We start from the raw sequence: 72,089 nt of genomic DNA, 5'->3' as shown, positions 1-72,089 counted from the left end.
AAAATTGACTAGAGAAGAAATAGATAATTTGAACAGATAGATAACTAGAAGTGAAATAGCATTTATAATAAAATAACCCATTACAAACAAAAGCCCAGATCCAGATGGTTTCACAGACAAATTCTAACAAACATAAAAAGAAGGGCTTCTTCCAACCCTTCTCAAGTTCTTGAAAAAGATTGAAGAGGAAGATACATTCCCAAAGACATTCTAGAAAATCACTGTCATCATGATACCAAAATCAGACAAAGACAACATAAACACACACACACACACACACACACACACACACACACACACACAGAGGGATGGGATAGGGAGGAGGTGGGATGGGTGTTCAGGATGGGGAACACATGTACACCAGTGGGGGATTCATGTCAATGTATGGCAAAACCAATACAATACTGTAAAGTAATTAGCCTCTAATTAAAATAAATAATTTTATATTAAAAAAACAAAAACATAAAGCTATAGGCCAATATCTTTGATAACTATAGATGCAAAATCATTCTCAACAAAACATTAGCAAATTAAATCCAATAATGCATACAAAATTTCATATACCATGACTAAATGGGTTTCATCCAAAATTCACTGGATGGTTCAATTTATGCAACACAGACTAAAGAAAAAGCAAAAAATGTGTGATCATCTCAATAAATGTAGAACAAGCATCTGATAATATTTAACCAACAATAATGAAAACACTTATGAAAATGGGTATGGAGGAAACATATCCCAACGTAAAATCTATTTATGACAATCAGCTAATACAATATTCAATGGTGAAAAGATGAAAGTCTTCCTGCTAAAATCTGGAACTCTCCTCTCTTCTATTGAACATAGTTTTGGAAGTCCTAACTACAACAATCAATCAAGAAAAAAGAAATAAAAGGTAACCAAACTGGAAGGGAAGAGGAAATTTTGTCATTATATACAGATGATAAGATAAGTATATATAGAAAATCCTAAAAATTCCACACACACACACACACACACACACACACACACACACACACACAGAACTAATAAACAAATTCAGCAAAGTAGCAGAATACAAGATTCACATCTAGAAATTGATTATATTTCTTTACACTAGCAATAAAATATCAGAAAGTAAATATAAAAAATAATACACTTTAAAATTACATTCAAAATAATAAATACTTGGGAATAAACGACCAAGAAAATGAAAGACTTGTACACTGAGAACTATAAAACAATAAGTGAAATTGAAGATGACTCAAAGAAATGGGAAGATGTCCCATGCTCCTGGAATGAGGAATTAACATTGTTAAAATGGCTGTACTAGCCAAATTAATTTGCAGATTTAATGCAATCCCTATCAAATTACCCATGACATTTTCCAGAAAACTAGAACAAACTAGAACAAAGAATCCTAAAATTTATATGGAATCATAAAAGATCCAGAATTGCCAAAGCAATCCTGAAAAAAAAAGAACAAAGCAGCAGGCACAGATTTCCTAACTTCAGACAATAGTACAAAGCTATAGTAATCAAAACAGCATAGACAGAAAAAAAAAAGATACATGGATCAATCGAATAAGAGAGAATACAGAAATAAACCCACATGCCTATGGTCAATTAATCTTTGACAAAGGATATACAATGAGAAAAAGATAGTATCTTCAGCAAGTAGTGTTGGGAATGTTGGACATATAGATCAATGAATTTACAACACTCTCACACCATGAACAAAAATAAATTCAAAATAGCTTAAAGACTTAAACATAAGACATAGCAGCATAAAATTCCTAAAAGAGATCATAGGCAAAACATTCTCTGACATAAGTTATACCAATGTTTTCTTACATCAGTCTTCCAAGACAATAGAAATAAAACCAAAAATAAACAAATGGGAACCTAATTAACAAGCTATGGGTTTTACTCATAGCTCAATTGATAAAGAATCTGGCTGCAATAAAGGAGACCCGGGTTCGATTCCTGGGTTGGGAAGATCTCCTGGAGGAGAAAATGACAACCCACTCCAGTATTCTTGCCTAGAGAATCCCATGGACAGAGGAGCCTGGCAGGGTACAGTCCATGGGGTCACAAGAGTTGGACATGACTTAGTGACTAAATCACCACCACCAATCAACAAACAATATTTTTCACAGCAAAGAAAATCATAAACAAAATGAAAAGCAACCTACAGAATGGGAGAAAATATTTGCAAATGATGCAAAAAATAGGACTTAATTTCCAAAATATGCAAAAAGCTCATGCAACTAAACAACAATAAAAACTCAATTGAAAAATGGGAAGAAGACCTAAACTGATATTTCTCCAACGAAGAAATACATCTTGACAATAGGCACAAAGATGCTCAACACTGCTGATTATTACAGAGATGCAAATCAAAACTACAGTGTTGTACCACCTTGCACAGAGTAAAATGACCATTATCAAAAAGTCTACAAATAACAAGTCCTGTAGAGAGTATGGTAGAAATGTAAGGTGGTGCAGCTGCCATGGTAAACAGTGTGAAGATTCCACAGAAAGCTAAAAATAGAATTATAATATGATCCAACAATCTCACTCCTGGACATATATAGAGACAAAACTATAATTCAAAAAGATACATGAACACCTATGTTTGCAACAACACTATTCACAATAGCCATGATGTGGAAATAATCTAAATGTCATTCAAAAGATGAATGGATAAAGAAAAGTAATATATATACACAATGGGATACCACTTAGCCATAAAAAAGAACAAAATGATGTCATTTGCAGCAACATAGATTCAACTAGAGAGTATCATAATAAGTGAAGTAAGAAAATAGAAAGACAAATATCAAATGACATCAGTTATTTGTGGAATCTCAAATATGACACAAATGAGCCTATCTCAAAAACATATTTAGGGATGTGGAGAACATACTGTGGTTGCCAAAGGAGAGGTGATTAGGGGAGGGATGAAGTGGGAGGTTGGGTTTAGAATATATAAGTTACTGTACATGCAATGGATAAACAACGAGTTCTTATAGTATAGCACAGAAAACTATATTCTTTATATGTTAATAAACCAAAATGTAAAAGAACATATAAAATCTATATACATATATAATATATTAATGCAGCATTTAATAACAACTATATATCAATACAAATTTTAAAATGAAGGAAATACACCAAAAAAAAAAGAAAAAGAAAAGAAAGAAAATTGAGACTTAGACTGTTAAATAAGATGTTCAAGCTTATAGCATGACTAGAGGGTTTCTGATTCTAAAGTCTAAGTTATTAAGAACTAAAATGTTTATATGTGTGAGCAGATATGAAGGGTGCTGGGAGGATGAGGGGAATGACTTAATTCTTTTTATCTAGATAAAGAAAACAGACTGGGAAAGGAGTACATCAAGGCTGTATATTGTCACCTTGCTTATTTAACTTATATGCAGAGTACATCATGTGAAATGCCAAGCTGGATGAAGCACAAGCTGAAATCAAGATTACAGGTATGCAATCAGGTATGCAGATGACACCACCCTTATGGAAGAAAGTGAAGAGGAACTAAAAAGCCTCTTGAAGTAAGTGAAAGAGGAGAGTTAAAATGATGGCTTAAAATTCAACATTCAGAAAACTAAGATCTGGTCCTATCAGTTCAGTTCAGTTCAGTTCAGTTCAGTTCAGTTCAGTCGCTCAGTCATGTCTGACTCTTTGCTGGTCCCATCACTTCATGGCAAATAGATGGGGGAACAATGGAAAGAGTGAGATATTTTATTTTGGGGGACTCCAAAATCACTGCAGATGGTGACTGCAGCCATGAAATTAAAAGACTCTTGGTCCTTGGAAGAAAAGCTATTATCAACTTAGACAGCATATTAAAAAGGAGAAACATTGCTTTGCCAACAAAGGTCTGTCTAGTCAGAGCTGTGATTTTTCCAGTAGTCATGTATGGATGTGAGATTTGGACTATAAAGAAAGCTGAGCACCAAAGAATTTTTGCTTTTGAACTGCGGTGTTGGAGAAGACTCTTGATAGTCCCTCGGACTGCAAGGAGATCCAACGAGTCGATTCTAAAGGAAATCAGTCCTGAATATTCATTGGAAAGACTGATGCTGAAGCTAAAACTCCAAAACTTTGGCCACTTGATGCAAAGAAATGATCCTTTGGGAAAAATCCTGATGGTGGGAAAGATGGAAGGCAGGAGGAGAAGGGGGGCAACAGAGGATGAAATGGTTGGATGGCATCACTGACCTGATGGACATGAGTTTAAATAAGCTCCAAGAGTTGGTGATGGACAGGGAAGCTTGGTGTGCTGCAGTCCATGGGGTCCCAAAGAGACTGAAAATAACTTCTAGTGGTTGGAGTTGGAGCCTATGCTCCAGTCTTCAGAATTTATTATGCTGCTTTATTATTTACAAAGACCATTCACTTTCTCTCCTGTGAGTATGAACTTTCTGTCTTTAAGTGATTGAGAAATAGGAGACAGAATGGGCGTGGAATGTTTAGAGAACTGAGTGGAATGATTGAAGTGAGAGGGTAGGCACAAGGCCTTCTTGTTCTCTGCTAGGTCACAAGCACCTGGCACATAGCAGACACTTGGTGAAAGCCAGTGGAATAAAGCGGGGCAAGTTATAGGAAATGGCATTGGAAAAAAAGGCTAGTGCATAAGTGTTTAGAAACAGGGAATTCAGACAGCAAAATATCCAGATCCACCATGACTTATGGGTGCATTACTAAATTCTGATTACTAGAGCTCTGAATATTTCTGAGGTCTCTATTGATTATGAATTTTAAAAGAAATATACCTTCAATATCATGCTTCTTTACTGCTAACAACTTCTACACATATTTTATTATAAAATTAATAGCTTATTTAGATATAATTGATATGTAAAAACTGTACATACATAATAAATATAATTTGATGTGTTTGGACATATACCTACATATATTGGAAGGCACGAATCAAAGTAATAAATATATCATCACCTCAAAAAAAAAACCTTATGGAATGTAATCATTTACATACAATAGTAATTATTTGAGTAGCTGTTGAAAGAGTCAGAATAATAAAGAATGGTTATGTGGGCAGTAATAAACTGCTGGAAGGATGGTTGACTAAGTATATCCTAAAGCAACAAGAATATAGCTGAGGTTTCTAGTGTGTTTATAAACACCAATTAAGAAGGCTCATTAATATTCAGGTTTCACCAAATATTAAATTAATCTCAGAAAATATTAAAGATTAAACTGAAAGTCACTGAGTCATGTCTGATTCTTTGCAACCCCATGTATTATACAGTCCGTGGAATTCTCTAGGCTGTAATACTGGAGTGGGTAGCCTATCCCTTCTCCAGCAGATCTTCCTGACCCAGGAATGGAACTAGGGTCTCCTGCATTGCAGCCAGATTCTTTACCTGGTACCAGAGCTACCAGGAAGTCCATGAAAAATTAATTTAAATATATTTTCTTTCCTACCCTCTGGCTCCCCACCACCTCTGTTATACACTAATATTTGTCACTTTGCTCTCCTGAAACCTGGGATAGCATTCCTCCGTCACCATAACTTTTTTAAGGCAATTAGTAATTTGAGAATTTTAGTTGGGAAGTCAGTGTCTCCTGAATTCATGAGAATAAAGTCCTCAGTATCTCTTTAGTTGTAAGGCTACTGGTGAGGTCGAATTGTTTTTGACCAATGACTAGTAAAGAATGAATTTTCTAAATTACTTAAGTTCTAATTCTGAAGGAAAGACAATAAACAAACACAAGCAAAATCTTTACTCTCTTTTCTTAAGATTTGATTTTTTAAATAGTTACAAAGAAAATTGAAAGGAAATATGGAGGTTTGCTATATATTACCACACCTACACATCCAGATATCCTAGGGTGTGAAGTCAAGTGGGGCTTAGAAAGCATCACTGCAAGTGAAGCTAGCAGAGATAATAGAATCCCAGCTGGGCTGTTTCAAATCCTAAAAGATGATGCTGTTAAAGTGCTGCACTCAAAATACTGGGAAATTTGGAAAACTAAGCAGCAGCCACAGGACGGGAAAAGGTCAGCTTTTATTCCAATCCCAATGAAAGGCAATGCCAAAGAATTGTGCAACTGCTGCACAATTGCACTCATCTCACATGCTAGAAAAGTAATGCTTAAAATTTGTCAAATGAGGTTTCAACAGTACATGAAGTGAGAACTTCCAGATGTTCAAGCTGGAATTAAGAAAGGCAGAGGAACCAGAGATGAAAACACCAACATCCAATAGATCATAGAAAAAGTAAGAGTTTCAGAAAAGCATCTTGTTGGGACCTAACAAATGCCATGATAGGCTTCAGGGACTAAGGTAGGACTCACGGGAAAGGCTGAGTCATTACCCAGTGACGTCATCCCCGCGGAAGCCAGGACTTGTCTAATCAGCATACTCCCTGTAACCTGGTTTGAGTTTATCAGGACGTAAAAGACATCCCCCTGCAGCCAATAGCCAATTAGTAAATACCAGGAAACCCCTGCAGCCAATAAAGATTAGCCAATTAATAAATACTAGGAAACTCCTGCAGCCAATCAGCCCTTGCCAACTCTCTGTTCTAAAACCTATAAATACTGCTGTAAACTTGGGCTCGAGCTCCTTGCTCCACTCCGCTGTGTTGGATGTGGTGGGAGCCCTAGCTCGAGCTAGAAATAAAACCCCTTCATGCTTTTGCATTGCTGTGGACGTCTTATTCTCTCAGTTTTGGGAACTCATACTCTGGGCATAACACATCTACTTCTGCTTTATTGACTGTGACAAAGCCTTTGATTGTGTGGATCACAAAAAATCTATGGAATATTCTTAAAGAAATGGGAATACCAGACCACCTGATCTGCCTCCTAGGAAATCTGTATGCAGGTCAGGAAGCAACAGTTATAACCAGACATGGAAAAACAGAGTGGTTCAAAATTGGGTAAGGAGTAAATCAAGGCTGTATATTCTCACCCATTTTATTTAAGTTATATGCAGAGTACACCATGCAAAATGCTGGGCTGGATGAAGCACAAACTAGAATCTTGATTTGAGCTTGTGCTTCATCCAGCCCAGCATTTCACATGATGTACTCTGTATATAAGTTAAATAAGCAGGGTGGCAATATACAATCTTAACATATTTCTTTTTGGACCAGTTCATTGTAACACGTCCAGTTCTAACTGTTACTTCTTTTTTTTTTATGTAAAATCAAATTCTGATTTATTTGTAAATACATATTATTTTGTCCTAATACACAGCCAAGTGTCTACAGAAAAAACCAAAAACACAATAAAACAATGAGTGAGTTATTTCTCTTTATCTGAATGAGAACAGACTATCTTCATAAATGCTTCTGAAGTTTAGGCCACATGCTAAGTAGTCTTTTGGGCCCCAAATGTACAGATTTCTCAGGAGGCAGATAAGGTGATCTGGTATTCTCATCTCTTTAATAATTTTTCATAGTTTGTCATTATCCAAGCAGTCAAAGACTTTAGCCTAGTCAATGAAGTAGAAATAATGTTTACCTGGAATTCCCTTGCTTTTTCTATGATCCAGCAGGTGTTGGCTCTTTATTTTATCTATCCTTCCTCTGCTTTTTTTACACTCAGCTTGTACATTTGGAAGTTCTCAGTTTCCATACTGTTGAAGCCTAGCTTGAAGGATTTTGAGCATTATCTTGCTAGCATGAAATGAATGAAACTGTCATACTCACTGTCCAGCTACCAAAAGTAATAACCAGAAAACAATGAGGTGGTGTGTATCTGTGGCTCAGTATAACCTTATTTGTCTCATGGAAAGAAATAACTCAGAAAATTCTCCTACTAATGTATGAGGTACTTTCTCTTTGTAGAAAACAAAACCAAACATTTCAACAAGGGTCTTAATTTGACCTCTAATATATCAGGAGCAGCTGAGAGGAGCTACCCAACATCCAAGGTAAGGAGGAGCAGCTGTGCTTTGATGGGGCAGCCATGAAGAGATAACCCACGCCCAAGGTAAGAGAAACACAAGTAAGATGGTAGGTGCTGAGAGAGAGCATCAGAGGGCAGACAGACTGAAACAACAATCACAGACAACTAGCCAATCTGATCACATGGAACATAGCTTGTCTAACTCAGTGAAACTAAGGCATACCATGTTGGGTCACCCAAGAAGGACGGCTCACAGTGGAGAGGGCTGACAGAATGAGGTCCACTGGAGAAGGGAATGGCAAACCACTTCAGTATTCTTGCCTTGAGAACGCCATGAACAGTATGAAAAGGCAAAAAGATGAACTCCCGAGGTCAGTAGGTGCCCAATATGCTACTGGAGATCAGTGGAGAAATAACTCCAGAAAAAATGAAGGGATAGAGTCAAAGAAAAAAGAACACCCAGTTGTGAATGGGACTGGTGATAGAAGCAAGGTCCGATGCTGTAAGGAGCAATATTGCATAGGAACCTGGAATGTTAGGTCCATGAATCAAGGCAAATTGGAAGTGGTCAAACAGGAGATGGCAAGACTGAACATTTACATTCTAGGATTCAGCAAACTGAAATGGACTGGAATGGATGAATTTAACTCAGATGACCATTATATCTACTACTGTGGTCAGGAATCCCGTAGAAGAAATGGAGTAGCCATCAGAGTCAACAAAAGAGTCTGAGATGCAGTACTTGGATGCAATCTCAAAAACGACTGAATGATCTCTGTTCGTTTCCAAGGCAAACCATTCAATGTCACGGTGATCCAAGTGTATGCCCCAACCAGTAATGCTGAAGAAGCTGAAGCTGAATGGTTCTATGAAGACCTACAAGACCTTCTAAAATGAACACCCCATAAAGATATACTTTTCATTATAGGGGACTGGAATGCAAAAGTAGGAAGTCAAGAAATACCTGGAGTAACAAGCAAATTTGGCCTTGGAGTATAGAATGAAGCGGGCAAAGGCTAATAGAGTTCTGCAAAGAGAACGCACTGGTCATAGCAAACACCATCTTCCAACAACATAAGAGAAGACTCTAGACATGGACATCACCAGATGATCAACACTGAAAGCAGATTGATTATATTCTTTGCAGCCAAAGATGGAGAAGCTCTATACAGTCAGCAGAAACAAGACCAGGAGCTGTGGCTCAGATCAGTAACTCCTTATTGCCAAATTCAGACTTAAATTGAAGAAAGTGGGGAAAACCACTAGACCATTCAGATAGTATCTAAACAAATCCCTTATGACTATATAGTGGAAGTTAGAAATAGACTTAAGGGACTAGATTTGATAGAGTGTCTGATGAACTATGGATGGAGGTTCATGACATTGTACAGGAGACAGGAATCAAGACCATCCCCAAGAAAAAGAAATACAAGAAAGAAAAATGACTGTCTGAGGAGGCCTTACAAATAGCTGTGAAAAGAAGAGAAATGAAAAGCAAAGGAGAAAAGGAAAGATATACCCATTTGAATGCAGGGTTCCAAAGAATAGCAAGGAGAGATAAGAAAGTCTTCTTCAGTGATTAATGCAAAGAAATAGAGAAAAACAATAGAACAGGAAAGACTAGAGATCTCGTCAAGAAAATTAGAGATACCAAGGGAAAATTTCATGCAAAGATGGGCTCACTAAAGGACAGAAATGGTATGGACCTAACAGAAGCAGAAGATATTAAGAAGAGGCGGCAAGAATACACAAAAGAACTGTACAAAAAAGAGCTTCACGATTCAGATAATCATCATGGTGTGATCATTCACACTCAGCTAGAGCCAGACATCCCATAATGTGAAGTCAAGTGGGCCTTTGGAAGCATCATACGAACAAAGCTAGTGAAGGTGATGGAATTCCGGTTGAGCTATTTAAAATCCTGAAAATGATGCTGTGAAAGTGCTGCACTCAATATGCCAGCAAATTTGGAAAACTCAGCAGTGGCCCCAGGACTGGAAAAGGTCAGATTTCATTCCAATCCCAAAGAAAGGCAATGCCAAAGAATGCTCAAACTACCACACAATTGCTCTCATCTCACATGCTAGTAAAGTAATGCTCAAAATTCTCCAAGCCAGACTTCAGTAATACATGAACTGTGAACTTCCAGATGTTCAAGCTGGTTTTAGAAAAGGCAGAGAAGCCAGATATCAAATTGCCAACATCCACTGGATCATTGAAAAAGCAAGGGAGTTCCAGAAAAACACCTATTTCTGCTTTATTGGCAATGCCAAAGCCCTTGACTGTTTGGATCACAATAAACTGTGGAAAATTCTTCAAGAGATGGGACTATAAGACCACCTGACCTGCCTCTTGAGAAACCTATATGCAGGTCAGGAAGTAACAGTTAGAATTGGACATGGAACAGCAGACTGGTTCCAAATAGGTAAAGGAGTACGTCAGGGCTGTATATTGTCACCCTGCTTATTTACCTTATATGTAGAGTACATCATGAGAAATGCTGGGCTGAAAGAAGCACAAACTGGTATCCAGATTTCCAGGAGAAATATGAATAACCTCAGATATGCAGATGACACCACCCTTAGGGCAGAAAGTGAAGAAGAACTAAACAGTCTCTTGATGAAAGTGAGAGAGGACAGTGAAAAGGTTTGCTCAAAGTTCAACATTCAGAAAATCATGATCATGGCATCCGGTCCCATCACTTCATGGCAAATAGACAGGAAAGCAGTGGAAACAGTTGCTGATTTTATTTTTCTGGGCACCAAAATCACCACAGATGGTGATTGCAGCCATGAAATTAAAGATGCTTACTCCTTGGAAGGAAGTTTATGAACAACCGAGACATCATATTAAAAAGCAGAGACATTACTTTGTCCTCAATGGTCCATCTAGTCAAGGCTATGGTTTTTCTAATAGTCATGTATGGATGTGAGTTTTGTACTATAAAGAAAGTTGAGTGCTGAAGAATTGATGCTTTTGAACTGTGGTTTTGGAGAAGACTCTTGACTGTCCCTTGGTCTGCAAGGAGATCCAATCAGTCCATACTAAAAGAGATGAGTCCTGGGTGTTCATTGAAAGGACTGATGTTGAAGCTGAAACTCCAATACTTTGGCCAACTGATGTGAAGAGATGACTCATTGGAAAGACCTTGATGCTAGGAAAGATTGAGGGCAGGAGGAGAAGGGGACAACAGAGGATGCGAAGGTTGGATGGCATCACTGACTCGATGGAACTGGGTTTGTGTGGACTCCGGGAGTTGGTGATGGACAGGAAAGCCTGACGTGCTGCAGTTCATGGGGTCGCAAAGATTCGAACACGACTGAATGACTGAACTGAACTGATCCAGTCATATGGGGACTTTTTCTATTATATCTGCAAATATAAATGAAATGAAGATTAGAAAATAGAAGTTGCAAGAAGATAAACAGTATCTCTGAGAAGAGGACAGAGAGCAGCAGGGTGAACATCTGGGAAACTTTGTGACACCTGTTGGTGTTTTTCAGTAGTTAACTCGTGTCTGATTCTTTGTGACTCCATGCACTATAACCCGCCAAGCTCCTCTGTCCATGTGACGGTTTGAGGATGTCACAGAAGGACTCATACTTTGTGAGAATAAGCGCACATCCAATTTATGGACCAGAGAGATCTAATTCAAGAACTGAGAAGAAATTAGTTTATACCAAATTTGTATGTTCTACATGTAAGCCGGTTACTCTTCTACAAAATAATGTCAAAGAATTTAAGCACTATTTTTTCTTTAATTTGACCTTTTTGGAGTAAAATTTTCCTCTTTAACATGAAATAAAATGTCTATAAAACCCATCAGGTAAAATAATTGATGGTAGTGTTAGAATAATCTTATCCTCAGGCAATTTGGAGTTGTGTAAAAAGAAGATTAAAAATATATCACAAGTTTTGACCCAGTAATTCCCACGTTAGGAAGTTGATCTATGAAAATAATTATATTTTGACAGATTTTTAAAAAGATATTGATCTTTAAAATTGCTTCTCATTTGGGCAGTTGAGAACAAGCTAGATGGAATGCTTTACAAAGGCCCCTCCTGTAGTAATCCTCCATGTGCCCCACTTGTCAGAGCTGTTGGGCTTCTCATTTCTCTAAAATGGCCAATGTCCTCTTCACCCCAGAGCCCCACAGACTGACCCCATCACATTTCTCACATATTCCATTAAACAAGACTGCTCCGTGTTTTTTCTATTGCATATACTTTTTTTTTTACATTTATTTTTTTTAATTTTAAAATCTTTAATTCTTACATGCGTTCCCAAACATGATCCCCCCTCCCACCTCCCTCCCCACAACGTCTCTCTGGGTCATCCCCATGCACCAGCCCCAAGCATGCTGCACCCTACGTCAGACATGGTCAAGACAGTATGGTACTGGCACAAAGACAGACATATAGATCAATGGAACAAAATAGAAAGCCCAGAGATAAATCCACACACATATGGACACCTTATCTTTGACAAAGGAGGCAAGAATATACAATGGAGTAAAGACAATCTCTTTAACAAGTGGTGCTGGGAAAACTGGTCAACCACTTGTAAAAGAATGAAACTAGATCACTTTCTAACACTGTACACAAAAATAAACTCAAAATGGATTAAAGATCTAAATGTAAGATCAGAAACTATAAAACTCCTAGAGGAGAATATAGGCAAAACACTCTCAGACATAAATCACAGCAGGATCCTCTATGATCCACCTCCCAGAATTCTGGAAATAAAAGCAAAAATAAACAAATGGGATCTAATTAAAATTAAAAGCTTCTGCACAACAAAGGAAAATATAAGCAAGGTGAAAAGACAGCCTTCTGAATGGGAGAAAATAATAGCAAATGAAGCAACTGACAAACAACTAATCTCAAAAATATACAAGCAACTTATGCAGCTGCATATACGTTTTAAATTAGTTATAAATGCATGTTGTTGACTTATGTAACCTCATTTATCTCAAGTCTGTAATCTCCATGAGGTAGTAGTTAAGTTTGGTTGCTCAACAGGTCTCAAACAGTGCCAGCAATTAGTAAGCAGTAAGCGTTTACTAGTAGCTTAGTCAGTTAAAAATCTGCCAGCAGCACAGGAGACCTGGGTTTGATCCCTGGGTCGGGAAGATACCCTGGAGGAGGAAATGGCAACCCACTTCAGTATTCTTACCTGGAGAATACCATGGACAGAGCAGCCTAGTGGACTGCAGCCTATGGGGTTGCAAGAGTTGAACATGACTTAGCGACTAAACCACCATTACCACCAAGTCTTTACCAAATGAATTAGTGGATAAAATCCTTTCTAGAACGGGGTTCTGGACTGGGCAATGGAGCAGGTAAATGAGCTCAAAGAGAAGGGCAACAAGGCCCTTTTAAACTTAAAAAAAATCCTTACTAGATTACATCTCATAAAATTTATTTTTCTGAATTCTATAAAATTTACAGTATACTTACTACAAAAAAAAAAAAAAAAGAAAAGAAAAGAAAAGAAAAACATGCCACATATTGTGTGATGTCTGGTGACTCTGTACAACTGTTACTATCTAAACACCATGTCATTAAATTATGATTTTTCTTAAAATGATTTGACTATTTCTCTGCATTATAAAATAAAGTACTGCTTAATTAGCAGATAGGTTACAACTGAAATCTCTATTTGCCTGTTAAATTTTCATTAAAATCACTAATCAAAGAGAATGCAAAAGTTATCTTCCAGGAATAAAATTTTTGAAAATTCAAAAGAAAACAGGAGATGTGCATTGCATTGTATGCATTTTTGGGTCAGTGCCTTGGGCATATGTTTACTTGCTTGGACTATATTTTATTTCACATATACTTGAATCTTTTATTAACTGAGAATTTTTACATTAGCTCCATAATTAGGGCTATATATCACCTAAACATACAAAAAACAATGTTCATGAGAAAGTGCTAAAAAATACACTAACAAGTAATTTTCAGTAAAAGTCAAATGCCCACAAATAAGCCTGGTTCATTCTGGGTTATTCAGTGACTCTCCATGTTTTGACAGTTGTTCTACACTAGAGAAGAAATTGGCAACCCACTGCAACACTTTTGCTTGGAGAATTCCATAGACATAAGAGCCTGGCAGGCTACAGTTTGTGGGGTTGGAAGGAGCTGAACATGACTGAGTGTCTTTTTCTTTTCTATATTTATAGTATTATGTTCTTTTGTACGACACTAAACTCTTTGTTGAAACTGTTGCACTTATATAAGACTTTAATGCTTATGTATCCACTGTACTCTTTAAGGTCTTGCTCATAGTAAATCCTTTGAAATATATTTAAAATGGGCCTTAAAAAATGGAAGAAATACTTTGTGGGTGTTGAGATTTACTTTTATATTTGCTGTTGTTGTTGTTCAGTCACTAAGTTGTGTCCGACTCTTTGCAACCCCATGGACTGCAGCACGCCAGGCTTTCCTGTTTCTCACTATCTTCCAGAGTTTGCCCAAGTTCATGTCCATTGAGTCAGCGATTCTATTCAACCATCTCATCCTTTGCTACCCTCTTCTCCTTTGTCCTTCAATCTTTCCTAATGTCAGGGTCTTTTCCAATGAGTTGGCTCCTCACATCAGGTGGCCAAAGTATTGGAGCTTCAACTTTCCAATTAATATTCAAAGTCAGTTTCCTTTAGGATTGACTTGTTTGATCTCCTTCCTGTCCAAGGGGCTCTTGGGAGTCTTCTCCAGCATCACAGTTTCAAAGCATCAATTCTTTAGTGCTTATCCTTCTTCATGGTCCAACTCTCTGATCCATACATATTTATTGGAAAGACCATAGCTTTGACTATATGGAACTTTGTCAGCAAAGTGATGTGTCTGCTTTTAAATACACTGTCTATGTTTGTCATAGTTACCCTGCCAAGGAGCAAACGTCTTCTAATTTCATGGCTGCAGTTGAAAGGCTGTTTCTGAGCTGTGAAATACCCTGGGATTCTTGGCCTCCAGAAGAGAAGAATTCAATCCGGGGCCAGTGACAAGACTTGATCACTCAGAGGTGTTGTGTAATAAAGTTTTACTAAAGTATAAAACAGATAGAGAAGGTTTTGGACATAGGCATCAGAAGGGGGCAGAAAGAATGTACCCTAATCTTTAGCAGGAAGTTATATACCTACTAGCAGGATGCTAATTAGAGAAAGGAAATTTCTCAAAACTCAGAGAATTGTACCAGGCCCCTCACATGCAACATGCATTTTGAGATAACATTGGCACAAGGTCACCCAAGAACATAAAACAACTGACATGAACCTTGAAGAAAGGCAGATCTCCAAGGAAACATATAATCTCATTAACATAGATTGGGAGAACATTTGTATGAATAAAACATACTGGATTGTTGAGCCATTATCAGTTCTGAGTATCCAATGCAATTCAATTCAGTTCAGTAGCTCAGTCCCAACTCTATGTGACCCCATGGACTTCAGCATGCTAGGCTTCCTTGTCCATCATCAACTCCCAGAGCTTGTTCAAACTCATGTCCATTGAGTCAGTGAGGTCATCCAACCATTTCATACTCTCTCATCCCCTTCTCCTCCTGCCTTCAATTTTCCCAGCATCAGGGACTTTTCTGATGAGTCACTTCTTCATATCAGGTGGCCAAAGTATTGGAATTTCAGCTTCAGCATCAGTCCTTTCAATTCAGGGCTGATTTCCTTTAGGATGAAATGGTTGGATCTCCTTGCAGTCTAAGGAACTCTCAAAAGTCTTCTCCAACACCACAGTTCAAAACATCAATTCTTTGGTGCTCAGCTTTCTTCATTGTCCAGCTCTCACATCCATACATGACTACTTGATAAACCATAGCTTTGTCTAGATGTACCTTTGTTGGCAAACTAATGTTTTTGCCTTTTAATATGCTGTCTAGGTTGGTCATAAATTTTCTTCTAAGCAGCAAGCGTCTTTTAATATCATGGCTGCAGTCACCATCTGCAGTGATTTTGGAACCCCCCAAAATAAAGTCTGTCACTGTTTCCATTGTTTCCCATCTACTTGCCATGAAGTGATGGGACCAGATGCCATGATCTTAGTTTTCTGAATGTTGAGATTTAAGCCAGCTTTTTCACTCTCCTCTTTACTTTCATCAAGAGGCTCTTTAGTTCTTCTTCACTTTCTGCCATGGGGTGGTATAATCTGCATATCTGAGGTTATTGATATTTATCCTGGCAATCCTGATTCCAGCTTGTTCTTCTGCCAGCCCAGCATTTCTCATGATGTACTCTGCATATAAGTTAAATAAGCAGGGTGACAATATACAGCCTTGATGTACTCTTTTCCCAATTTGGAACCAGTCTGTTGTTCCATGTCCAGTTCTAACTGTTGCTTCTTGACCTGCATACAGATTTCTCAAGAGGCAGGTCAGGTGGTCTGGTATTCCCATCTCTTTCAGAATTTTCCATAGATTGTTGTGATCCACACAGTCAAAGGCTCTGGCCTAGTCAATAAAGCAGAAGTTTATGCTTTTCTGGAACTCTCTTACTTTTTTGATGATCCAGCAGATGTTGGCAATTTGATGTCCATTTCCTCTGCCTTTTCTCAATCGAGCTTGAACATATTACAGCTTGAACATTGCAGTAGAGAAGATAAAATTAAAGGTACAAATTCAACAATTAATTTAATAATTAATTGATTGCACTTTTTTAAGTCCTGTAAAATTTCAAGGTATTTTGAACGTTTATAAAAGGAAAGACTGTCCTAAGCTGAGATAAAGTAAAAAAAAAAAAAAAAAAACCAACTCTGCAAAAAATGCATTTTGAGTTGAGCTCAGAAAGATGAGTAAAAATTAATTAGGTGATCAGAAGGGGTTAGCGCACAACCAGGCCACCCAGGCAGATTAATAGTATGTGCAAAACCCTGGGTAGATAAACAGAGATAAGGGACTTGAGATGGGGCTGATGGAAAACTCTGCACCAGATCCTGTGATGCCTTGAAAGCCATACTTATGATTTTGTTAACAATAGAGGTCTTTGTCTACAAATAAAGGAAAGACTAGGAGAGTTTTAAATAAAGACCAAGCATGAACAAGTTCATAATTTTAAAAGAGCATTATGTTGTCAGTGAAGAGAATAAATTGAAGGAGAGTAAAAGTAAGTTCAAGAAGATCTATCAGGATTCTGGTTAGATTAGGTAGTAACAGTGAGGTGTCAAGATGGAAATATATTTTTATTTTATTAGTGATGGTCTGGATATAGATGACATTTCCTATCATAATCATGCTTACTGATATGCTTACGTTGTTTCATAATTTGAAAAGGAAAGCAATCTTTTCTGCTGCAGTACTGTACTGTTTTCAGGTTTGTAGATCGTTACTATAATATTAAAAACAAAGACAAAAATAACCCCTCATTACTTAAAGACTGTAATATCATTCGGAGCACAAATCTTGTGATTTCTGGAAGGTCAAAGATCCTGAGAAGTATATTGCCATATGTATTAGTTTCTGGTTTTTACTGTAACAAATAACCACAAACTAAATGGCTTAAAACAATGTATATTTATTATCTTACATCTCTGGAGGTCAGAAGTCTAAAATGGGATGACAGAGCTGTGTCCTACTGACTCTCTAGGAGTAGAATGCCTTCCTTTGCCTTTCCTAGTTTTCTAGAGGCCACCCATGTTAACTGGCCCTTGACCTCTTTCCCATAATACTCTGACCTTTGCTTCTATTGTTAAATCCTCTTTAATTGTGACTCTCCTGCCTCACTCCTGTAATGGTGATTATGATTATCAGTCTATGATTATACTGGGCCCACCCAGATAATCGATATTCATGTCCCATCTCAGAATCCTAAATGTAATCACATCTGCAAAGTACCTTTTATGATGTAAACTTACATATTCCTGGGTTTTAAGGATTAGAATATAGACATCTTTGACTTGAGGTGGGAAAGGTGGCATTATTCTACTACAGTATATGCTGAATTTTCTTGTCATTGATAGGTGTCATTATAACTATCAATACACAAAATTCAGTTTCTAGTAAGCTCAAAATATAAATAATTAAAGTTTATATTTTATCTCGAGTGCATTAAAAGATGGCAAACAGTTGTAATAATGAAGCAGAAAAGTCCCTAAGTATTGTATGAGACTAAAATGAAAAAAAAAATGCCATATACCCTAAAAAGCACAATGAAATTCATTAAAAGATTCAGTGAAATAAAGATGTTCAGTTGAAGATTTCAGCATTGTGATGCTTTTACTTGGACTGTCTATCATACTAGGCAATAGGGGATGGACAGGGAAGCCTGGCATGCTGCAGTCCATGAAGTCACAAAGTCAGACATGACAGAGGAACTGAACTCAACTGAACTGTAATATCAGCTCTATGAGTTTGGGCTCTTTTTCCTGTGTATTGCTCTTCTCATACTTGACATCATGCACATGTAAATATTCTCTTCATATTTGTTTAATGAGTAAATGAAGGAAAAAGTTTTGAGCCATGAAAAGCTTAGTTCAGAGCTCAGTCCTACCCATTTATAATTTTGCTTTATTCATGTTGTATAACTTTGTGAGTCCAATTCTTTATTAGATGTGAAAGGGGCAATGATGGCTTCTTAAGCACAATGACACCTTCTTAAGCAAGTTTTGTAAATGTTGAATATAAGTAGAGTTCTTAGCACACAGTAGGTACTTGGCAAGCATTAGTATCAGTTCAGTTCAGTTCAGCCACTCAATCTTGTCCGACTCTTTGCGACCTCGTGAATCGCAGCAAGCCAGGCTTCCCTGTCCATCACCAACTCCCGGAGTTCACTCAGACTCACGTTCATTGAGTCAGTGGTGCCATCCAGCCATCTCATCCTCTGTCGTCCCCTTCTCCTCCTGCCCCCAATCCCTCCCAGCATCAGAGTCTTTTCCAATGAGTCAACTCTTCACATAAGGTGGCCAAAGTACTGGAGTTTCAGCTTTAGCTTCATTTCTTCCAAAGAAATCCCAGGGCTGATCTCCTTCAGAATGGAATCTTTAATATTGGTTATCTTAGCTCACAGCTATCTTAAGCCCTGCTATTCAGTGTTGCTATTCAGTTCCCTATAAGCATGTTAGAATGTAGAATATGCAGGTTCACCCCAGACCCACTAAATCAGACCCTAATTTTATCTCTAGCTTCTTAGGAGGCTCAGTAGTAAATAATCTGCCTGAAAAGCAGAAGACATGGATTCAGTACTTGAGTCAGGAAGACCCCCTGGAGAAGGAAATGGCTACCCACGTCAGTGTTCTTGCCTTGGAAGTGCCATGGAGAGAACAGCCTTGTTTGCTACAGTCCACAGGGGTTGCAAAGAGTCAGCTGTGATTTAGCAACTAAACAGCAGCAACAGTTCTCCCAATTTTCCCTTTAAAATTTGAAAACCATTATGTTTACATTTCACTGATTTCAATTGCTTTGCATCGTTTTTGGAGATATCTAACAATGCTTTATTTGTCATCTGATCTAGTTTGATTAAATATTTAAAAAGGAAGCTAAGGATCTTTCAGTGAGGGTCAGAGGAGTCTGGCACACTGCAGTCCATGGTGTTTCAGGGAGTCAGACAGGACATAGCAACTGAACAACAGCAATAGCAAACTTTGTCTTTGACCTGTCATTCTTTATTAAAAAGTACTTATGCTTGAAATTGATCTGTTGTGCAATGGCTATGTAACTTGCAGGCCAATAGCTAGTATCCTGGTTGAAGAACATTAGCTTTCTAAGAAATATTTGTACTTACCTTTGAAAGAAGAGGAACATTTTTACTGCAATGTATGGTAAGAGTAGTCAGACAATTCAGCTAAAACAAACTTCATCACTTGCCAAGCTCCATGTGGGATAAGTGCCCAAATCAATAGTTTAGGTAACATAATTACTGCTAAACAAATTGTATCCAAGTTTCCTGAGATGAAATAACCCAAATTTCATTGTTGTAATCGAAACGACGTTGTGAAAGAATGAGACTCAAGTGTCTGTATTAAGGGACATGGTCAGAGAAATTTAGTAGTGTGTAGGAATGGGGTTCATTTTTCTTATTATTCAACTAAGTGTCATATAGTAATTTGCTTCCAGTTTTCATCTCAAAAGCATTGGCCTGCATTATGTCTTGTTTAGCATCCCCACAGAGCTGAGCCAAGAACTAAAGCCCGTTTGATGCTAATGGAAGCTTGGTGCTTGGATTGGCCCTACAGGATCTGTGCAGTAAATCAATATTGGTGTTTGGATAACCACAAGGGGAAATAACTGAGACACAGAAGGATGGCTCTTATAGCAGTCAGGATATTTGCAATTTTAAGTCTCCTTTATTTATTTATTTTTTTTCTCTCTCTCTTTATAAGTCATTTACCCTGTACTAGCAGGGCCTTCCAGGTAGCTCAGTGGGAAAGAATCCACCTGCCAATGGAAGAGACTCAGAAGATCTGGTTTTGACCCCTGGGTTGGGAAAAATCCCTGGAGTAGGAAACGGCAAACTATTCCATTATTCTTGCCAGAAAGATTCCTTGGACAGGGGAGCCTGGAGGGCTACAGTCCATGGGGTCACAATGAGAGGGACATGACTGAGCACACACACAGTACCAGCAACATATTCTTAGAACACCAATGCCTACCTTAACTGAAATTGCACTGGACAAGTAGGAGACTTGCTGCTGCTGCTGTTGCTAAGTGGCTTCAGTCGTGTCTGACTCTGTATGACCGCACAGAGAGCAGCCCACCAGGCTCCTCTGTCCCTGGGATCCTCCAGGCAAGAATACTGGAGTGGGTTGCCATTTCCTTCTCCAACTCATGCATGTATGCTAAGGCGCTTCAGTTGTGTCCAACTCTGTGTGACCCCATGGACAGCAGCCAGTCCAATTCTACTGCTTTCTGGCAGTGTATCCTGGTGAAAACCACCTTACCTCTCTGGGCTTTAAGACAACTGGATTAGATAACCTTTACCCACTCCAGTATCCTTGCCTGGAGAATTCCATGGCCAGAGCAGCCTGGCGGGCCACAGTCCTTGGAGCTGCAAAGAGCTGGACATGGCTGAACAACTAACACTTTCCCTTTCAAAGTCATTTCCATAGAAAATTTCTAAGGTTAAAGATTTTAATTAAAAAGGAAACTTTTGATAAAAGAAAAAAAAAGTATCATGAAAATTTTATTTCTAAAGTCCGAAGAAGGCATTGAGGGAATCTATGGAGTGTTACAGCTATGGTACAAATTATTATTATTATTATTATTGCTTATAGGCATTCATGGAGAGAGTCTATGAATTTCATCCAATTCTTTAATAGATCTGTGACCCCAAATTATGAAAAGAATATGACAGGAGCACAAATTAAGAGTTAAGAGTGTCTATTTGAAAAGATAATTTTTTTTTCATCTCTTAACTTTTTAACGATGATTAACTTATGATAACACCACACATATACATGTTACCTACATACTTACACAAACATACATGATGCGCATACACTTTATACAAACACACACATATCTGGGATAATTTATTCTGTGGTTGGCTAATCCTGTGACTTGTTTTTTATTCAAACAAATTATAAATCACTTCAAAGAGTATAGAAAATGCTACCTCAGAGACAACTCAGCAGTCATGGAAAATTAGATAAATAATTTTAAGAAAATCAGCTTCTGCAAGGGAAACATGTAAATTTTAAAGGATAATACTGCTTTTCTGGAAAATAATTATTTTAAAGGTGCAGTTTTATGTAACTGAAGGATTTATTTCGGAGAAGGCGATGGCACTCTACTCCAGTACTCTTGCCTGGAAAATCCCATGGACAGAAGAGCCTGGTAGGCTGCGGTCCATGGGGTCACGAAGAGTCGGACATGACTGAGCAACTTCCCTTTTACTTTTCACTTTCATGCATTGGAGAAGGAAATGGCAACCCACTCCAGTGTTCTTGCCTGGAGAATCCCAGGGATAGGGGAGCCTGGTGGGCTGTCGTCTATGGGGTCACACAGAGTCAGACACGACTGAAGTGACTTAGCAGCAGCAGCAGCAGAAGGATTTATTTATCTCACATTCTTCCAAAATTGAGTTCTATCAAATGTCACACATATCCATGAAGAAAATGAGATTTACTATAGCAAAGACTTTTTTATTTACCCTACCATTTGAGAGAAAATATCTGACTACAAACATACCTATGAAAATTAATTTGCTTTTCATGTGTTTTCCTAGATACTATTATCTGAGACTGAGATCAGATTCATGTCTATGCACAATTTTGGGCCACATAATTATTTTGAGAAGGTTAGGTACATTTCAAATACAATTTTTGCAAACAAAGTAACACTGTCATTGTGTGTAGAAATTTTATCTTTCTAGGCTTGTTTTAATTCATATTTTACTTGGGTGATTAAGTAGAAAGATTTTGTGTTTCAAAGAACATTGTCTTATGGTTTTATTTTACAAACTACATTTTTAAATTAAGGCACAACAGATGGAAGCTTCATTGCTTAAACAAGCATCTACACTTTAGTGCAAAAACTCAGAATTAAAGTTTTGACAAATAACTTAGGAATCTTCCAGAAAATCTTGATTTTCTTCTTAGCCACAATGTATTCACATTAACAGATTTTTCTTTCTACAATAAAATAAAGCAGTAGCTTCCTAATATCTGCACCCTACCCATCTTTACTTCCCTCTAATGTAAAGGCAAACCATTATGTCTGTTCAGCTTCAAATGATTATTCAACCTATCAGCTATGTCACAGATTTTAGCAGATGCTGGTGGTAGAATTTTTGTTCCAGTTTCCCAAACAGTTTTACTATAATCCATGAAAGATAGTCTCTGAAGTTCCAGGAAGCCAGGAGTATGCAGAAACAATGCTGGTGAGGGGTGAGCTCTTAAGAGCCAAGAACTGCATATCCAGGAACCACCTTCTCTGTTACAAGAACACTTTTCATGTTTCAGATATGAGTGCAAATAAGCCCACATGGTCTCCAAGGGACAGAAATACAGCCCTGGCACTATCTACTAACACACAGTGAAGTAAATTGTACCCCACCCTTTTACTCAATATTCCAGCTGAATGAGCTTCAAAGCCCAAACTATTCCAGCTGAATGGTTGCTCAAAGAAAACAACTGGAAACTTTTCTTAGCTGATTCAGTCTAGAATTTAGACTTTGCATATATATATATATATATATATATATATATATATATATATATATATATATAGGCTGATAATGAAAATGCTCGCATATTTCCCAACCTGAATAGTTACCTATAAATAAATAAAGTCCCCCACTAGTTTGGTCAGAAAGAACATAATATTAGAGCCTGCAGCAAACAGTTGAAATGCCTACGGGGAGAGATCTATGCTGTAAGAAATGGAGCTGTTGGAGGCACAATGTGCAGCTTTGACTTGGTAACAGGTCCAATTTAAAGCACATGTATTAGAATTTATGTGAGAAGTACATAAAAAGTATATCTCCATCCTCTTTCATGGATATCCCTTCTTTTAAATATTCACTTACTTAATTAGCTATTTGTTTACTGATTTTGTTACCTATTTGATCAATTGATTAATTGTAATACGTTTAACAAGAATTAATGAAGAACAGAAGAAAAATGCAAAGGTCCCATAGTTGTTGAGTTATAGTTTCAGGTTTCATGATTTTGTTTCCTGGGAAAGGGGGGCAGGCAGCGGTGAAGTGGAAATCGGCACCAGACAAGTCAGAAGAGTGAAGCATCAGACATGCTAGAAGAAACAGTGTAGAAACTCCCTTAGGCTACTGCTCTATTTTGTAACTGTTTCCTACCTTTTCTACTTGACTGAATTTTACTCCACCTTCAGGTCTCAGGATAAATGTCACTTTTTTCGAAAAGCCTTTGCTCATATCGGATAGCCCTATCATATAATCAATGTGGCCTGCATCTTTCTTTCATCATAGTAATCTGTTACTCATGTGCTCTTTTGCCTTTAGATTAAAAGTCCATGAGAGCACAGACCTGGCCTCGTTGGTGGCATCGGCATTGTTCTCCATCACATCTGAAAGCTTCATAATTTTGGAGGTAAATAGTGACAGTATAAAAAGCTAACATGTCACAAACTTGTGCTGGACACCTTTAAATTCAGACTCACTCATTAAGCCCTAAACATCTTTGAGGTAAGTATCATAATATTTTCCATTTTACAGATGGAGAAATTGAGGGAAAGCTTAAACTTCTACAAGCTTTCATAGTTGCTAAGATGCTAAGCTAAGCCTGGGTGTAAACCTAAGCATTCCAGCTTCACAGTTTGTGCTGTTAACCATTTAGTTATACCACTCTAACAGTAACTCTTTATTGAAGAAATTAATGAACAAATGAATGAGCTAGACGAACCCATATCAGAGGAACTTACTCACTTTAATGATCATGAATAAACTTTTAAAGATTAAGAGATGAAATGAGACCAGAAGCTATGAGTAGAAGTTAAATTGAGCCCAAGAGATAGGGGTGTTGGGCAGGGAGGGTAGAGGTACATACAGGATGGAGGTGGGGAAGAACAGATCAACACCAAGTTTGAGGTAACAGTGTGGTATTCCAGAAACCGAACATTAACAAGTAGTATGTTTCTTTTGAGCTTAAAAGATGACTCTAGGCTGCAAATATAAATTTGGAATTTAAGTAGCAACTACAGTCACGGGAGGCCAAGCTGAAAGCAGAAACCAACTAAACCAGATGGCCCAGGTCAGTATCTCACAGCCTCAGTGCCTCTGCAGTAAAATGTCAGTATGTAAAATACACTCTACAGTGCTGACTTTAGGCTGTAAGAAACAGTGTTGAAAATCTTGGGCATGTGGAACATATTCACTGACGGTTAGTTTTGTTCCTTTAATTCTATATATTTAATATAATTTTCAAAAAAGTAAACTCAGAAATGAACAGTACCATTTAAGAGCACATTTTAAAGTTTAGATATAAATAAAAGGTTAGCTACGTCTAACCAATAGTTTAATGCATCTATTGCATTTTTAATTTAACTACTTTTATGTCCAAAATTCTACATGTTTACTTTTCAAACTTACTCTTATTTCATTATATTTCTCATTTTTTTTGTTTTCCTTTTATCATTATAAACACATTTATTGTTGACTATGTATCAAACAGTGAATGCTAACTCTCAGTGATAGGAGTTAGAAAGGAAAAGACATAATTCTGTTTCCTAATTTAATGCAAATTTCTATTGAAACCAAAATAGTAGGAAACAATTTTAATATAAAAAGGTATTATCATATATTTCCTTAGACTTGCTTTTTTTTTTTTTTGCTTGTTTGTTTTGTTTTGTTTTCAAGCCTGAAATATATGCATTTCCCTGATTTGGCAATAATAAAGGTATCAAAAGCCACATATTATAGGGTTAAAGAGCAAAAGTAGTTCCAGTAACAGGAAAAAAAAATCTTGATTTAGAGATACTGGATAGACTCCAGAAGAGATTTTTCTTGGATAAAGAAAATAAAGATAAATATTTTTACCTTTGTTTAGGATAAAAATATCTTCAAATCAGCTGTTTATTAAATATGGGGTTTAAAATGAACTGTAGATAATTACAAGGATGCAATGATCCAAAATCCAGGGCTAGGGTATTTAACATAGCCTGGCCTTTTATAAGAATTTAATGAGTTCCTTGAACAAATCAGTATATTACATTCCTTCTCCACAGGTTTTGAAGGGAAAGAGACAGCATAGTTAACTCTGTTAAGTTTTCTGCCTGCACACACACACACACACACACACACACACACACCCCAAACCACTGTTTCCTAATTCATTCTAAAGATTTGCTTTATGCTAACTGAAACCCAAGAATTATACCAGTAGTGAAAATGAAATTATTATAGATACTATAATTGTAATTCATATGCTTCTGGTTCAGTGGAAATTTTCATCATCCTAAAATGCCTGGCTATAATGGGAAATGACTGCATAATTTTTCTTTAAAATCTCCTCAGTTCATTGGACACATATAGCTTCATCTTTCTATGTCCATTTTGGAGTACTTCTGAAAAAGTCACACAGAAATTCACACTGAGTTGGAAAATGTCAATACACTTTTAATTTTATGCTTGACAATTGATAGACAGATTCCTTCATTCAATTTCTTCATTTTATCTCTTTACAGTGGAGGCTTTTTCTCAGATTAATGTGCAGACATCCATTAAATAGACCAGCCCTTTGAGACTTTGTGATAAAAGTGCATTTAGGTTCTAAATTGTCTATTCCCTTTGAGTCACCAGATGATTTCCTGTCCTGTCTTCTTTTCAAACCTTCACAGCACTCTTCTGGCATGGCTTAGGAGACATGTCTCAAAATGATGCTGAATTGGTCCTATTACCCAGTCCTTACCCCAATCCCTCTTGTCTACTAGATTGTACTAGAGATGAGCATTTTTCTGTCCTCAAGCAGCTCAGTCTTACAAAGTAAAACAATAAACTATCATAGAGTATATTACATGTTTATGTTACCATACTTAAATGTAAAGGCAACTAACATACCTATGTTAGTGACATAAAACACTGCTTTAGTATCATGGGGAATAAATTGAGGATGTTTGATGTCTATGTACTGTGAATATACACATTGTTTTAGCTGGGTCTTGAAGAATGATAAAAGGGTAAGGAAAGGTAAAGAGCCTGTTTGAATAGAATTTGTGAAACAAGCCAAAGCACACAATGCAGGGTGGGGAGTCAAGTAGTTTGAAGTGTTCAGACTTTAAAACACAGAACATAGAGTGAGGGAAGTAGCAGCAAGAAATGATTATGATGCTGGGAAGTGAGGCAGAGGCCAGGATTGAGCAATTGAATGAAATGTTAAAGAGTTTGGGGGAATTTAAGAAGGTCCTTTTGGAAATAATGAGTAAAGAATTCACTTGTTCAGGTATTATAAAAGATTAGAGGTGGTAGCAAAAAGCAAATTGCAAGGGTTGAGGTGAGATGTTCTCAAACTTAAAGGCCCTTGGTAAACATATTAAGGTGAAGTTGCTAGATCTTCAATCACTCTGTGTAGAGGGGATCCAGGAACCTGGATTTTCAGGTTCCTGAAAGTGCCCCAGGGGTCAGTTTACAGACTACCTTAAGAAACTGTGGGTTAAGATATTGTATAGAAAGTAATGAAAGCAGCTGAGAGTAGAACTTTTTTTTTTTTTTCTTCAAGAAGTTGGGGATGAGGGAGAGAGAAGAAAATGGTTAAGAATATAAGATCTGGAATTTTTCTTTATAGGTTTGCCTCATGGTACCACCACTCATTTCTGTAAAATCTTGGGCAAATCATTCTACACTGTAATCTCCCCAAATGTAAAGTGGGAACAATCATAGCATCTCGCTCATAGGATTTTTTGAAGTTTATATGATGGCTAGAAGCTAAATAATTCAATTTTCCAGAAGATGATAAGGTTTCAGTACCTTTTAGGAATTATTATTGCTGACGTGTTATTGGAGGAAGTGGTAGGATAAAGAAATAGTATTTTCAAAAATGCAAACTCTCTGCTGGTAGGATGAAGGAGAGTTGCACAATGCAAAAAAAAAAATAGATTTTTGAATCTGGATCTCAGATTTGGAGAAATAATGGAACAAAAGACACAAAAGGTACACTTTGCTGAGAAAGAGAGGTAAATACTCTTTAGAAGCAGAAGCAAAAGGAGAAATAATTAGAATTTAAAATATAACCTTATGTACTGAAGTGCTGGAAGTAAATGTGAAAGTTTTAAGTGCATCACCGATGGCTTTCTTGGTGATAATAAAAATATAATAATTTTCCCCTGAAAATGTCCCATGTTTATCCTTTCTTGTTACCATTAGCCCTCAATTTCAGTAGATATCTTCTTCTATTTCACAGAGAAAATCAAGAAGTATCTGAATTCTGCATGTACTTTCACCACTTTTATGCATTATATCATATAATATTACTTTTTTTATTGGTTCTCTTCACCCTTACTTCTGTGACTATGGTATTCATCTCTCTTCTCACATAAATCCAATCTCTTTGTTGACCTTGCCCCTCCTTTCCATCTCCTGTGAGACACCTTGCTCCATCAGTTTCTCCTACTCTTGCATCTTTAATTTCTTTATTTTATCTTTCTCTTCTCATATGTTTGCTTACCTCTCTACAAACATTTTTTGCTTCCCTGGTGACTCAAGTGGTAAAGAATCTGCCTGCAATGTGGGAGACCTGGATTTGATCCCTGGGTTCAGAAGATCCCCTGGAAAAGGGCACAACTATCAACTCCAGTATTCTAGCCTGGAGAATTCCATAGACTGTACAGTCCATGGGGTCACAATGAGTGACTTTTACCACAAATATTTTAACTCACAATCCTTATTTTTTGTTAACAATCTTTACAATTCTGTATTATTTTTCCTTTTTTGAGGTCAAATATCTTGATGATAACTCTAAGCAACACTTTCTCAATCATTCAATTTAAATGTTGTCATTGAAATTTCCTTCCTGATCTCTCCTTATAATTTGATATTCTTGGTCCTGTTTGTCTTATTGAAACTCTTTCATTCTTTGAATTTTATGTTCTTCTATCCATTACTTTGCTTTATTTCCTTTTCAAATAATTTAAGATTTCAACTTAAGCAGTATCTAATTTTTTCCCTTTACTCTTTTAGCACGTTTCTCTTTTATTCTAATCTCACTGATTTGTATGGCTGTTCAAATGACTTTCAAATGTAAAATTTCTATTGGTTATCTCTACTTGTATGTCATGCAGGTATCTCAGACTCATTTGCATGAAAACCAATATCATCTTAAATTTTATTTTGCACACTCAAATCCTTCTTGGAGAAGAAAATGGCAGCCCACTCCAGTATTCTTGCCTGGAGAATCCCGTGGATGACAAAGGCAGAGGCAGGCTACAGTCCGTGGGATCTCAAGAGTCAGATACAACTTAGCGACTAAACCACCAAATCCTGACCGAGTTTTCTTTCTGCCTTCTACTTTTATACAAATGTTGCCATTTTTCTCCAAGTAACTTGGATTTAAAATTTGAATGTAACTTTGTGCCCTCTCAGTACTGTAACAACTGTTTCTAAATGTTTCCAATACCTTCAAGTCTTACCTTGGTAACATCTTTCATATCTTTTCTCTCCTTTAAACATCATGGCCACCACTCTGTCTCACACTCTAGTTGGTGTCATTCACAAAGAATATGTTATGAATAGTATTCGCTGGTGTTTTGTACTACAAAATCTGCAGAAATATGCACAACTTTCCTGTGAATCCTAACTACCTAAACCATTGGCCTAGACTCATAGCCAGTCTTCTAACTTGTAGTTTTTTACTTGACTAAACCACACTGCAAATGATCTTCCCTAAAGTTTAGTTCAGTCATACCATTGTCATACTTGAAATTCTTCAATGATTTTTTTTTTTTTTTTACTTTTTACTGAACAGAGCACCAACTCTTTAGTTCTGTAATAAAATTCTTTGTCAAAATTCCCCCAATATACATTTAAGCCACAAAAATGTGTCCTGTGATTTCTTAAAACAAAAATTTTTTTTTTAATTTTGCCAAGAATTGCTTAAAATCTGTTTTCTATTTAAGACAGAAACTGAAACTGATTTAATTTAAGCACAAAAGGACTATCTCAGGTATCTAAGGAAATGTAAAAGAAAAATAGCACAAAACAGAAACAATAGCTCAAATGGTAAAGAATCTGGCTGCAGTGCTGGAGACCTGGGTTCATTCCATGGGTCAGGAAGATACCCTGGAGAAGGGCATGGCAACCCTCTCCAGTATTCTTGCTTGGAAAATTCCATGGACAAAGGAGGCTGGTGGGCTATAGATCATGGCATTGCAAAGATCGGACACAGCTGAGCGACTAACACACAGACACACATAAAGTCAGCTCTTCAGATTCATTGCCAGGAATTTTTTATGTTTTCTAGTTAAGAACCATTTATGTTAAAAAAAATATTCATGATTCTTGTAAAAGACAGTAAGGAAGGTTTTTTTTTTTTTTTTTTTTTTTTTCAGGGAAATGACTACACTGGGATTTTGCAGTAAGGGAGAGAGATCAGGCTCCACTCCAAATATAAGGACAAGTGAAGATTTATAGCCAAGCAATAGAGTGGAAGTCAGTGGAGATATTATTAGAAGGGACATAATGACTAAGGGAATTCTTGAAGACCAATTCAACAAAATTCTTGCTGAAGGCAGGCCAGGGTGATAAGGTTTTCAGGGAAGCAGATGAGAAATTTAATTAGATATCAAGGTTGGATGATTTTTGCTAGAGAGATCCTGCAGTATTACTAAAACTGGACTAAACTGGCCAGGACAGAGCCCAGGGTTAGGTCCTTGAGTGTTTGGAGTAGGTTGATTATAGTTGTGTTGAGGAGAGTCTTTGTCAATCTCTAGACTGTTAAACTTGACTTGGTTATCAGCAAATCCCAGTATCTGTCCATCTCTATTAAAAATACTATAGTCTGAGAAGAAAGAATCTGATTGGTCTAGTTCAACTCAGTATCCACCTCAGATATGGTCAGCAGGGAAAAATACCCAAATTCAAAGATGAGTACCCCATGAGCGCTGGAACAATAGGAGAAATAAAGGTTTTGTTAATGCTAATTCCCCATGGAATATCTCCCCCATGTGGTAATGGCTGTTATAATCCCTCAGTATTTTAAGATCACTTGACAGTCATTTCCTTCACTGAAACTTTTATTGATCCTCTTAAGAGATTGTGACCCTCTTTCCTCTAAGACTGGAATATAAACATATTTTGGCAAACATTATATTTACTTATTTTTTTATTGAAGGATAATTGCTTTACAGAATTTCATTATTTTCTGTCAAACCTCAACATGAATCAGCCATAGATATACATATATCCCCTCCCTTTTGAACCTCCCTCCCATCTCTCTCCTCATCCCACCCCTCTAGGTTGATACAGAGGGGTATCTTTGAGTTTCCTGAGCCATATAGCAAATTTCCATTGGCTATCCATTTTACTCTTTCCATACATCTCACACTTTCCTCATTTCTCCCCATGTCCATAAATCTATTCTCTATGTCTGTTTCTCCATTGCTGTCCTGTAAATAAATGCTTCAGTACCATTTTGCTAGATTCCATATATGTGCATTGCTACTGCTGCTGCTAAGTTGCTTCAGTCATGTCCGACTCTGTGTGACTCCATAGATGGCAGCCTACCAGGCTCCTCCATCCTTGGGACTCTCCAGGCAAGAACGCTGGAGTGGGTTGCCATTTCCTTCTCCAATATGTGCATTAGTATACAGTATTTATCTTTCTACCTCACTTCACTCTGTTGAATAGGTTCTAGGTTCATTCACCTCATTAAAACTGACTCAAATGTGTTCCTTTTTATTGCCGAGTAATATTCCATTGTGTATATGCACCACTAATCCTTTATCCATTCATCTGTCAGTGGACATCTAGGTTGCTTCCATGTTCTAGCTATTGTAAATTTTGCTGCAATGAACAATGGGATATGTGTGTATTTTTCAACCCTGGTTTCCTCAGGGTATATTCTTAGGAGTGGGATTTCTGGGTCATATGGTGGTTTTATTCCTAGTGTTTTAAGGAATCTCCATACCATCTTCGATCTCCCATATTTTTACACCAATAGTGCAAGAATGTTCCATTTTCTCCACAACCTCTCCAGCATTTATTGTTTGTAGACTTTTTGATGATGGTCATTCTGACCAGTTGGAGGTGATATCTCTCTGTAGCCTTGATTTGCACTGGTGGCTCAGATGGTAAAGCCTGTGTCTGCAGTGCAGATCTGGGTTTGATCCCTGGGTTGGGAAGATCCCTTGGAGAAGGATATGGCAACCCATTCCAGTACTCTTGCCTGGAAAATCCAATGGATGGAGGAGCCTGGTAGGCTACAGTTCATGGAGTCACAAAGAGTTGGACAAAGAGGGACTCCACTCCTCTTAACAATGAGCGATGTTGAGCATCTTTTCATGTGTTTTTTAGCAATCCTTATGTTTTCTTTGGAGAAATGTCTGTTTAGGTCTTTTTCACACTTTTTCACTGGGTTGTTTGTTTTCCTGGTATTGAGTTGTATGAGCTGCTTGTATATTTTGGAAACTAATCTTTTGTCAGTTGTTTCCTTTGCTATCATTTTCTCCCATTCTGAGGGTTGTCTTCTCACCTTGCTTATGGTATGGGTGAACATTGGGAGTTGGTGATAGACAGGGAGGCCTGGCATGCTGCAATTCATGGGGTCTCAAAGAGTTGGACACGACTGAGTGACTGAACCAAACTGAACTGATGGTATCCTTTGCTGTGCAAAAGCGTTTAAGTTTAGTCAATTCCCACTTGTTTACCTTGGATTTTATTTCCATTACTCTAGGAGGTGGGTCATAGAGGATTTTGCTTTGATTTATGACATCAAGCGTTCTGCCTATGTTTTCTTCTAAGAGTTCTATACTTTCTGGTCTTACTTTTAGCTCTTTATTCCATTTTGAGTTTACCTTTGTGTATGGTGTTAGGAAATGTTCTAATTTCATTCTTTTACATGTAGCTGTCCAGTTTTCCCAGCACATTTACTGAAGAGGCTGTCTTTGCCCCATTGTATATTCTTGCCTCCTTTGTAAAAATAAGGTACTCATTGTGGCATGGGTTTATTTCTGGGCTTTGTATCTTGTTCCCCTGGTCTATATTTCTGTTTTTGTGCCAGTACCATACTGTCTTGATGACTGTAGCTTTGTAGTATAATCTGATGTCAGCAAGGATGATTCCTTCAGCTCCGTTCTTCTTTTCAAGACTGCTTTGGCTATTCGGGGTCTTTTGTTCCATATGAATTGTGAGTTTTTTTGTTCTAGTTCTGTGAAAAATGCCATTGGGAGTTTGATAGGGATCACATTGAATCTGTATATTGTGATTGGTAGTATAGTCACTTTCACAATATTGATTCTTCCTACCTAGGTGCAACTGTTTATGTCATCTTTGATTTCTTTCATTAGTGTCTTATTATTTTCTCTGTACAGTTCTTTTGTCTCCTTAGGTAAGTTTATTCATAGACATGTAATTCTTTTTGTTGCAATCGTGAATGCAACTGATTCTTTAATTTCTCTTTCTGGTTTTTCATTGTTAGTATATAGAAATGCAAGTAATTTCTGTGTGTTAATTTTGCATCTTGCAACTTTGGTAAAATCACTAATTAGCTCTAGTAATTTTCTGATACTATATTTGGGGTTTTATACATACAGTATCATGTCATCTGCAAACAGTGAAAGCTTTACTTCTTCCTTTCTGATCTGGTTTATTTTATTTTATTTTCTTCTCTGACTGCTGTATTTAGGACTTCCAAAACTATGTTGAATAATAATGGTGAAAGTGGACACCCTTGTCTTGTTCCTCATCTAAGGGGGAATGCTTTCAGTTTCTCACCATTGAGAATAATGTTTTCTGGAGGCTTATAATGTATGGTCTTTACTATGTTGAGGTAGGTTCCTTCTATGCTCATTTGTTGAAGAGCTTTCATCATAAATGGGTGCTGATTTTTGTCAAATGTATTTTTGGTGTCTATTGAGGAGTTCATATGGTTTTTACCTTTCAATTTGTTAATATGGTATATCGCATTAATTAATTTGCATATATTAAAGAATCCTTTCATTCCTGGAATAAACCCAAATTGATCACAGTCTATGAACTTTATGATGTGTTGCTGAATTCTGTTTGCTAAAATTTTGTTGAGAATTTTTGCATCTATATTCATCAGTGATATTGGCCTGTAGTTTCCTTTTCTTGCATTGTCTTTGTCTGGTTTTGGTATCAGGGTGATAGTGGCCTCTTAGAATGAGTTTACAAGTGTTCCTTCCTCTGCAATTTTTTGAAAGAGTTTTAGGGTAGGCATTAGCTCTTCTCTAAATGTTTAATAGAATTCTTCTGTGAAGCCATCTGGTCCTGGGCTTTTGTTTTCTGGAAGATTTTTTTATCATAGCTTCAATTTCAGTGCTCATAATTTCTATTTCTTCCTGGTCAGTCTTGGAAGATTGAACTTTTCTAAGAATCTGTCAATTTCTTCCAGGTTATCCATTTTATTGCCATATAATTGTTCACAATAGTCTCTTATAATCCCTTGTATTTCTGTGTTGTCTGTTGTAAACTCTCCTTTTTAATTTCTAATTTTGTTGATTTGATTTTTCTCTCTTTTTAACTTTATGAGTCTGGCAAAAGGTTGTCAATTTTGTTTATCTTCTCAAAGAACCAGTGTTTAGTTTTATTCATCTTTGCTATTGTTTGTTCCATTTCTTTTTCATTTATTTCTGCTCAGATCTTTATGATTTCTTTCCTTCTACTAATTTTGTTGTTGTTGTTGTTCTTTTTTTTCTAGTTGTTTTAGGTGTAAAGTTAGGCTGTTTATTTGATGTTTTCCTTGTTTCTCGAGGTAGGATAGTATTGCTATAAACTTCCCTCCTAGGACTGCTTTTACTGCATCCCATAGGTTTTGGGTTGTTGTGTTTTCATTGTCATTTGTTCTAGAAATTTTTTGATTTCCCTTTTGATTTCTTCAGTACTTGTCAGATATTTAGAAATGTCTTGTTTAATCTATATGTGTTTGTGTTTCTTACAGTTTTTTTTTTTCCTTGTAATTGATATCTAGTCTCATAGCATTGTGGTCAGAGAAGATGCTTGATATGGTTTCAATTCCCTTAAATTTACTGAGGTTTGATGTGTGACCCAAAATGTGGTCTATCCTGGAGAATGTTCCATGTGCACTTGAGAAGACGATGTATTCTTCTGCATTTGGATGGAATGTCCTGAAGATATCAATGAGATTCATCTCATCTAATGTATTATTTAAGACTTGTATTTCTTTATTAATTTTCTGTTTTGATGATCTGTCCATTGATGTGAGCGGGGTGTTAAAGTCTCCTACTATGTCAATTTCTCCTTCTATGTCTGTTAGTGTTTGTCTTATGTACTTAGGTGCTCCTATGTAGGGTGCATAGATATTAACAATTGTTATGTCTTCCTCTTGGATGATCCTATGATCGTTATGTAGTGCCCTTACTTATCTCTTGTAATCTTTGTTCTAAGGTCTATTTTGCCTGATATGAGGATTGCTACCCAAGCTTTCTTTTCCTTCCCAATTGCTTGGGATATATTTTTCATCCTCTCACTTCCAGTCTATATGTGTTTTGAGGTCTAAAGTGGGTTTCTTGTAAACAGCATATATATGGGGCTTGTTTTTGTATCCATTCATCTGGACTGTGTTTTTTGGTTGGAGCATTTAATACATTTACATTTAAAGTAATTATTTATATATATATATGCCTATTGCCATTTTCTTAATCTTTTGGGGTTGATATTGTAGATCTTTTTTCTTCTCTTGTATTTCTTGACTATACAAGTCCATTTAACATTTGTTGTAAAGCTGGTTTGGTGGTACTGAATTCTCTTAACTTTTGCTTTTCTGAAAAGCTTTTGATTTCTCCATCAATTATGAATAAGATCCTTGCCAGGTACAGTAATCTTGGTTGTAGATTTTTCCCTTTCCATACTTTAAATATATCCTGTCATTACCTTCTGGCCTGCAGAGTTTCTGCTCAAAGAACAGCCATTAAATCTATGGGGTTTCCCTTTTATGTCACTTGTTGCGTCTCCCTTGTTACTTTTAATATTCTTTCTTTGTGTTTAATCTTAGTTAATTTGATTAGCATGTGTCTTGGTGTGTTTCTCCTTGGGTTTATCCTGTATAAGACTTTTTGTGCCTCTTGGACTTGATTGACTATCCTTTTCCATGCTTGGGAAATTTTCATCTGTAATCACTTCAAAATTTTCTCATAGCCTTTTTTTTTTCCTTTTCTTCTTCTGGGATTCTTATTATTCTAATGTTGGTATGTTTGATATTGTCCTAGAGTTCTCTGAGTCTATCCTCTGTTCTTTTCATTCTTTTTACTTTATTCTGCTCTTCAGAAGTAATGTCCACCATTTTATCTTCCAGCTCACTGATTCATTCTTCTGCTTCAGATATTCCGCTATTGATTCCTTCTAGAGTATTTTTAATTTCAATAATTCTGTTGTTTGTCTCTGCATGTTTATTCTTTAATTCTTCTACTTCTTTGTTAATTGATTCTTGCACTTTCTCCATTTCGCTTTTGAGGATTTGATCATCTTCACTAACATTATTCTGAATTCTTCTTCAGGTAGTTTGCCAAGTTCCTCTTCATTTATTTAGACTTCTGTGTTTCCAGTTTGTCCTGTCATTTGTGTAGTATTTCTCTGCCTTTTCATTTTTTTTTTAACTTATTGTGTTTGGGGTCTCCTTTTCCCAGGCTTCAAGGTTGAATTCTTTCTTTCTTTTGGTGCCTACTTTCTAAGGTTAGTCCAGTTGTTTGTGTAAGCTTCTGATAGGGTGAGATTTGTGCTGAGTTTTTGTTTGTTTGTTTTTTTCCTCTGATTGGAAAGGGTGAATGAGGTGGTAATCCTGTCTGCTAATGATTGGGCTTGTATTTTTGTTTTGTTTGTTGTTTACATGATGGTTGGGTGATGCTGGGTCTTGTATTACAGTGGCATCCTTTGTGCTAGTTCTCACTATTTGATAGGCCCTAGGGTTAGCTATCTGATAGTCTAGGGTCTTGGAGTCAGTGATCCCACTCTAAATCTCAGGGCTTGTTCTCTGTTCAGGAATGAAGATTCCACAAGTGGTTTGTTATGACATTAAGTGAGATTAAAACAAATTTCCAAAAATGAGAAACAAAAGATGAACCCCAGACAAATGGCAGTAACAAAATCTGTTAAATATAATTAAAATAATGGAATACACACACACACACACATTATATATATATATGAGCAAAGTCAAAATAGTTCAACAGAAAAAAAGTACCATAGATTGACCTGGCAAACAAAGAAATAAAAAATTGTATTTACCAGTTAAGAACAAAACTAACTAAAACACAAAGTGGAAAACAAAAGTAAAGCGTGGTGCCAAGTGGGGAATAAAGTAATGAAAATAAAACTAACAAATATTTTGAGAGGAAAGGAAAAAAGAAAAGAAAGAAAGATTAGATATGCAAAGTTAAATAGAGGTATGTGAAGATTTATATATACTGAAGATTAACTGCAAGGGGAAAAGAACACTAGGAAAGCAAACAAGTAAATAAGTGTTAAAAGAATAGGTTTAAAAAATTATTTAAGTTAAAATCATTTTTTTAAGAGAAAGGATTAAAAAAAAGGAAGGAAAAAAAAAAAAAAAGAAGTAGAGGAAAACTCCACAGAACTGCAAAAGCCCAATGTAGATGTAGAGGCTTATAACAGCAATGAAAAGTGTGACTGAATATACACACACTTATATATATATACACCTATAAGCAAAATCAAAACAGTTCAACAAAGGTAAAGTACAATATATTGATCTGGCAAACAAAGGAAACCTAAAATTATATCTACAAGAAAAAACTAACTGAAGCACAACTGGAAACAAAACTAGAACAAAGTGCTGATTGGGGGATGAACGAAAATGAAAATGAAATGAATGAATGAAATGAAAATAAAACTAACAAATATGTTCAGAGGAAAGGAAAGAAAGGAAGAGTATCTATGCAAAGATAAATAGTGGTAGATAAAGATTCATATATGTTAAATTGACTGCAAGGGGAAAAGGACAGTAGGAAAAGCAAACAAAGGAATAAATGCAGAAAAAATAATAAAAGGTTTAAAAAATTAAAATTAATAAAAGAGAAAAGAAAAGAAAAAACAAAAACAAAAAACCTCCCAGAGCTGCAAAAACCCAATATAGAGGCATAAGTTTATAACAACAATAAAAAATGTGTGAGAAAAAATAAAAAAAAGAATACTTCAAAAATTTAATTAGATTTCATAGTGCCAATAAAATTGACAAGTATAATAGGGGTGGGGTGGGGAGGGAAAAAATATCCAAAGAACCTACAGAAGTCAAAACAAGAATAAAAATGCTTTTTCTTGAGTCACTGCTGTCAGAGTCCTTTCCCTCGCTGCGAGTCACAGTCCACCTCACTTCCCTAGGATGCCCTCCAACACTCTGCTGATCTCTTGACCTGCTATGAGGGCAGCTCAGGTTTTAATCTGTTCCTACTCCTGTGTGTTCTTGCCTCCAGTGTCCACAGCTGTCAGAACTAGTGCATTTTCTCTTGTGGGAGCTCTCAATGACCTTTTATATATTGCACAGAAACAGAATCTGCCTAGTTGATCGTGTGGATTTAATTTGCAGCTTGTACAGCTGGTGGGAGGGTTTTGGGTTTTCTTTAGTCACACTGCCCCTGGGTTTCAATTGTGGTTTTATCTCCACCTCTGCGTGTGGGTTGTCTACTGAGGTTTGCTCCTGAGGCTGCCTTGGTGGACTTGGCTTTGTCCCTGTGAGGGTCAGGTGTGGAGGTGGTGCAGCTGCTTGAGTTTCAGGGATTCTGGCAGCACCAGGTACTCGGGAGTTGGTAGCTAGGGCAGCAGGAAACATAGTGCTTTAGAAGGGTATGGCAACCAGTATTGGCCAATATGCTCCAGTGTTCTTGCCTGGAGAAGCCCCTTCCTGACCGAGAAGCCTGGCAGCCACAGTCTACAGGATCGCAAAGAGTCGGACATGACCGAAGTGACCTTGTGCGCATAGATGCAAGAATTTTTGCCTGTGGCAGCTCTGCCCCAGTTATGAGCTTGAAGGTGGCGCAACTGCTTGGCTTGTGGGGACTCTGGCAGTGCCAAGTACACAGGGACGTAGACTGCCTCCACTGCAGGAGCTATTGCCCCCTCACAGTCTTTTCTTGAGCTTCTTGTAGCTGGCAATCAGAAGGCTTCTTTGGCCAGTCTTTCTCCATAGCTCCACTGGTTCAGGCACTTAGAGGACTTCCTTGCCTGGGGTCCTTCGTTGCTGATTGGTGTATCAGTCACTTAAAGGGGCACCATGGGTGAGGTCCTACTCTGTAGTTCAGTGCCTCAGACGTTTGGTGGGCCAGCCTCTCTATTGTTCAGCTGCGACGCTGGCCTATGGGGAGAGAGGCTATGGTGATGGCTCCACCCTCTATGCATGACTCAGCAGTATCTCCTTGCTTCCATGGCTGCCTGGCTTTCCTCCACAGACATTTCCCACCACAATCTCCTCCCTCATACCCCCTCAATCCGTCTCTCCACAGTCAAGACCAGCCCTTGCCCTGGGATTGCTCCACAATCCCTAAACTCCAGCTCCCAGCCACCGCACCATCTAGGGTACCTATGGCTGCGGAAAGGACTGCCTGTTATCATTCCATTTAGGCTGCCACAGATCAGCTTTCTCACTCTCAGCCTTAAATGTTTCTCCTCTGACCCAGATAATTGCCCTAATGTGGGGGATCGGACCCCTGCTTCAGTTCCCTCACCAGCCAAGGGCAGGTCTAGTCCTACTAACACTCCCATTTCCCCCCCTAGTTCCTTTATCTTACCGAGTTTTGTGTGGTTCTATATATTCTTTTCTGCTATTCAGGTACTCCTGTCCACTCTCAGCTGGTGTTCTGCATGCATGAATCTACTTACTTTTATATGTCATATTTGTATCAACAGTGCACAACCCCAATAGCTCAATAGTTTTTCAGATAGCATTCCATTGCCTTACTTGTCTTTGTCTATCCCTTTCACATGGCAGGGACAATGATATTTGTCTCACAGTCAGTCCTCAGTAAATGACTGCTAGAGTGAAATGAATTGAAATTATTTTATCTTGAGTTATTACGCCATGAGTCACTTCAAGTTACAGAAGAAAAAATTCACTCTGGTCTTTAAGATCATTCTCTCCTACTCAAAACAACTGTTCTTCCTCCTTACCCTGATGGCCTCCCACTCTGAGCACCTCTTATAAGTTATTTGATGCTGAATTAGAAGACAATCTAGAGGCAAAAAAAAAAAAAAAAAAAGCTCCATCAGGCATCCTTTAACATGTCAGACTGGATTTTCTTTTTAAGTCTATCCTCTACATTTTCAATCCAATATAATTCTAAGATTGGACTCCATTTATATTATTTATATCTACAGTCTGATGTATAACATTTTGAGTTAAAACCAGATATATCATTATGCTACATACTTATCCCAGACAGTGATTTGTATTTTTATGGATGGACCTAATTATTTTTAGAATCCTGAGGTACAATATTTCTGCCTGTTTTCTTTGTGTAATTTGCAAGTTTACATGTTTGACTACATGCTGTTCATATTTTGATGAGATGTAAATTAATTATACCTGTGCTATGCTTTGCTTAGTTGCTCAGTCATGTCTGACTCTCTGTGACACTATGAAATATAGGCTGTCAGTCTCCTCTGTCCATGGGAATTCTCTAGGCAAGAATACTCGAATGGGTTGCCATGCCCTTCTTCAGAATTAAACCTGGAAAAGGCTTATTGTGAAATTCCCAGGTGCCTGGTCCTCTGAAAGGATTTCCACTAAGTTTTCTCAGTTCAATTTAGGTGACAAGAAAAGAAAAAAGAGAAATAAAAATGAAACCTGAGTAAGACTAAATAACAAATTTGGTGGTGGAGTGACACTGCAAAATTTGCCACAGAATTGTCCAGGTGTAGTTAATAAAATGTGTTACTGATATTGAATGAGATGGTTGGATTGTATCACTGACCCAATGGACATAAGTTTGAGTAAGATCCAAGAGCTGGTAATGGACAGGGAAGCCTGGTCATGAGGTTGCAAAGAGAGTTGGACACAACTGAGTGATTAAATTGACTGATATTGGACTGCATGCTAACTGTGTAAAAATAAATATTTTATGTTGGCTATTATGAACCATGATTTTTATATGATTATTGCTATGTATCAGTATTTAGGTATTGTCAAGTGGCAAAAGAAAATTTGAGCATAAAATACTCTAGTAGGTAGTTCACTCTCTATGTATAGTAAATTTATTCACTAAATGTTTTGACATTAAATTATGTCGTTTGTAAAACTTGTGGAAACTTGGAGTTACTATGGAAACATATGATGGGAGACCTCAAGGGAGAACCCTCATAAATACAAGATTTTCTTCTTTATCTCTCGTTTGCTTTATTCGTCTTCTTAGATTTAAGTCTGTCATTAATGTTCTGAAAGTAAAATTTCCAAAGTGCTTTGCAGGGCTTATCTTTCTATCACTACCCCAGCAATTTAAAATTGAGTAAACATCATCAGGCTCCATTCACTCATGCAAGGATTCGTGATTCTAATTGCTGTTCCCTAAGTATTATATATTGTTTGCATAAAATAGCATTGCTTTGCCTTCAGATAATCAGTTCAATGACAGCTGCAATGAATCTTCCTCCTACTGTTTAGTGTCAGGTGCATTTCACAGCTTCGCTGTCTCCCTTTTGTGAACACTAATTATCTGAATCTTCTGAGCTTACTGTTTATGCTGAAGCATCTGTATTCTGTAATACTATAATACAGGAAGGCACCTGGATTTCTTCTGATAAGGTGTACCCCTGATTTCCTCTTGTATTATCACCTTTTCCCATCTAGCATCACAATCAAAGGAAGCAGACTACTTCTCATGTACATTTTAAAGAAATGCTAGTGAAGTGAGAGATGAACTCCATAAATGTAGTAGGTTAGCAAAACAGGCATTTATTTCTCATCCATACAAAATCCAGCATGGGAGATGTCAGAGGCTCGGAGGCTCTCCTCCATGCAATTATGCAGAAATCAAGCTTTTTCAATCTTGCAATTGTGTCATTAAAAAAAAGAAAATTAGTCATATTGCCTGGCATGTGGGATCTTAGTTCCCTGACCAGCGATCAAGCTCACACCCCTTGCAGTAGAAGGACAGAGTCTTAACCACTGAAATACCAAGGAAGTTTCTCCATCAACTTTAACATGTGGCTTCCAAGATTACTGCAGTTTTCTTCATCTCAGTCATCCAAATGGAAAGGGTATAAAGACATACACTTGAAAGGCTTTCATAAGCCAGAACAATAATCCAGAACATACCAATTCTGCTTGCATTTCATTGACTAAAATTTAGTCACATGACCCCTTTTAAGACAGGGTACTGATCTAGCTATATTTACCAAAATAAGAGGAAACAGTTTTGATGAACAGCTAGGCAGGCTCTACTAAGTGAAAGTTCCTTTAATGTGTTTCTTTTTCATTGAAATATAGCTGATATACAATGGATTAGCTTCGGGTATAGTACATAATGATTTGACATCTTCATACATCATGTTATCATCACCATAATAGGTCAAGTAATCATTTCTACATATATTATTACACTATTGTTACCATATCCCCTATGAGATATTATCAATACTGATTTGTTACATAATTGGTAGTTTGTTCCTCTTAAATCCCTTCAATAATTTTACCCATCCCCTACTATCCTCCTTTTTGGAAACCAACCATTTATTCTCTGTATGAATCTGTTTTCATTTTGTTTTATTTATTTATTTTTTGTTGTTCTTATTGAGATTCCTCCTATAAGTAAGATCATGTAGTGTTTGTCTTTCTCTGATATATTTCACTTAGCATACTAACCTCTAGACCCATACATATTATTGAGGATGACAATATTTCTTTTAATGGCTGAGTAATACTCCAGTATGTGTACATGTATATGTATATATATATATATATATATATATATATATATATATACACACACACACATACACCACATCTTTTCTGTCTACTTATTTATTGATGGCCACTTAGGTAGCCTCTACATCTTGGCTAATGATGTAATGATGCAGTGAAACTTGATGTGCATATGTCTTTTCAAATTATAGTTTTCATTTGCTTTGGGTAAACAACCAATTGTAAAACTGCTGGATTATATTTTCAGCTTTTTAAGAACCTGCATATGGTTTTCCTGTAGTGGCTTTACCAATTTAGAATCCCACCAACAGTGCAGGAGTGTTGTTGTTTTTGTTTTTTTTTCCCCCCACATTCTCCCCAACATCTGTCATTTGCTTTTTTTTTTTTCTTTTTATAATAGCCATTCTGTCACTTGTCAGGTGGTATCTTATTGTGGCTTTGATTGGTATTCCCCAATAATTAGTAATATTGACCATTTTTTTTAATGGTCATCTGTGTGCCTTTGGGAAGATGTCTGTTTAGGATCTCTCCTCATGTTTTAATCAGGTTGTTTGTTCCTTTGATGTTAAGTGGTAGGACTTCTCATATAATTTAATACAAATCCCCTTTTGGGTATATCATTTGCAAATATCTTATCCCATATAGCACCTTCCTTTTAAATATGTTGAAAGTTTTCTTCATTCTGCAAAAATTTCTTAGTTTCATATAGTCTTATTTATTTTTTCTAGCTGGAGGAGACATGAAAATATTGCTAAAATCTATGTCTAGGATGTGCTTCAGATATTTTCTTACAGGAGTTTAATGGTTTCAGCTCTTACATTTAAGCTTTAAATCCAGTTTGAGTCTATTTTTGAACACAGGGTATGAAATTAGTCCAGACTATTCTTTTGTATATAACTGTCCAATCTCCCCAATAATATTTTTTCTCATTTTATACTCTTGTCTCATTTTTCATACATTAATTGACATTATTTGGGTACTTTATTTTCTGAATTCTCTGGTCTGTGCCGTTGATCTATATGCCTTTGTGTTATACAACACTATTTTGATTACTGTAGCTTTATATTACTGTTTGAAATATAAAAAAAGCATGATACTTCCGTCTCTGTTTTTCATACTCATGATGGTTTTGGCTATTCAGAGTCTTTGGCTTCACCACAAGTTTTGGGAGTATTTATTCTAGTTATGTAAAAAATGCCACTGGTATTTTGATTGGGATTGCACTGAATCTGTAGATTGCCTTGGATAATATGGTCTTTCAAACAATATTGATTTTTCCAATCCAAGACCATGATGTATCTTTCCATCCATTTGTGTTGTCTTCAAATTCTTTAATCAGCATATTAGAGTTTTTGAGGTACAGGTCTTTTGCCTCCTTCAGTAGCTTTATCCTTCAGTAGATTTATTCCTAGATATTTTATCATATTTGATGTGATGGAACACAAGATTATTTCCCTAATTTCTCTCCCTGACATTTTAGTCTTAGTGTATATTAATTTTATATCCTGAAAATTTACCGTATTTGTTGATGAGTGCTAATAGTTTCCTGGTGATATTTCTAGAATCTTCTATGTGTAACAGCAGAAAATCTGCAGACAGTGACACTTTTACTTCTTTCTTCCAATCGGCAGTTTTTTTCTTTTACTTTTATGATTGTTGTGGCTAGAACTTCCAAAATTATGTTGAATAAAAGTTGTGAAAGTAGGCATCCTTGTCTTTTCCCTGATCGTAAAGGAAATGTTTTCAGCTTTTCACCACTGAGTATGATATTACCTGTGGTTTTATAATATATGGCTTGGTGAAAGAGAAAGAGAAGTTTACCAAGATCTGTAAAATAAGACTCCTTGCTTGAGTCTTGATAGATATTTATAAATATTTTGCATCCTCTCTGTGAGAGCTGTATTTCTCGAGGGACTATTTTTGTGACACGATGAACATGAGTTTAAGCACACTCCAGAAGATAGTAAAGGACACATCTCCCATGTGCAGTCCACATCTAGCATGCTGCATTTCATAGGATTGCAAAATGTCTGACATGGTTTACCTACTGGACAACTGATTGGCACAAATGATAAAGAATCTGCCTGCCAATACTGGAGATGCAAGAGATTCAGGTTTGATCCCTGGATTGGGAAGATCATCTGGAGAAGGAAATGGTAACCCATTCCGGTACTCTTGCCTGGAAAATTCCATGGACAGAGGAACCTAGCCAGCTACAGTCCATGGGGTTGCAAAAAGTCAGACACAGCCCAGCATTCACACTCTTGAATAGTCACAATGATAGCCTTATTTGAACCCTTGCAAAACTCAGGAGGAAAGAAGGCCTTGTACAGTCCCTCCAAACTGTGGAAAAAGAGCGAGGCCTTCTACCTCCAGATTGTAGACAACTTTAAAAACTTCTTTAGAAAAGCTTTTATATTGATAGAAATAAGGTTAAATGAAGCCCAATGACCTTTCAGAATCTATACTTATTATTATTACAGGTGTTATTTATTCTGAGAATAGGTCCATATGGGTGTCAACCTTAATAGTGGCTGTATTTTCTTCCACTTAATATTTTTATTTTTTATTTTTTTATTTTTTTTTTAACCTTAGAAGCGTTTTTTTTTTTTTTTTTTTTTTTTACATGCGTTCCCAAACATGAACCCCACTCCCACCTCCCTCCCCATAACATCTCTCTGGGTCATCCCCATGCACCAGCCCCAAGCATGCTGTATCCTGCGTCAGACATAGACTGGTGATTCAATTCTTACATGATAGTATACATGTTAGAATGCCATTCTCCCAAATCATCCCACCCTCTCCCTCTCCCTCTGAGTCCAAAAGTCTGTTATATACATCTGTGTCTTTTTTCCTGTCTTGCATACAGGGTCGTCATTGCCATCTTCCTAAATTCCATATATATGTGTTAGTATACTGTATTGGTGTTTTTCTTTCTGGCTTACTTCACTCTGTATAATCGGCTCCAGTTTCATCCATCTCATCAGAACTGATTCTTCCACTTAATTTAGTTTTGACATATTGAGTATTTACACAGTTTCAGAAGCTAAAAGTCTAAGATTAGGTATAGACTGTTATGCTTGAGTCTCAGGCCTGTGTCCTGGTGAGCTCCCTGTGTCCTCATATGGTTGCCCACAATCTCTATGTTGTCTGTGCTTTTCTCTTTTTATAAGGATGCTAGTCAGGGTGGTCTCATTTTACAGACCTTTTGTAAAGGCCCTATTCTCCAAATACTGTCACATTCCAATGTACTAGGGTTTAGGACTTTATCACATGAATTTTCAGGAAAAAAATTCAGCCTATAACATAAGGCAATATATATCTTCAGCATCAAAGTAACTTATTGAATATATTAAATAGATGGGTTCTATGAAATAATGAAAGTAAATTTGTTTGATTGAATCACAGTTCTCAACAGAAGTGAGAGCCCTTCAACCTCTCTCCTCTAATGGGTATAAGATACATGGAACACTTGCATGGTAAAAATGCGGGTAACACATTGTTTAGAGAAGAGAAATTTTAATAAAATCTGAAGCGAAGAAATGGAACTCAACTGAGGAATAAAATATTGCAAACAAAGTAAAATGCAAATAGATGAAGAGAAAAGGAAAGGGCACTTAAGGATGCAAACAAAAAAATTAAAAAAATGCAAATAGATGAAGAGAAAAGGAAAAGGCATTTCAGAATAGTGAAATGATCTAACCATGATATACATATGACTAAAGTATATTATGTGCTGAAGATACAGTAAATAAATTAGTCTGACTAGAGTAGAAGGTCATTGGATGTCTGCTTCAGTGGAAAAGTGTATCAAGAACATTACATTGGTAATAGAGTATCAAGTAGATTGTAAAGGACAGACCAGAGACCAGTTAGAATGTTAACAAAATAAGTCAGATGACATGAAATTGAACTTGGATGGCAGTGTTGCAACTTAGAGAATCACAAAGATGCAAAAATTATCATGAAGGAAGTTATGTTCTAGTGATTATCTCAAAATAATCTAAGTTGACTAGTACAGAGGTAAAACACTTGGAGAATTTTGAAATAAAGCTTCTATTTTGGAAGAGGAGAGGTTGAATTAAGCTTCATAAAAATAAAATGGCCACAGGTTACCTACATGGAAATATCCAGTATGCAGTTAGAAAATGGAAATGAAACATAGCCGAAAATGTACAATGAAGCTAAACATGTAAAAATGAACAAGTCCCTCTTTCAAAGGCTGAGTGGAAAGAGGTTACAGAAGAGATGGATATTGAGGGCATGAGATGTTAAATTTGACAATTTAGCAGTTCAGTTCAGTTCAGTCGCTCAGTCGTGTCCGACTCTTTGCAACCCCATGAATTACAGCACTCCAGGTCTCCCTGTCCGTCACCAACACCCAGAGTTCACTCAGACTCACATCCATTGAGTCAGTGATGCCATCCAGCCATCTCATCCTCTGTTGTCCCCTTCTCCTCCTGCCCCCAATCCCTCCCAGCATCAAAGTCTTTTCTAATGAGTCAGCTCTTCCCATGAGTTGGCCAAAGTACTGGAGCTTCAGCTTTAGCATCATTCCTTCCAAAGAAACCCCAGGGCTGATCTTCTTCAGAATGGTCTGGTTGGATCTCCTTGCAGTCCAAGGGACTCTCAAGAGTCTTCTCCAACACCACAGTTCAAAAGCATCAATTCTTCAGCACTCAGCCTTCTTCACAATCCAACTCTCACATCCATACATGACCACAAGAAAACCATAGCCTAGACTAGACGGACCTTAGTTGGCAAAGTAATGTCTCTGCTTTCGAATACACCGTCTAGGTTGGTCATAACTTTTCTTCCAAGGAGTAAGCGTCTTTTAATTTCATGGCTGCAATCACGATCTGCAGTGATTTTGGAGCCCAGAAAAATCAAGGCTGACACTGTTTCCACTGTTTCCCCATCTATTTCCCATGAAGTGATGGAACCAGATGCCATGATCTTTGTTTTCTGAATGTTGAGCCTTAAGCCAACTTATTCACTCTCTTCTTTCACTTTCATCAAGAGGCTTTTTAGTTCCTCTTCACTTTCTGCCATAAGGGTGGTATCATCTGCATATCTGAGGTTATTGATATTTCTCTCGGCAATCTTGATTCCAGCTTGTGTTTCTTCCAGTCCAGCGTTTCTCATGATGTACTCTGCATATAATTTAAATAATCAGGATGACAATATACAGCCTTGACATACTCCTTTTCCTATTTGAACCAGTCTGTTGTTCCATGTCCAGTTCTAACGGCTGCTTCCTGACTTGCATACAGATTTCGCAAGAGGCAGGGCAGGTGGTCTGGTATTCCCATCTCTCTAAGAATTTCCCACAGCTTATTGTGATCCACATAGTCAAAGACTTTGGCATAGTCAATAAAGCAGAAATAGATGTTTTTCTGGAACTCTCTTGCTTTTTCCATGATCCAGCGGATGTTGGCAATTTGATCTCTGATTCCTCTGCCCTTTGTAAAAGCAGCTTGAATATCAGGAAGTTCACAGTTCACGTATTACTGAAGCCTGACTTGGAGAATTTTGAGCAGTACTTTACTAGCATGTGAGATGAGTACAATTGTGAGGTAGTTTGAGCATTCTTTGGCATTGCTTTTCTTTGGAATTGGAATGAAAACTGACCTTTTCCAGTCCTGTGGCCACTGCTGAGTTTTCCAAACTTGCTAACATATTGAGTGCAGCACGTTCACAGCATCATCTTTCAGGATTTGAAACAGCCCAACTGGAATTCCATCACCTCCACTAGCTTTGTTTGTAGTGATGCTTTCCAAGGCCCACTTGACTTCACATTCCAGGATGTCTGGCTCTAGATTAGTGATCACATCATCATGATTATCTGGGTCGTGAAGATCTTTTTTGTACAGTTCTTCCATGTATTCTTGTCACCTCTTCTTAATATCTTCTGCTTCTGTTAGGTCCAGACCATTTCTGTCCTTTATTGAGCCCATCTTTGCATGAAATATTCCCTTGGTATCTCTAATTTTCTTGAAGAGCTCTCTAGTTTTTCCTATTCTGTTCTTTTTCTCTATTTCTTTGCATTGATCGCTGAAGAAGGCTTTCTTATCTCTTCTTGCTATTCTCTGGAACTCTGCATTCAGATGCTTATATCTTTCCTTTTCTCCTTTGGTGTTTTTTCTTTTTTCTTTTTTTGCTGTTGATTTTTATTTTTTTATTTTATTTTTATTTTTATTTTTTTAATTTTATTTTTTTTAATTTTAAAATATTTAATTCTAACGTGCGTTCCCATACATGAACCCCCCTCCCACCTCCCTCCCCATAACATCTCTCTGGGTCATCCCCATGCACCAGCCCCAAGCATACTGTATCCTGCATCAGACATAGACTGGCGATTCGATTCTTACATGATAGTATACATGTTAGAATGCCATTCTCCCAAATCATCCCACCCCCTCCCTCTCCCTCTGAGTCCAAAAGTCCGTTATACACATCTGTGTCTTTTTTGCTTTCTTGCATACAGGGTCGTCATTGCCATCTTTCTAAATTCCATATATATGTGTTAGTATACTGTATTGGTGTTTTTCTTTCTGGCTTACTTCACTCTGTATAATTGGCTCCAGTTTCATCCATCTCATCAGAACTGATTCAAATCTATTCTTTTTAATGGCTGAGTAATACTCCATTGTGTATATGTACCACAGCTTTCTTATCCATTCATCTGCTGATGGACACCTAGGTTGTTTCCATGTCCTGGCTATTATAAACAGTGCTGCGATGAACATTGGGGTACATGTGTCTCTTTCAATTCTGGTTTCCTCGGTGTGTATGCCCAGAAGTGGGATTGCTGGGTCATAAGGCAGTTCTATTTGCAATTTTTAAGGAATCTCCACACTGTTCTCCACAGTGGCTGTACTAGTTTGCATTCCCACCAACAGTGTAGGAGGGTTCCCTTTTCTCCACACCCTCTCCAGCATTTATTGCTTCCAGATTTTTGGATCGCAGACATTCTGACTGGTGTGAAGTGGTACCTCATTGTGGTTTTGATTTGCATTTCTCTAATAATGAGTGATGTTGAGCATCTTTTCATGTGTTTGTTAGCCATCCATATGTCTTCTTTGGAGAAATGTCTATTTAGTTCTTTGGCCCATTTTTTGATTGGGTCGTTTATTTTTCTGGAATTGAGTTGCATAAGTTGCTTGTATATTTTTGAGATTAGTTGTTTGTCAGTTGCTTCATTTGCTATTATTTTCTCCCATTCAGAATGCTGTCTTTTCACCTTGCTTATAGTTTCCTTTGTTGTGCAGAAGCTTTTAATTGTAATTAGATCTCATTTGTTTATTTTTGCTTTTATTTCCAGAATTCTGGGAGGTGGATCATAGAGGATCCTGCTGTGATTTATGTCTGAGAGTGTTTTGCCTATGTTCTCCTCTAGGAGTTTTATAGTTTCTGGGCTTACATTTAGATCTTTAATCCATTTTAAGTTTATTTTCGTGTGCAGTGTTAGAAAGTGATCTAGTTTCATTCTTTTACAAGTGGTTGACCAGTTTTCCCAGCACCACTTGTTAAAGAGATTGTCTTTACTCCATTGTATATTCTTGCCTCCTTTGTCAAAGATAAGGTGTCCATATGTGTGTGGATTTATCTCTGGGCTTTCTATTTTGTTCCATTGAAATATATGTCTGTCTTTGTGCCAGTACCATACTGTCTTGATGACTGTGGCTTTGTAGTAGAGCCTGAAGTCAGGCAAGTTGATTCCTCCATCCAGTTCCATTCTTCTTTCTCAAGATTGCTTTGGCAATTCGAGGTTTTTGTATTTCCATACAAATCTTGAAATTATTTGTTCTAGTTCTGTGAAAAATATGGCTGGTAGCTTGATAGGGATTGCATTGAATTTGTACATTGCTTTGGGTAGTATACTCATTTTTGCTTGATTCTTCCAATCCATGAACATGGTATATTTCTCCATCTATTAGTGTCCTCTTTGATTTATTTCATTAGTGTTTTCTAGTTTTCTATATATAGGTCTTTAGTTTCTTTAGGTAGATATATTCCTAAGTATTTTATTCTTTTCATTGCAATGGTGAATGGAATTGTTTCCTTAATTTCTTTTCTACTTTCTCATTATTAGTGTATAGGAGTGCAAGGGATTTCTGTGTGTTGATTTTATATCCTGCAACTTTACTATATTCATTGATGAGCTCTAGTAATTTTCTGGTGGAGTCCTTAGGGTTTTCTATGTAGAGGATCATGTCATCTGCAAACAGTGAGAGTTTTACTTCTTCCTTTCCAATTTGGATTCCTTTTATTTCTTTTTCTGCTCTGATTGCTGTGGCCAAAACTTCCAGAACTATGTTGAATAGTAGCGGTAAAAGTGGGCACCCTTGTCTTGTTCCTGACTTTAGGGGAAATGCTTTCAATTTTTCACCATTGAGGATAATGCTTTCTGTGGGTTTGTCATATTAGCTTTTATTATGTTGAGGTATGTTCCTTCTATTCCTGCTTTCTGGAGAGTCTTTATCATAAATGGATGTTGAATTTTGTCAAAGGCCTTCTCTGCATCTATTGAGATAATCCTATGGCTTTTATTTTTCAATTTGTTAATGTGGTGAATTACATTGATTGATTTGCGGATATTGAAGAATCCTTGCATCCCTGGGCTAAAGCCCACTTGGTCATGGTGTATGATCTTTTTAATGTGTTGTTGGATTCTGATTGCTAGAATTTTGTTGAGGATTTTTGCATCTATGTTCATCAGTGATATTGGCCTGTAGTTTTCTTTTTTTGTGACATCTTTGTCAGGTTTTGGTATTAGCGTGATGGTGGCCTCATAGAATGAGTTTGGAAGTTTACCTTCCTCTGCAGTTTTCTGGAAGAGTTTGAGGAGGATAGGTGTTAGCTCTTCTCGAAATTTTTGGTAGAATGCAGCTGTGAAGCCGTCTGGACCTGGGCTTTTGTTTGCTGGAAGATTTCTGATTACAGTTTCCATTTCCATGCTTGTGATGGGTCTGTTAAGATGTTCTATTTCTTCCTGGTTCAGTTTTGGAAAATTGTACTTTTCTAAGAATTTGTCCATTTCTTCTACGTTGTCCATTTTATTGGCATACAACTGCTGATAGTAGTCTCTTATGATCCTTTGTATTTCTGTGTTGTCTGTTGTGATCTCTCCATTTTCATTTCTAATTTTGTTGATTTGAGTTTTCTCTTTGCTTCTTGATGAGTCTGGCTAATGGTTTGTCAATTTTATTTATCCTTTCAAAGAACCAGCTTTTGGCTTTGTTGATTTTTGCTATGGTCTCTTTTGTTTCTTTTGCATTTATTTCTGCCCTAATTTTTAAGATTTCTTTCCTTCTACTAACTCTGGGGTTCTCCAATTCTTCCTTTTCTAGTTGCTTTAGGTGTAGAGTTAGGTTATTTATTTGACTTTTTTCTTGTTTCTTGAGGTATGCCTGTATTGCTATGAACTTGCCTCTTAGCACTGCTTTTATAGTGTCCCAGAGGTTTTGGGTTGTTGTGTTTTCATTTTCATTAGTTTCTATGCATATTTTGATTTCTTTTTTGATTTCTTCTGTGATTTGTTGGTTATTCAGAAGTGTGTTGTTCATCCTCCATATGTTGGAATTTTTAGTAGTTTTTCTCGTGTAATTGAGATCTAATCTTAATGCATTATGGTCAGAAAAGATGCTTGGAATGATTTCGATTTTTTTGAATTTATCAAGTTTAGATTTACGGCCCAGGATGTGATCTATCCTGGAGAAGGTTCTGTGAGCACTTGAAAAAAAGGTGAAATTCATTGTTTTGGGGTGAAATGTCCTATAGATATCAATTAGGTCTAACTGATCTAATGTATCATTTAAAGTTTGCATTTCTTTGTTAATTTTCTGTTTAGTTGATCTGTCCATAGGTGTGAGTGGGGTATTAAAGTCTCCCACTATTATTGTGTTATTGTTGATTTCCCCTTTCATACTTGTTAGCATTTGTCTTACATATTGCGGTGCTCCTATATTGGGTGCATATATATTTATAATTGTTATATCTTCTTCTTGGATTGATCCTTTGATCATTATGTAGTGGCCTTCTTTGTCTTTTTTCACAGTCTTTGTTTTGAAGTCTATCTTATCGTATATGAATATTGCCACTCCTGCTTTATTTTGGTCTCTATTTGCGTGGTATATCATTTTCCAGCCCTTCACTTTCAGTCTGTGTGTGTCCCTTGTTTTGAGGTGGGTCTCTTGTAAGCAGCATATAGAGGGGTCTTGTTTTTGTTTCCATTCGGCCAGTTTTTGCCTTTTGGTTGGGGCGTTCAACCCATTTACGTTTAAGGTAATTATTGATAAGTATGATCCCGTTACCATTTACTTTATTGTTTTGGGTTCGTGTTTATACACCCTTTTCGTGTTTCCTGTCTAGAGGGTATCCTTTAGAATTTGCTGGAGAGCTGGTTTGGTGGTGCTGAATTCTCTCAGCTTCTGCTTGTCTGTAAAGCTTTTGGTTTCTCCTTCGTATTTGAATGAGATCCTTGCTGGGTACAGTAATCTGGGCTGCAGGTTATTGTCTTTCATCGCTTTAAGTATGTCTTGCCATTCCCTCCTGGCCTGAAGAGTTTCTATTGAAAGATCAGCTGTTATCCTTATGGGAATCCCCTTGTGTGTTATTTGTTGTTTTTCCCTTGCTGCTTTTAATATTTGTTCTTTGTGTTTGATCTTTGTTAATTTGATTAATATGTGTCTTGGGGTGTTTTGCCTTGGGTTTATCTTATTTGGAACTCTCTGTGTTTCTTGGACTTGGGTGATTATTTCCTTCCCCATTTTAGGGAAGTTTTCAACTATTATCTCCTCAAGGATTTTTTTCATGATCTTTCTTTCTGTCTTCTTCTTCTGGGACTCCTATAATTCGAATGTTGGAGCGTTTCATATTGTCCTGGAGGTCTCTGAGGTTGTCCTCATTTCTTTTAATTCATTTTTTTGTTTCCTCTCTGATTCATTTATTTCTACCATTCTATCTTCTATTTCACTAATCCTATCTTCTGCCTCCGTTATTCTACTATTTGTTGCCTCCAGAGTGTTTCTGATCTCATTTATTGCATTATTCATTATATTTTGACTCTTTTTTATTTCTTCCAGGTCCTTGTTAAACCTGTCTTGCATCTTCTCAATCCTTGTGTCTAGGCTATTTATCTGTGATTCCATTTTAATTTCAAGATTTTGGATCATTTTCACTATCAATATTCAGAATTCCTTCTCCGGTAGATTCCCTACTTCTTCCTCTTTTGTTTGGTTTGGTGGACAACTCTCCTGTTCCTTTACCTGCTGAGTATTCCTCTGTCTCTTCATCTTGGTTATATTGCTGCATTTGGGGTGGCCTTTTTATATTCTGGTAATTTGTGGAGTTCTCTTTATTATGGAGCTTCCTCACTGTGGGTGGGGTTATATCAGTGGCTTGTCAAGGTTTCCTGGTTAGGGAGTCTTGTGTTGGAGTTCTGGTGGGTGGAGCTGGGTTTCTTCTCTCTGGAGTGCAGTGGAGTGACCAGTAATGGGTTATGAGACATCAAAGGTGTTGGAGTAACTTTGAGCTACCTGTATATTGAAACTCAGGGGAGTGTTCCTGTGTTGCTGGAGAATTTGTGTGGTATGTCTTGCTCTGGAACTTGTTGGCCCTTGCATGGAGCTTGGTTTCAGTGTAGGTATGAAGGCATTTGATGAGCTCCTATTGTTTAATGTTCCCTGAATTCAAGAGTTCTCTAATGTTTTCAGGCTTTGGATTTAAGCCTCCTGCTTCTGGTTTTCAGTTTTATTTTTACAGTAGCCTCTAGACTTCTCCATCTATACAGCACTGTTGATAAAACATCTAGGTTAAAGATGAAAAGTTTCTCCACATTGAAGGACACTCAGAGAGGTTCACTGAGTTACAAGGAGAAGAGAAGATGGAGGGGGTAGTTAGAGGTAACTGGAATGAGATGCGGTGAGATCAAGAGAGGAGAGAGCAAGCTAGCCTGTAGTCACTTCCTTATGTGCGCTCTATAGTCTGGACTGCTCAGAGGTATTTACGGAGTTATACGGGGAAGAGGAGAGGGAGGAAGTAGACAGAGGTGGCCAGGAGGATAAGAGAGAGGAATGAGAAGGAGAGAGACAAATCCTGCCAGTAACCAGTTCCTTAGGTGTTCTCCACCGTCTGGAATACACAGAGATTCACAGAGTTGGATAGAGAAGAGATGGGGGAGAAAAGAGACAGAGGCCACCTGGTGGAGAAAAAGGAGAGTCCAAAGGAGGAGAGAGTGGTCAAGACAGTAATTTCGCTCTCAGGTAAACTTGGGTAGTGAAGTTTGGGTTTTTAAATGTACAAAATTGACAACAAAAACCTAAGAGCAAAGATTAAAAATCTAGAGTAGAGTTTGGATTTTCAAAAATACAATATTAAAGAAAAGAAGCAGAAGGAAAAAGAATGAAAGACAAAAAAAAAAAAAAAAAACACCAAGAATTATTAAAAAAAAAAAAAAAAAAACACCAACAACCATCCAAAGGCTATATATGGTGTTTGCCTTAAAAAAAAAAAAAAAGTCTTTTTTTTAAAAATAGTAATAGTAGGTTATAGAAATAAAAATTAGAGGAGAAATAGAAGACTTAACAATTAAAAAAAAGTTAGAAAAAAAAGAAGAAATGATTTTTTAAATAGTAAAAATATATCTGGCCCTTCTCTGATGTTGTGGGCGGTGTGGGATCACTTCCAAGGCGGTTCCCTCTGTTTAACTTCTTTTGTTTGCTGGTTTTTTAGGCTCATTAGTTCAGTCATGCTGTGGGGAGAGGGGATGCTGCAAACAAATAGCACTGTCGTGTGCACACAGTGTCTCAGCCCCACTTGATCTGTCCCTTCTCGTGGCACACAAACCGCTCCTGCCCGGCCCTAGGCTGCGTGCACTTCCCTGGTCCAAGCCGCTCAGGTTCGGCGCTCAGGCAGCCCTCAGAGGCACAGGTTCGGCTGGGACTGCGCTTTGTGCCCTTCCCAGGTCCGAGTAGCTCAGGAGTTTGGTGAGGGTGATCGCCGAGGCTTGTTACCTTTTCTGCCGCTGGTGCTCAGCTTTCTGGGTGGACCACTGGCGCTCCCCGTGAGGCAGATTGTGACTGTCCAGCACCCCCAGTAGTCTTAGCAAAGGAGCCTGCTTGCAGTTAGGTACGTAAAGTCTCTCCGGGGCTGCAATTGCCCCTTTCCAGACCTTAGGGCTCTGGCTGCCTGTCGCCGGCGGGGGATGGTCTGCAGCCGGCTTTTCCGTTCCATCCTTTGTTCTGTGCTCAGTCCTGGAGGTGTCTTATGTTCGAGCTTTTCGCATGGTAGCTATCCCACAGTCTGGTTTGCTAGCCCAAGTTAGATCGTTCTGGTTGCGCGTGGGGTGTTGTGCCCGATTCTTACAAAACCCTGCAGCCCGCGCCTCCCGCGCTTCCCTGCCCTGCCCCCACTTCCCAATGGCGGATGCAGGCGTCTGTGCCGCTTTTCCGCTGGGGGAGTTACTGGTGGGCTTGTAATCTCTTGGTTTTAATTATTTATTTATTTTTCCTTCCTGCTATGTTGCCCTCTGTGTTTCCAAGGCTCTCCACAGACTCGGCAGGGAGAGTGTTTCCTGGTGTTTGGAAACCTCTCTTCTTAAAATTCCCTTCCCGGGACAGGCTTCCCTTTCTGGGATGGAGCTCCCTCCCCACCTCCTTTGTCTCCTTTTTCATCTTTTATATTTTTCCCTACCTGTTTTTGAAGACAATGGTCTGCTTTTCTGGTTGCCTGATGTCCTCTGCCAGCCTACTGAAGTTGTTCTGTGGAGTTTGCTCGGTGTTGAAATGTTCTTTTGAGGAATTTGTGAGGGAGAAAGTGGTCTTCCCGTCCTATTCCTCCGCCATCTTTACCTAGCTCTCTCCTTTGCTTTTCACCTCTTTTTTTTTTTAGAGCTATTTGTAAGGCCTCCCCAGACAGCCATTTTGATTTTTGGATTTCTTTTCCATGGGGATGATCTTGATCCCTGTCTCCTGTACAATGTCACAGACCTCATTCCATAGTTCATCAGGCACTCTATCTTTTAGATCTAGGCTCTTAAATCTATTTCTCACTTCCAGTGTATAATCATAAGGGATTTGATTTAGGTCATACCTGAATGGTCTAGCGGTTTTCCCTACTTTCTTCAACTTGAGTCTGAATTGGGTAATAAGGAGTTCATGATCTGAACCACAGTCAGCTCCTGGTCTTGTTTTTGTTAACTGTATAGAGCTTTTCCATCTTTGGCTGCAAAGAATATAATCAATCTGATTTCATTGTTGACCATCTGGTGATGTCCATGTGTAGAGTCTTCTCTTGTGTTGTTGGAAGAGGGTGTTAGCTATGACCAGTGCATTTTCTTGGCAAAACTCTATTAGTCTTTGTCCTGCTTCATTCTGCATTCCAAGGCCAAATTTGCCTGTTACTCCAGGTGTTTCTTGACTTCCTACTTTTGCATTCCATTTCCCTATAATGACAAGGACATCTTTTTTGGGTGTTAGTTCTAAAAGGTCTTGTAGGTCTTCATAAAACCATTCAACTTCAGCTTCTTCAGCATTACTGTTTGGGACATAGACTTGGATAACTGTGATATTGAATGGTTTGCCTTGGAGATGAACAGAGATCATTTTGTCATTTTTGAGATTGCATCCAAGTACTGCATTTTGGACTCTTATGTGTCCATGATGGCTACTCCATTTCTTCTGAGGGATTCCTGCCTGCAGTAGTAGATATAATGGTCATCTGTGTTGAATTCACCCATGCCAGTCCATTTTAGTTCGCTGATTCCTAGAATGTTGACATTCAGTCTTGCCATCTCTTGTTTGACCACTTCAAATTTGCCTTGATTCATGGACCTGACATTCCAGGTTCCTATGCAATATTGCTTATAAATAAACAAGGAAACCCTCTATGTAATCCTACTGAAACAGGCATTGCTGATTAATGTCAACGTATGGCAAAAACCACTACAATATAGTAAAATAATTAGCCTCTAATTAAAATAAATTAATTTACAAAGAAAAGACATATGATTGGTCAGTGGGATGAAGAAAATCAATTATAAAGGATCATTGACATAAATAGTGAAATGATCAAGAAAATGGTTGAAAGTAAAGATTAGAGTTAAATTCTAAGTTCTATTTAGGAAACGTAAGTGGGTCTTGATAACAAGTGAGACAATAGCAGCAAAATTTAGAAAAGGAAATTCTAAGTAATATAGATGATAACAGCAGATGAGATGGTTGGATGGCATTACTGACTTGATGGACATGTGTTTGAACAAGTTCCAGGAGCTGGTGATGGACAGGAAAGTCTGGTGTGCTGTAGTCCATGGGGTCACAAAGAATCAGACACAACTGAGTGACTGAACTGAACTGAATTAATATGGAATTCTATTGATGAGATACAAATGTATCACAATTAAATGGCCATTTTAACTCGCATTTCCACATAGCTCTAACAGTAGTGATACTACTGAGACTGTAACAACATATTTATGTTTTTAAATGTTAAATATAAGAGTGCATGTGTTTCGTCTTCTATCTAGATTGTAACCCTTTGAAGAAGCTTCTCATTACATTTCCCTTTTTGCAATAATATTTCTAAATATGAGATTAAATTTTAAATACTTGAAAACTATAAGTAAACCAATGATTAGTTTAACCTGATGTGCATGTATAAACACATGCATACACATAAGCCTTTATATACATAGGTGAACAAATCTATCTAGATCAATAAAAATTATATCTACGAGGCAGCAAAGAGGTTAGCACCTTCCTTATTTTGTATATATTTAAACAAACTTATTTACTGTTGCTGTTTAGTGCTTAAGTCATGTCCAACTCTTTTGCGATCCTTTAGTCTATAACCTGCCATGCTCTGGGCTTCCATAATAGCTAAGTTGATAAAGAATCTGCCTGTGATGCAGGAGACCCGAGTTCGATCTTCCTGGGTTAGGAAGACCCCCTGGAGAAGGAAACAGCAACCCATTCCAGTATTCTTGCCTGGAGAATCCCATGGACAGAGGAGCTTGGCAAGCTACAGTCCATATGGTCGCAAGAGTTGGACACAACTGAGTGACTAAACCATCATCATCACTCCCAGGCTCCACTCTCCATGGGATTTGTCAGGCAAGAATACTGGAGTGGGTTGCCATTCCCTTATCCAGGGAATCTTCTTGACCCAGGGATGGAACACATATCTCCTGCTTGACAGAAAATCCCAAAACAAACCCATAGACGAAGTAAAAGTCATTCAGTTGTTTCCAACTCTTTGGAACCCCAAGGATGCAATTCTTGGAATCCATGGAATCCCCCAAGCTAGAATACTGTAGTGTGTAGCCTTTACCTTATCCAGGGGATCTTCCCAACTCAGGGATCAAACCCAGGTCTCTTGCACTGAATGCAAGTTCTTTACCTGTTTTGCCACAAAGGAAGTCCAAGAATACTGGAGTGGGTAGCCTATCCTTTCTCCAGTGGATCTTCCCAACCCAGGAATCGAACCACGGTTTCCTACATTACAGGCAGATTATTTACCAAGTGAGCTTTCAGAGAAGCCCATAAATTAAATACATAGCTGTTCAGAAAATTTTGAAGGTAATCTTGTTCAGGCTTCAGAAGCAAGAGAGCAGGCCTCTGACCTCCTTCTAGTCTGCCTGGAAACTGCTTGGATTCCATGACTATCTGCAAACACAGCAAGTCCGGTGGCACTTTATATAAGAAAGTGATGGGTCTTGGAATTCTTGAGCTCCTGGAGGCCTGGCTGACCACCTAGTGCCTAAGAAGTCCTCATGACTAGAAGGTGAAACCAACAGCATTGAAAAAGTTAAAGTAAAATCAGACTTGCATTTTTGCATGCAAACTGATGATGATAATAGTTTGCAGCCTGGGATATTAAGCCCAAATTGCAATTTGAAGGATTGCTTGTGGGGTGGACTCACCACCCAGGACCCTTTCCCAATTGAAACTTAAGATTGTTGCTATGTGGGACTTCCCAGCACTGTTCAAGTCTGGATGTAAGTGTCGGCTCAATTTGGTGATGTATATGCTGTTATTTTTCTCTCCGTTGTTTCTATTTCTTTTTTTGTCTAAAGATTATGTATTAAAATTCCATTAAATAATCCTCTAATAAAAACTGAAATTGTTTATTTGTATGTAATGAATGTTTTCCTTTGTGAACAAATATTTTGTGCCTAAAAAGAAAGTAAAACTTTCAACAGAACAACACCTTATATCTAAATGTGCTGTATGCTAAGTCACTTCAGTAATGTCCAACCCTTTGAGACCCTATGGACTGCAGCCCTCCAGGCTTCTATATCCATGGGGTTCTCCCAGCAAGAATACTAGATTGAGTTGCCATTTCCTTCTCCAGGGGATCTTCTCAAACTAGAGATCGAACCCTCATCTCTTAAGTCTACCTGCATTGGCAGGTGGGTTCTTTACCTCTAGCACCACTATAACAGTGCATGGCACAAAAGAAGGGCTCAACGAATTTTGGCTAGAGCTACTATTTTAATTACTGTCACATTCACTTTCCCTCATACACAAAGATACGTGGGGAAATATGTGTGAGGAAATCCCTTAACTACTAAATATCCACACTAATATTTCTATATATTTGTATATTTCCAATAGCATCTTTGACCAGCAATAAGAAATTGAAATATATTCAAATCTTGTTTGCTTTATTTCACATTCAAAATAGTTATGATAGCATGTTCTCAATGCAAACTCATGCACAAAAGCAATGACTTTCCTAATATCCTACAGTATGTGGATACCCAAGTGTAGTTCTCAGGAAAGGAAAGGTTCATGAGAAGTTTGCAGACAGCTATAATATTCTTTATAAATATATCAGTTCAGTTCAGTCACTCAGTCGAGTTTGACTCTTTGTGACTCCATGGACTGAAGCACGCCAGATCTCCCTGTCCATCAACAACTCTCAGAGTTTACCCAAATTCATGTCCATTGAGTTGGTGATGCCATCCAACCATCTCATCCTCTGTCGTCCCCTTCTTCTCCTGCCTTCAATCTCTCCCAGCATCAGGGTCTTTTCCACTGAATCAGTTCTTCGCATCAGGTGGCCAAAAGATTGGAGCTTCAGCTTCCACATCAGTCCTTCCAATGAACACCCAGGACTGATATCCTTTAGGATGGGTGGTTGGATCTCCTTGCAGTCCAAGAGGCTCTCAAAAGTCTTCTGCAACACCACAGTTCAAAAGTATCAATTCTTCAGTGCTCAGATTTCTTTATAGTCCATCTCTCACATCCATACATGACTACAGGAAAAACCACAGCCTTGACTAGACAGACCTTTGTTGACAAAGTAATGTCTCTTCTTTTTAATAAGCTGTCTAGTTTGGTCAAAGCTTTCCTTCCAAGGAGTAAGCATCTTTTAATTTCATGGCTGCACTCACCATCTGCAGTGATTTTGGAGTCCCCCCAAAATAAAGTCAGCCACTGTTTCCACTGTTTTCCCATCTATTTACCATGAAGTGATGGGGTCAGACTTTCTTTTGGGGGGCTCCAAAATCACTGCAGATGGTGATTGCAGCCATGAAATTAAAAGATGCTTTCTCCTTGGAAGGAAAGTTATGACCAACCTAGACAGCATATTAAAAAACAGAGACATTACTTTGCCAACAAAGGTCCGTCTAGTCAAGGCTATGGTTTTCCAGTGGTCATGTATGACTGTGAGAGTTGGACTGTGAAGAAAGCTGAGCACTGAAGAATTGATGCTTTTGAACTGTGATGTTGGAGAAGACTCTAAAGATTCCCTTGGACTGCAAAGAAATCCAACCAGTCCATTCTAAAGGAGATCAGTCCTGGATGTTCTTTGGAAGGAATGATGCTAAAGCTGAAACTCCAGTACTCTGGCCACCTCATGAGAAGAGTTGACTCATTGGAGAAGACTCTGATGCTGGGAGGGATTGGGGGCAGGAGGAGAAGGGGTCGACAGAAGATGAGATGGCTGGATGGCATCACCAGCTCGATGGACGTGAGTTTGGGTGAATCCCGGGAGTTGGTGATGGACAGGGAGGCCTGGAGTGCTGCAATTCATGGGGTCGCAGAGTCGGGCACGACTGAGCAACTGAACTGAACTGAACTGAACTGGTGGGACCAGATGGCATGATCTTAGTTTTCTGAATGTTGAGTTTTAAGCCAACTTTTACACACTCGTCTTTCACTTTCATCAAGAGGCTCTTTAGTTCTTTGCTTTCTACCATAAGCATGTTGTCATCTGCATATCTGAGGTTATTGATATTTCTCCAGGCATTCTTGATTCCAGCTTGTGATTCATCCAGCCCGGCCTTTTAAATACATAATTGATTATAATTTTAAGAACTGAGGTCTAGAACATTCTCTGCAGTAGTTGTGAATGGCAGCTGACTGCAGTCAGCTACAAGTGTTTCTCACTGTCTAGACGAGCAGCTGAACCATCTGAGCCTGAAGTTCTTCAGTTTTACTCAGTATGCTCAGTTATTCAAACTTTATGGAAATATATGTGTATTTTTTTTAACACTGTAGTTATTATATCTCCACAAACTTGGCATTTTCCTGTATTTAATGCTGTAGATTTTATAGCTGCAAATCAGCAAACTTACATCAGGAAAATATGGAAAATTAGTGACTATATGAATGAATTTTATGTCAATATTCAATTGTATTATGAATGTTTATATTATTAAATAATATAAAGAATTTAACAGGTTGATTATTTGAATTTTGTACTATACGTAAGTAATATATAGTTATTTCCTTTATGAGTGGATATTGTTAGTTGGGATCACATGCCTCAGATGCGTTACCTATTAGCCTGCAGAGCTGGACTCCTTGGGAACTGGCCAGGTGCTCTGCATGAGCTGTTGTCAACCCCCAATGGAATGAGACAAGTTATGTGAGGGATCTAGTCTGTTCAACTTATTTCATGACACACTGTTTAAGGATAGAATACTTAATAGTATTGATGCTATAAGTATCAATTGTACTGATACTTAATAGTATTGATAGCTTGACTATGCTTTCCAAAGTCAGATGATAACTATTAGCACATTTAAGAAATCCTCTGTTATATGCTAGTGACCTCGATCTTGATGCATATATACAAGATGACATATTTGGCAGAACATCATTTTAGGTACCAGTTGACATCAAGGAAGCCTTGCACAGGCAGGCTTGCACAACTGCCAGTTGTTACAGCATTTGGCTTTCTTGTTTAATAAATTATAGAATTAAACTGGACATAAAAGAAATGCTTTCCTTGTGGCTCAGTGGTAAAGAATCCACCTGCCAATACAGAAGATGCAGGTTTGATCCCGGGTTGGGAAGACCCTGTAGAAGAAAATGGCAAACCACTCCAGTATTCTTGCTTGGGAAATCCCATGGACAGAGGAGCTTGGTGAGCTATATAGTTCATAGGGTCTCAAAGTGGTCAGACACAACTTAGCCACTAAACAAAGAAAGAAAGAAAGGGCACATACAGATTCTTTATGGCATCTTGATACACATAATGAAAGCCTACTTCAAACTTTCACATGGAGGTGAAACAGATGTAATCCAAGTCCTACAGATCAACACACACCAGCTGAACCCTTCACTCAAGTGAAAAAAATCTGCCTTACTGATCATTAGAATGTAAGTCCCTTGGATCACAGGGAAATGTGCGTGTGTGTGTGTGTGTGTGCGCACGCGTGCGCGTGCATGCAGATATCACTGTATTCTTGCATTTGTGCTTCCTTTTAGGAAAATCTGTCTAGAAAGAAAAACATAGAAATAAGCAAAATTTTTAAATTTTTGTTAGTCTGCACCCCAGGGGAGGGAGTAAATACAGAGAATTTCTAAAATTTCCCTAACATGAGACCCACACCTGCATATTTATGAAGCTTATCCTTTAAACTGATTTAATCATAGCTGATTTTCAATATTAAGACAAGATCAATAGAAAAGATGTCTCAGACAGAGCCATAAAGCTGGCACTGACACGAAAGTCTTTAAGAACACTCCACTTTTCACTTTCATAGGTTTTCAAAAAGCTTTTTCCAAAGTACAACGTCTTGTGGCTTTCATAAAATCTCTGTGAAATGTCAGTACAACCATCTGTATGTCTTCTTTGGAGAAATGTCTATTTAGTTCTTTGGCCCATTTTTTGATTGGGTCGTTTATTTTTCTGGAATTGAGCTTCATGAGTTGCTTGTATATTTTTGAGATTAGTTGTTTGTCAGTTGCTTCATTTGCTATTATTTTCTCCCATTCTGAAGGGTTCATGTTGATGCATGGCAAAACCATTACAGTATTGTAAAGAAAAATAAAGTAAAATTAAGAAAATATGTCAGTAAAACCAATTGCACAAGACAACTGAGATTAAGAAAGGTAATACACAACTCTCAGGTGGCAAATACAAACCAGGATGTCAGCATCCACCAGAACATAGCAGCTTCTTATCATGTGTCTCCTCTGGATGGGATATGAGCAGAGGAAGTATTATTGAAAAAATAAAGTTACTTGCTGAATGCTATAATAGCATAGCATGAAGCTAGGGAGGAAAATGAATTGTATAGGAATCACTGGAAGAATTTAAATCATTAATAGTTAAAATAACTGAAGACCTGAATTTATTTGAACAGAAACATCACAATAACACTAAATGTACTGATAAGTCTATATAAGTGAAGAAATAGCGATTATTTCTATGACCTTCATCTCTAAGACTATTATTTAGTATTTACATTTATTTAGTAATTTGAACTCCTGAGGAATTCCTCAGGTCACATCCACTCAACCAAACTGGTTTTTTTACCATTGATTTAGTATGACTGCCTTATGAAAGATATCCAAATTGAAAACATTTTCAGAGGCAGATGGATATTTTTGTAAGTGAATCATCTAGTGCTAAATTTATTTGCTTTGGATCTGAATCTGAGAACACTTAAATGTTTGTAAATGTGTCTCTAAAGAGTAGTTGGGAGTAGGACATCGACTTGTGGATACTGGTATTAACAGGCAAAATTCTTATACTATTCTTTGCTATTTATATTAAAGAGGTCACATAAAATTTCCATCTTTGCAATCTTGAGAAAGTAGAATGGAACTGGAGGAATCAACTTGCCTGACTTCAGGCTCTACTACAAAGCCACAGTCATTAAGACAGTATGGTAGTGGCACAAAGACAGAAATATAGATCAATGGAACAAAATAGAAAGCCCAGAGATAAATCTACACACATATGGACACCTTATCTTTGACAAAGGAGGCAAGAATATACAATGGAGTAAAGACAATCTCTTTAACAAGTGGTGCCGGGAAAACTGGTCAACCACTTGTAAAAGAATGAAACTAGATCACTTTCTAACACCGCACACGAAAATAAACTCAAAATGGATTAAAGATCTAAATGTAAGACCAGAAACTCTAAAACTCCTAGAGGAGAACATAGGCAAAACATTCTCCGACATAAATCACAGCAGGATCCTCTATGATCCACCTCCCAGAGTTCTGGAAATAAAAGCAAAAATAAACAAATGGGATCTAATTACAATTAAAAGCTTCTGCACAACAAAGGAATCTATAAGCAAGGTGAAAAGACAGCCTTCTGAATGGGAGAAAATAATAGCAAATGAAGCAACTGACAAACAACTAATCTCAAAAATATACAAGCAACTTATGCAACTCAACTCCAGAAAAATAAACGACCCAATCAAAAAATGGGCCAAAGAACTAAATAGACATTTCTCCAAAGAAGACATACGGATGGCTAACAAACACATGACAAGATGCTCAATATCACTCATTATCAGAGAAATGCAAATCAAGACCACAATGAGGTACCACTTCACACCAGTCAGGATGGCTGCAACCCAAAAGTCTACAAGCAATAAAGGCTGGAGAGGGTGTGGAGAAAAGGGAACCCTCCTACACTGTTGGTGGGAATGCTAACTAGTACAACCACTATGGAAAACAGTGTGGAGATTCCTTAAAAAATTGCAAATAGAACTGCCATATGACCCAGCAATCCCACTTCTGGGCATACACACCGAGGAAACCAGAATAGAAAAAGACACATGTACCCAATGTTCATCACAGCACTGTTTATAATAGCCAGGACATGGAAACAACCTAGGTGTCCATCAGCAGATGAATGGATAAGAAAGCAGTGGTACATATACACAATGGAGTATTACTCAGCCATTAAAAAGAAAACATTTGAATCAGTTCTGATGAGATGGATGAATCTGGAGCCAATTATACAGAGTGAAGTAAGCCAGAAAGAAAAACACCAATACAGTATACTAACACATATATATGGAATTTAGAAAGATGGCAATGATGACCCTCTATGCAAGGCAGTAAAAAAGACGCAGATGTGTATAGCGGACTTCTGGACTCAGAGGGAGAGGGAGAGGGTGGAATGATTTGGGAGAATGGCATTGAAACATGTATACTATCATGTAAGAATCGAATCACCAGTCTATGTCTGATGCAGGACACAGCATGCTTGGTGCTGGTGCATGGGGATGACCCAAAGGGATGTTGTGGGGAGGGAGGTGGGAGAGAGGTTCATGTTTGGAATCGCATGTACACCCGTGGTGGAGTCATGTCAATGTATGGCAAAACCAATACAGTATTTTAAAGTTAAAAAAATAATAGTAATAATGAATATCATTTTCCCCTTAAAATGTTTTTGATTTTGTTTTTACTCCAGAAAAAAACACAGATATTGTATAGATTAATGGAAACAAGAGAAGCATAATACACCATTTTCTATGGTTTTGTTTTTCTGTTTTGTGTCTCAGAACTTGGGAAGGACTTGACAGAAAAAGAAAATTTTGGCTCTCATACATATCCCTTGGGAAAATAGTTTCAACCTTTACCTCTAGGCTTTGTAGTGTGTTCCCAGGAGACAATAGTCTTGCATTCTACAAGTAAGCTCTTGAGGTGGTTTCTGAAGAGTAAAACTTCTACCTGGTAGCCAGTATAAGTAATCATACAGCTTATAACCAATACAATATTGTAAAGTAATTAACCTCCAATTAAAATAAATAAATTTATATTAAAAAAGAACATTAACATGTTGACATTTAAAATGATGGCTTGAAATGTATATTTTGTAGACCACATTCCTCTTTAGGATAAACTGGTGAGGGTTTTTTGTAAATGTTCAAAAAATAATTATCCAATTTTATTTCATTGTGAATGTGACTATTTCCAGCAGTTACAACAGAAAAAAATAAAAGTTAGACAAGAATAAGCAATTTCATCCCTTTACAGTATTTTGGGTAAAAAATGCTATGTTCAGTTCATTAAAAATCTTAAATTCTTTCTGTGGTATTTTCTCTAGATCAGAGAAAAAGTATTGCCTATTTTACAACTAGTAAAAGGTCAAGTTCAGACAAAATGAAGTTAAGTGATAAATTATCATGAGGAAAGGTAGGTAAATTGTATTTTTTCAGCTACAACATTAAACCCATGATTAGAACAAAAGTTCTCAATATGTACAGTCCAGGTTCGATGCATGGTACTGGATGCTTGGGGCTGGTGCACTGAAACGACCCAGAGCAAGGGAGGAGGGAGGGGGTTCAGGATGGGGAACATGTGTATACCTGTGGCAGATTCATGTTGATGTATGGCAAAACCAATACAATATGGTAAAGTAATTAACCTCCAATTAAAATAAATTTATATTAAAAATACATTTGTAATTCTCTATTATATTCAAAAATAATTGTCAGGTCTGCTATGATGCCGCACAAGGTAAGACTATTGGGAACATATGAAATAACCTGGAGTGCTGCTGCTGCTGCTGCTAAGTTGCTTCAGTCGTGTCTCACTCTGTGCGACCCCAGAGATGGCAGCCCATCAGGCTCCCCCATCCCTGGGATTTTCCAGGCTAGAACACTGGAGTGGGTTGCCATTTCCTTCTCCAATGCATGAAAGTGAAAAGTGAAAGTGAGGTCGTTCAGTCATGTCCGACCCTTAGCGAGCCCATGGACTGCATCCCGCCAGACTCCTCCATCCATGGGAGTTTCCAGGCAAGAGTACTGAAGCGGGGTGCCATTGCCTCTGGAGTGCTGAGAGCTATGTAATTCTAAAATATAGCAACTATTATGGTGATTTCATTACCTAATTAAAATTACTTCATTATTTGGAAAATTAGCAAATACAGGCAAGAGATTAATTTTTACTAAATGTATTCAATGCATATTTTGGCAGAAGAGAAAATGAACTCAAAAGCCAGTGTTAGGAAACATTTTTGTTGCTCTTAAAAAACAAACAACAAAAAAATTTCTTCCACTTATATAGAAATAACTACTGTTGAAAGTCTTTGATGAACTCTTTCAATAACCATTCCTTGCATTTTGAAGATTCAGCTATGAGTGTGAACTATTAGCTTAATAATTAGCATTAATTCTGCTTTCACAGAGTCTGTCCATATTTCCTGTTGAACTATAGCCACATTGATTCAGATACTAATCTTCTTCTTGTATTTCTATAAAAATTTCATTATTCTAACTCTGTTCTAGCTGAATGTATGCTTTCCTGGAGCTGCCAGATTGATTTTACAAAAATTTTAACATCATCAAAAAATAAGAACACATTTCCCAATGGTAAAAGTTTAACAACTAAACTACAAGGCAAATTGGAATTATATCATCTTTATCATAGTATACTCACTATATTTTCATGAAAAATTAGTTTCATAATTTCTTTTTATGGCTACAACTATAAACTTGTTTAAGTAAAGAAACTAATTACTTTTAATATAGCTCACTGGTAATTGAGAGGAAAATACTCCTGCTGGAAAACAAGTTGCATTAGAAAATTTTCATTATTCTTAACTACCCCAATTCTACTAGGTTTTCCCAGATGGTTAGCTGAGCATATGTTGCCACCATCACACTTAATTATTCAATCTACATATTAAAAAAAAAAAAACCTTCTTCTTAGATTAACCAGACCAAGTTGGATGGTTAAAATTTTTTAAGAAAATTTAGAAATAAAAATGTATAAATTAAACACATATGGAATTTAGAATATTTATCCAAACTAATCAAAACAGGAGCTTCCTGGGCACAAAGACTCTTGTTTAAGAATACCTCATCTGACTGTATAGCACAAGGAACTCAGCACAGTGCTATGAGATGACCTAGAGGGGTGGATGTGAGGTAGAGGGAGGGAGGTTTAGGAGAGTGAGGATATTTGTTTTATATAGCTGATCCCCTTTGCTGAAACTAACACAATATTTTAAAGCAATTATACTGCAATAAGAAAATAATATCTCATCTGTTTTGAATTTTAGATCCATCTCCTCAAATGATACAGGGCAGCTGTAGGTTGGCAGTCTTCCTAAGATCAATGAGACTCTCAACCTCTACACATCCCATTTTTTGGACTTCTTCGCTTATGAGGACCCTTAAATTATCATGTGTTGCTTAGCTTCCTTGGCCTTTTCAGTCTACCCAGATGTCAGTTCAGTTCAGTCGATCAGTCGTGTCCTACTCTTTGCCACCCCATGAATTGCAGCACGCCAGGCTTCCCTGTCCATTATCAACTCCGGGAATCCACCCAAACCCATGTCCATTGAGTCGGTGATGCCATCCAACCATCTCATCCTCTGTCGTCCCCTTCTCCTCCTGCCCTCAATCTTTCCCAGCATCAGGGTCTTTTCCAATGAGTCAGTTCTTCGCATCAGGTGGCCAAACTATTGGAGTTTCAGCTTCAACATCAGTCCTTCCAGTGAACACCTAGGACTGATCTCCTTTAGGATGGACTGGTTGGATCTCCTTGCAGTCCAAGGGACTCTCGAGTCTTCTCCAACACCACAGCTAAAAAGCATCAGTTCTTCGGCACTCAGTTTTCTTCACAGTCCAACTCTCACATCCATACATGACCACTAGAAAAACCATAGCCTTGACTAAACAGATGTAGGGTGTCCTAAAAAAATGACATATCTTTAATAATATCTAGAATAATTTATATAATCTCTTTCATATATCACTTTATCTCACTGTACACCCTTTATTGGTCTTTCAGGCCTTATGTCTCATCCTCTAATAACTCTTCAGAGAATCACAGATTGGACAGAGTCACACACCCCAACATGTTAAGAGATCCCACGCATCATTTTTCCCAAGTCTACATTAGATGCCTTTGCTTGTTGCTGTATAAATATAACACAGAAAAGTGTCTCCTCTAATAGCACTTTAGGAATTCAATAAACAGTTGTCATGATAAAAATGCATTTTATGAGGTGGTTGGGGAAAACACCAAAAATAATAAAAAAAAGATATTCTTTTGAATAAAAAAAATTGGAAAATTTCAAGTTTAATACCAATCTGTTGTGAAAGTATTGGGCCCACCTAGATAGTTGAAGATGATCCCCTATTTAAGATCATCTGATTAGCAACTTAAAATTTCTTTTGTCAAGATTTGTAACATATTCAAAAGTACTGAGAATGAGGATATGAACATCTTTGAAGGACAACTATTCCTACCACAATGACGACTGAAGCAATAAGAAAACATTTTCTAAATTAATTTATGAAAAATTACCACTCAAGTTTTATGCCACTCTATTACTTCCAAAATTTTAATCACCACCAGGATTAAAGGATTTTTTTTTTTTTTAGCCACTAGCAGAGCCTGGAAAAAGTCAGATTTCATTTCAGTCCCAAAGAAAGACAATGCCAAAGAATGTTCAAACTACCACAAAATTGAGCTCGTTTCATATGTTAGCAAAATAATTCTCAAAATCTTTTAAGCTATATATATATATATATATATATATATATATATATATACAATTTAGATCTTGTTTTTAAACAACTTTTTGGAAGAACAAGCTTATTCTGGCTCTCATTATTTCCAACAATGGTGAGGATTCAGTTATTCTAAACATCATGCTTATTCTTAAGTCTGGGTTTGTGCCAGTGTTGGCTGTCCTTTGCAAATGAATCAAGAAGTATATTGTTCTTCATGCTTGCAATTGGGCATCATAAATTTTCAAATTGTGATAGATCTTTTGGCTCTTTTGTTTTTTTTTTTTTTTTTGTAATGATTACCTCCCTTTGAATTCTGAAATAACCTGACTATATGAATTTGGGCAAATTACTTAAGTTATGTTAGGCTCAGTGTCTATACCAAGACAATGAAAATTTAAAATAGGAACAATCATAACTGTGATAAGATTGAAACAAATTGATGTATTTAAGTTAAATAGAATAATGACTTGCATATACCATTTTTTGTATGCTACCATTTTTGACAGTAGGATGACTTTTCTGAGGGCTTTCGCACTATTAGTGGTTGAGTAAAAATATAGAACACAGATCTCAGCTATGAAATATTAATGAAATAGATACTATATGTAGCATCAGCTCATAATTGATATTGAGTAAATAAATATCATGAGCTGTCTTACACTTCCAAATTTACCATAGGATAGAATATTTTCATTTAAAGAATATAGATTGAAGAGTGGAGATACAAATAGGGAGAGGTGAGAAGAATACGAAATGTTTACATGTCATGGGAACAGAGAACAAAAACCTGAAGTTTCTCTAGTTTTGTACTGTTGTTAAGGAAGTCTTGCTTTACAAATGTATGGTGCCAAGCTCAGTACCCTTAAAATAAAATATAATTTTGTCTTTAAAGAGCTTAAGGTAGTGAAAATAAAAGTGAACTTAGACCCCAAAGATAAAAAGTTTCAGGATGGGGAACACGTGTATACCTGTGACAGATTCATGTTGATGTATGACAAAACCAATACAGTATTGTAAAGTAATTAACCACCAATTTAAATAAATAAATTTATATTAAAAAATAAAATAAAAAAGAAAAGTTTCATCATGCTCTATTATTGCTCAAGTACAACAGTGAATCTTGCTATTTAAATGGGCACAAAATTTCTTTCTCATTCAGTAATCCATACATGACCTGAAATAGATTATTACTGTGTAGTCAAATAATTGATGTATCAAAGATTTCTATGTGACTTATTCATAATTAAAACCTTAAGATTTATTACTTTTCCAACTAGTTCCATCACATGTATCTTTCTCCTGCTAAAAATAAGAATAAGAGATTTATCCTTCTTTTATGATTGATCTATGGCCATTCCAATATAAATTTCACACAGAGTCTTCCATTAAGTTAGTAAAATGTGATTGATGGAGAGAGGTTGCCAATCCCTAGTATCTTCTAATATAGTGAAATTTGGGCCTTTGTTCAATTGGAATTTGTAAGAAAAATTTACTTTGAAGAATAGTTAGTATTATTTTCAATGTCTTGTGTTATTATGAACCAGGCATACACATCCTAAAAGGCTGTAGACTATAAGGTCATTTAACAAAACTTCCCATTCAGTGATTAAAAACAATGGCAAGCACATGCCACCTGGTGTGAATTACTGATTATTCTGGGATATGTTTGCTGAAGCATATGTAAGAACTGGATACTTAGTTAAGTTTGGGGGAATTTCAGGAATACAGGCTATATTGGATTGCTTTCCATTGATTTAGGCTTTTCTTGAAACACCTATCCTTAAGGCAAGAGTGATGACATTCAACTATTGGGAGTGATCACACTGACTTGACATGTTAACATTCTAAATCTTCCTTTTTTCCTATAACTCTCTCATTAGGCAATAAACTATTTCTCATTAATAAAATTAATCAGTCAACAAATCAATGAATAAGCCTCATGTCCAAAACCTTCATTCTGAATTACATAAGTTGTGGCAAAAAAAATTTAAATGTGTAATTGT

Source organism: Ovis aries, chromosome 15 (assembly GCF_016772045.2).
Source record: "Ovis aries strain OAR_USU_Benz2616 breed Rambouillet chromosome 15, ARS-UI_Ramb_v3.0, whole genome shotgun sequence".
NCBI classification, from domain to species: Eukaryota; Metazoa; Chordata; class Mammalia; order Artiodactyla; family Bovidae; genus Ovis; species Ovis aries.
Note: the sequence above shows the minus strand (reverse complement) of the source record.